The 72089-nt window shown below is 40.3% G+C and overlaps 1 protein-coding gene across 1 annotated transcript; it reads right to left on the bottom strand.

Moving 5' to 3' along the window:
- Positions 1–18882: 18882 nt before the first annotated feature.
- On the bottom strand, positions 18883–68895 carry LOC134532032 (uncharacterized). Its single transcript, XM_063368162.1, has 11 exons — positions 68805–68895; positions 48384–48442; positions 46191–46288; positions 41624–41809; positions 38971–39094; positions 35399–35456; positions 32199–32337; positions 29793–29928; positions 25147–25284; positions 23200–23357; positions 18883–21481 (listed from the first exon to the last, which is right to left on the bottom strand). Exons 1-11 carry the CDS (start codon positions 68893–68895, stop codon positions 21223–21225), a joined length of 1446 nt encoding a protein of 481 aa, XP_063224232.1. The 3' UTR covers positions 18883–21222.
- Positions 68896–72089: the final 3194 nt, after the last annotated feature.

The raw sequence follows: 72089 nt of genomic DNA, 5'->3' as shown, positions 1-72089 counted from the left end.
AACTTAGAAACACGCAACGCAGTAGGCCTACCACACAACTTAGAACTATCATAACTTAGGAACACACAACTTAGAACAGGCATAACTTAGAAGATTATATGTCTTGTGTTTCTCTAAGCTATGTGTTTCTAAGTTGTGTGTTTCTAAGTTGTGATGTCACCCCATCGTACTCGACGTCCTCCAAGCTGACCAGTCAGCGCGTGTGCTTGGAGTTAGGAAGGATGAGTGTTGAAATTAACTGGGTTAATTTAATTAAGTTAGATAATCGCGAGCTGACGCACCGAATCTCACTCCAGAAGCAGTATCGCTCTCAAGTAATACAATTTGGTAGAGCACCTTTCCATTATATATATATATATATCCGTGAGGCAATTACAATTAAGTATCTGACACTTATGAATGCATTTCGCAAAAACGACCTACCTGAGATTTCTGAGCACTATGTACCTACTTGTTAATATTATTCCACTAAAAATCAGTTACCTCAGTGTTACAAAATTACATTCGGAAAGGTTGTAGTCAAACCATTTTCTTTTCTGATGGCAAATTTCTGATTATTGCCAAATCATTATTTAAAAAATGTACAATCTCAGTTATAAGAAACACAAAATACAATTTTTTTCTTGATGGCAAGTATTTTTTTGATATCCTTAAAAAATATGTTTTAAAAATTGGGTTTGATAGCATGTTATATATTTTTTAAATTTTTTTTTCTCGCAATGAATCACCTGTCGGCTGTTGTCAATGATTTTGGAGACATTCTGTATTCAAATGCTTGCCCTCTAATGGTATTCAATTTAATACAATTTCTTGGCTATACGCCATTGCAGTATCACCCACAATGTTTGTCATGGTAAAAATTCATAAATGCAAAAAAAAAAAGAAAAAACAGAAATGAAAATGAAAACGTAAACTCCCATTAAACAAGCCTAAATCTGCTGATATCAAACAAAAATGAATCAAAACAGCCGTTATGGACAACACAACTACGACAGCACAGACGAACACATTCAAAATAAAATGTCAGACAGCACAAACAATTCCGTGGAAGGAATTTAGTCATGAAAACAAAATTATAACAGCGCAGACAAATACAGTGAGCTAACAACGACGAGACAGTAAATGCAGAAGGACAACAAAACCTCGACCACGCAGCAAACACAACGACGAACACAATAGGTTTCCTAAGAAAAAAAAATTGTTAGTCTGTAAAGTCGGTTTACGGACGATAGTTTAACGTGACGTCATATCTCAACATTGATGAAATGATTGCATACTTTTATGAATAAAATTTAATCATTTTTATTGAATTATCACTATGTTTTATGTATACAAAGAAGGAGTGAAATTAAATCTACAATTAAATTGATAAATTTACTTTTATTTGGACTCATTAATTCAAATATGTTTATTACTTTAACGAAGAGATTATTTTAACTATAACTTTTATACATGTTAGCTATTTAACTTCTTCCAATCTGTGTTATTCTGTCAAGGATAGGACGATGATAGGAAAAGTAGGAAATGAATGGGAGTGTTTCAAGTTTAATTTGCCTCAAAAAAGTCAAATCGATGGTTGTTCCAATCGAGTGGAAGAGAGATAGATGCGGCGCAAGCGTACGATGAGCGTAACGGGACAATGAGCGTAACGGGACAATGAGCGTAACGAGACGATGAGCGTAACGGGACAATTAGCGTAACGGGACAATGAGCGTAACGGGACAATGAGTCATCCTTTTTCGTGCGTGCAGCCGGCGTTCATCGATTTATTAGACGTCACGTCAAAAAGGTTGCGACGTGTGCGAATGTGTTCACGTGTGATGTCGTTGTGTTGTTCATAATACCTGTTTTATGTCCTTCGTTGTGTTTATCTGTTTGACATCAGCTGATTTAGGCTTGTTTTCTGTGGGTTTGTGTTTTCATTTTTTTTTCTAATTTTGCACAAATGAATATTTCCCATGACAAACAGTGAAAAACTTCAATGGTGTCATTTAAAGAACGTATGATATCTCATGTGTTGCTATTGTCCTGATCACGCATTCTACTAACTTAAGATATTAAATGCAACACAGTTTATTAATTAACATGTCACCACTGAATTAAAACTTTGAAGAAAGGGAGTTAGATTTTTCCCTCCCTCTAACTTTTCACGTGGCGCCGTGCATTTGTCTGGAGAGAATGTTTGGAACCAAGGGACATAAATCAAAATGTCTGGATTGGGATTTCAAGCCTGTGTCTTACGGAGTAAGAGCCCAGTGGCTTACCACTGCAACCTTTAGTTCAGAGCTGTTAGTTTAGGTAGTTTTTGTCACGAAAAAGATTTCGACTCCACTAATTAAAAATTTTGCAGTATTGCCGTGATAACGGGTATCAGTGAAGCTGATAGCAGCGCTCTTGAAGGGTAGTCATTCTTCGTGCTAACGGATGCTGAATCACCGTTCCAGAGAATAACATTTATCGCTTGCTAAGTGCCACACACGTCAGAGTCCATCTTGACGTGAATCATAGATCAACAAAGGAGTTCCCGTGAAGGTAGGCCTACAGTCTAAAATTCAGTAGATATATTGGACAGACGTCCACCAATGGATTCAGAAGTGGCTGTCTTGACTTTTTATGGGTTGAAGTTGCTAAATGTTATGAAGTTCAACAACGTTTTTACACGCTTTATATTAGCTTCACCTGTATGTTTGTTTGTATGTTTGTAACCGACTCCTTTGGGTGCGATTTTGACCCACTTTAAACGGCCAGATTTCATTCAAACTATGTAGATGTATCGAGGATTGATGACAATACACTAATTCGATAAGATTATTCCTTTAATCAATTTGCAAAATAAGATTTTTGTCAATTTATATAATAGGTAAAATGAAGCAAAGACGTATTTGTAAAGAAAACAATTTAACTCATGTGCGAACTCTTTTCTTTCAGTTTGTCTTTGGTGCGATATGAACAAAGCCTGCTAAATATTGTGACATTTAATTAAATGAAAAGTGAGAGTGGGTTATGATTATTGTGAACAATATACTTTCTTGAAGAGAATATTATCTATATTTGTAAAAATGTGAAGAAAAAAACCTGAAATAAGGGCTTTAAATGTTGTTTCTTTCGTTTAATAGAGAAACACAATGACGTCTTTGTTTCATTTTACCAATTAACCAAGAGTGAAACATTATTATAAAACAACATTTTATGCAAATATTTGACGAAACATGGAAAAATTGAAGTTTGATTTTGCTGTGAAACCAACAGCAGATGGGAAACCAAACACCATATGCATAACCTCAATAGCTACACTTGATGGGCAGATTTTTTAATTCCACTCGAACACCAACCTGCAAATCTACACCAAGCAGTTACAAATACTCCAAACTATGCCAAGGTCAGTAACTCATTAAATAAAAGACATCAAACACGGAAAATATGGATAAGTTTGACAGATGATAGGGGCCTATATCAAAACCATATTTGGATAGAGAGCAAAACTTACAGTTTAAGGATTTTTACCTGGAAGAAATTGAGGAAATAATTTTTAAAATAAGCTTAAAACAATAATGAATGAAAAATACTAGTATTATTGTGAAAAAAGCGTGGGGCGCTTTGTATCATATTTATCGTACATCGAGCGCCCGATGGTAGAGCAGCCGACATGTCATCGGAAGGCTCTGGGTTCGAATCCCAGTCCCGGCTATCCGAGTTTTTCTCACATTTGTATACACTCTCATTGAGCAGGTCCTTTCCTCATCCTTTCTCAATCCTTATCCTTCCCAAAATTCCTGTTAACTAAATGTGGAACGCTTCACGTAATAATTAATCCGTAACTACCATCCTTTCCTGCTTCACAGCATTAATTTCGTACAGTATGTAAGACTGGTCGATATCACTTGTTCGTCAATAACCTTATACCATTAAGTCTCACTGTATATATTGATAACGTTAAAATTTTTGAATGGCTTCTAAAATCGAGATTTGACTATCAATACAGCTGTACACAATAATTTGTAAAGTAATTACAGTTACTTATAGTTATTACGGAATTAATAGTAGATTAGAACAAATAACAGTTTAAAAAAATTAAAAAACACGCTTTTATAAATAAACAAAACTAAAAAGTAAAAAATAAATAAGAGTTTAAAAAAACTAAAAAACACGCTTTTATAGAAAATCCAACTAAAAAATAGAAAATAAATTTTAATAAATTTAATTAAAAAATAGTGTAAAATAAAAAAATGTATTTTATTTAAAAAAAAAGCGTGGGGTGCATTTTAAGATATTATCAAAATGATAATTCTTCTACTCATATCTGCCAGTAAAATAATTATAACTATTGACAACATGCACCCCACGTTTTTTTAAATAAAATACATTTTTTACACTATTTTTAAATTAAATTTATTAAAATTTATTTTCTATTTTTTAGTTGGATTTTCTATAAAAGCGTGTTTTTCAGTTTTTTTAAACTTTTATTTATTTCTGCACTGAAGTTACAGTAAAATCGGTAACACAAAGGCGAAAGTTCAGCACTGTAAATTCCAAATAGATTTTTAAAAAAAACTTGTGATAAAATATAAGTCCACTTCTTAAACGACCACTTTGATTTTAAAATCAGATCAACCTTTACCCCCTGGCACCACTGTATGAGTCTCCACTGTATAAGGAGAATATGTAAGTTTTTCTCAATTTTTCGGAAACGGAAGCTCGTACGACAAAACATAAGTTATTCAAATGTTAACTAGATAATTTAATTTCCTGCGAAATTTGATTCATTATCATTATGATAATCAGTGTTAGAACATTTTGTACGCTTAGGGTTATATGGTTTCAAGTGCGTTTGTTTTAGCGATATAGCAGTACAAAATAATCACTTACTGTTCAAAAAATTGAGCAGACTATTGAATAGGAGGGAGGATTGGTGACATTAAGAAGACTGTTCATGTAAACCCCTAAAACCTTCTTTCTCTTTTTTAAAGTTTTAAGTAAATAAGCATGTCATAATAGTGTTTTTTCACATGATCTATATTAAAATTATGAGTTTATGCCATCGTTTACTTCTACTTGTTTATTATCGTTAAAGCTATGCTTAGAAAAATTAAAATAATTTTCCCTTATTACAAATACATTCATTATTTTATATTTGATACAGTCACCTCTTTATTTTCAATCAAGAGTACAGATAACATTTATATCTAACGTAATAGTTAATTTTTAACTATGCTCAGAATTACTTAAAAAAAATTTACCAAATTTTTAACTACACTGTTCTTTTCCCACAGGGATGCACATGTAAACATTCCTAAGGATGGTAAATATCCATTAACCAAATAAAACCAAACTCATCCAGTTTTTTTACAGCAGATTTAAAATCAAAATAATTATAATGAATTGACAATTATAGTGAATTTAAATTTATCTTGCCAATACTGATGCAATAACATTTTTTTGTTTAAATAAAATTGATTCTTGTTTAAACTTATGAGGTGATATTTCGGAGAACGTTTAATAAGAGAAGGTAGCTTAAGGGGATTGGTGCAGGACAAAAAACAGTCATTCGTCAGAATTTGTTGGAAATGAGCTTAAGTGTTTCATAAATGCTTGTTTATTACTACTGTATGGCCAGCCAGCACGTATATAAGCTAGCGGGTGAGATTTGGCAAGTTAGTGGCGAGAGAGCTTCTGTGAAGGGAGGTTGTCGAATGTTGCAGCTCTGAGGCCTGCCATCTAGCGGGAATCTTTCGAAGGTCTTCCACAATATCGCCTTTCTCTCTTTCTCTCTCTCTCTCTCTCTCTCTCTCTCCAACACGGACACCCAACCAGCTCTTATCTTCGCTTCCCATCTCGCCCTATCCTTCATTCTCGGATCAGGTAGCCGCCCTTCCCCGCGTAGACTTTCATGTTACTCCAGGAAACCAAGACAACCTGTGAAAAATTTGTCCAAAGCTGAATTTTTGTACTGTGGTAGAGTTGACTATGCTTAATAACATACCGAAAGTTTACCGCTGTAGACCTTGTGCGTTATCACCGAAAATTTGCATTTAAGTCCTAGGTGACAGCAACTTGCATCAGTCCATTAAAATGCTACCCATTTATACAGTTTTTAATTTAGACTGTCCATAAACTTACCGAAATAATCTAGAAACTTTAATACACCCATTAATGTTAGAAAAAATTTAAATTTTTAATATATATGATATAAAGCGATTAATTCACGACATATTTTTTTTTTTATCTTTGCCACCCAGATAAAAATACGATTTACACCGATTTGAAGAGCCCAATGCGAAAAAATGTCTAAATAAATGTTTTTAATTATACTTTTAGCTTTAAGATAGTATATTTATAAAGAGTCTAGCATAATTAGTTGCCTCATTAAAGCTGCCCGAGCGTTGCAGTGTACTGCGGCCGTACTGATCTTTCACGGCCGGCGTGCTTTGAAACACGCTGCGTACTGCGACACTCAATAAACTTGGTCTTATTTATGGATTACTTAAAATATATTTAATGCATATGATAGGGTGTATTCATGTTACATCTATTGAGATATACATATTATTTTTTTATATATGAATGATTTTTGATACAATAAAATTAACAATAAACAATTTCTGCTTGGAACTTGTAAATCAAAATTCTAGAGGACCTCTGGTTTTATATATATGTGTGTTCGTATTTTGTTACAAAAATTTTATTATTAAAAATTATTTTAATACCAAAAAATATAATTATTTTTTATTTCTAATTCATTATATTATTTTAGATCAGAACTGTGCAAAATTTTAATGTAGCCTATATTATAAAATATATATATATATTTAATTGTATGAAATTATTTTACTATATAACAATTGAAGAAAACGATACACCGTTAATGTGCTTATTGAGTTTTGTCACTTTTATAACATAATTCGGATGATAATATTATTTTTTTTCCAGAAAATAAATAATACATAAGTTGTGTTGTAAAATGTATTGATAGAATTACATATTTAGTAATTTTTTTTCTAAGTTAATTCATTGGAGTGCTGCGCCTAGCTTACTTCGTTGAGTTGCTAGTGGCAAAGAGCGGTGGTGGATGTTTTTGCAAGAGTTTGACCTATTTTATGACCCCAGCTGTGAGAGGGTGTTCGTCCCAGAAATTCTAACGGTCAAGGAAAATAGCCTTTCTCTGTAGTCACGTACGGGTCTGCTACTCGCGCAATATCGTCAATTTATCACAACTTTCCGGGAAGTTCTATTGTTGTTATTTATTTATAATTTAGAAATTAAAGAGTCGATCATACTAACATTTTTACCTAAGCAAATTGCATCCTGGAAGATTTTTATCTACGTTTGCAGCAAAAATCACTTGCAGTTAGGAAACTTTTATTCTTTCAGAGTAAAATTCAGTCTGGAATTACCATACATTAAAAACCTTAGTTTTCTGGAGCAAAAAACGTCCCAGCACGAGCGACTTTAACACTGCTGCACACACACTACGCAGCTTGAAATACATCAGTGGTCAGACTATTGTACCAGACACTCAAAATATACACATTTAAACCTTAAAAAAAAAAAAAACACAGACAATATTTATGAAGTGATTTTGACGTTACGCTCAACATATTTATGTAACATGTAATCAAATTTCTATAAAAAAAATATATTTTTTTTCTTACCTTTTATGATTAAAATTACCAATTTAATAATAGGACGTTTTAACTTTGAGGTGTTTATCACAGTTACCATGTAGGACATTATTTTATATTACTTTGGTGCCATAATGATAACCGACTTAAAAAAGTATTAAAGTTATTAAATTTACGAAACATTTTTGTGGATCATTGTAGAAATTATCATTAAGGACTCAACTGCTCATTTATTGGTGTGATCACAAGGTTTCATCGGTAAACTTTTGACGTGTTACTAAGAAATGTTCATTCTACTACTGTACAAAATTTTTCCTTTGGGATAATTTTCCATGTATTAAAAATTTTTGTTTCTTAACAGCGAAATTCGTCTCGACCCGAACCTACTTCGACAACCTCGCAGTAGTATACACTACGCGGCTCGGATCGCTTTAGTGGTCAGACTAATTGTATGAGACACTTAAAAAATATACCAATTTAAAGATGAATAAATATGCAACAACGATTACTTTAAGCGATTTCCACGTTGGGCTCTTTAAGTTTATGTAAGATGTATTTATATTTCCTTAAAATTGAATGAAAGTGAATTCGTTAACTTTAATGATTTAAAAGGTCTATTTTATAGAAACATGTTAAACTTTGTGCTTTTTATCACTATCCTCAGATAGGGCAATGTTTCTAGATTATTTTGGGTTCCATACTGAGGTCTACTCCATAAACTGCATTTGCAATATCCATTATTGTGGATCGTTGCAAAAAAATTTAATTTTGGACTTAACTACTTGTTTTCGGTGTGACACACAAGGTTTGCGGCAGTACTTACACTTTTGACGTGTTACTAAGAAATGTTCATTCTACTACTGTACAAATTTCGGCTTTGGGATAATTTTCTATGTATTAAAAACCTTTGTTTCTTCACAGCGAAATTCGTCCCGACCCGAGCCTACTTCTGCAACCTCGCAGTAGTATACACTACGCGGCTCGGATCGCTTTAGTGGTCAGATACATTGTACCAGGCTCTCAACAAATAAACTAATTTAAAATTTAAGAACTAAATCGTGATCGTAAATTGGCCGCCATGGTGATTTGCGAATTTATGGAGAAATAAAAGCAGTTAAAATCTTATGTAGTTTCCAAGAGACATTATTACATCACCAATCATCTTAAGTAACAGGTTTACAAAATTTCAACATATTCATTAACTAGTCAGTTTTTTTTCAAATGTGTTAGTATTAACAATCTGGACCATATCTAGTCGGTGAGGTCTGTATTGTTACAGACTATCTGTATTCCGGTATTTGGATTTTGAAGCTACTTAATGATTCGCTTTCAATGTCTATTAAAATATACCTAATGCTAATTGCAGGAATATTTCTACTCGATTTCAAAATTATAATTCCTGAAAATTTGTAGCGGACACATTTCAATGTAACACTCACTGATTTTCGAGTTGTGTTGAGGTTTCGCATGCCACTTCGTGTACACGAGATGGCCCCTGCTCTGGTAACAATGAGTAGGGACACCTGTATTACGCGAATACATTTCGTGTCAAGGTATTTCACAAAATACTGTAGCTTTTTATAAGAGGAAAGGCAAATTGTGAGGGTACAGCAGTACAGTGACCACATTCTCATTGGCCCCGTCAAGAGCGGGACGACACCTCTCACCGACCTCAGACAATAACCACAGCAGAAAAGCTACAGTATTTTGTGAAATACCTTGACACGAAATGTATTCTCGAAATACAGGTGTCCCTAACAATGAGTCATCACAACCGGTGCCGTCTGTACGAGCGTCTTCACAAGTTATCCTGAAATATGTTCTTAAATATTAATTCAAGTGAATTCTTAAAATCCTACACACCTTATCTTAAGTGTCGTAAATGAATCGTTATATTTTGTAAATCCATATAATATAGGAGCCACCATGGCGCGAAGCGATGGACGCGATACGAATAATATTTTTTTTTACCAACCACTACATCAGTAAATATTTGTGGTTTCCATTCGCTATGAATTCAAGCATGTAACATTTGTACTGCTTCTTCAATTCGGCCACAGTTAAATGGGAGGCTCTGAATCCCTGAAAACTCCTCAACAAAATCAACGATGAATCACAGGCATTATAACAAACAGTTGTCATAAGTCAAGTAGCCAATGAGCAGGTGACATTTTTCGAGTCCGTAGAGGATTGACTATCGTACAGGTCATTGGCAACACGCCCTTACGCGCATGGTTAATACCCGCATGAGTAGAGCAGAGGTGCCCACCTCCCCCCCTAAACACTATGACTCACCCCCCCCCTAAACTAATTATGCCCCCCCCCCGAATTTTTTTATGTAATTTTCTAAATGATTTACTCAATTATTTTATAATATTATACTTTTTAGTATTATATTTTATCACATTTTGCATTAATTAAAACTGATTTTCTAATAATAATTTTGGTAATATCAGGTAATATTTCCATCCTGAACCGACAGATGCCAAACTGCTTTTGTTGAGGAAAGTGCGGGGTTGCCAATTTGATTTACAAGATCCCTTTCATTTATCAAAGCACCAGAATCGTATTTTCACATTAGAAGCTATAATTATGTAAATAATATATACATTATTCTCGTCTTTTAACCCCCCCCCCCCCCCTGAAATTTTAATGACGCAGTCTGCGTCGTTATCCCCCCTTGTGGGCACCCCTGAGTAGAGTGTAAAGGCGTAAGCATGATACACATCTGGTCCTCATCTAACCGCGCACACTTAGATTTAACTCAGGATAGGGTGAAAAATGTTTACTAATTTTGCAGTCCTAACAGTCACCAACGAAACGCCAGCAAAATAAATAAATAAGGCCACGAATATTGTTCGTGAATGAAGGCGAAGCTGATACTTTGGAAACGTTACCAGCATATATTAAATAATGTTTAACTATTATTTACGTAGCTTACTTCTTAAAACTGCATTCATGTAAACTGATTTTGTGTGAGACTATGTTGAGTGTTTTCTGCTACACTTATTTTTCTGAAAAAAAGTATATTGTGGCTTAATAAACTTGTTAACATTGATGCCTGTCATAAAAAAAATTCAAACGTAATCATACTGATACATGTTGAGTATAGTTTATGAATGGTTCACGCATTGCTGGAAAAAAAAAGCATGTTTACAATTTTACACATCTTTATGTTGTCGCATCGCGTCCATCGCGTTGTACATACGCAACTCTGAAAAATAAATGTATGGTAAAAAAGCTATAATAAAATAATCTCTTATCTTTCTTTATTCTTTTTTCTAAGCGCTCTAATGGCTTTCGATAGTTTTGTTCTTTTGTGTACTATGCTTGGTGGAGGTTTCTTCGGCATTTTATTCCTGAATAAATCTCACGCTTACAACAAAAAACATCTAGCTAAATCACTGTGTTAAATAATAACAGAGAATAACCATTCAATTATACGCCGAGCTAGACCAAACACGTTCTCTTATCTACTGAAAATGAGTACGTTGACCTTCATATCAGTTTCGCGCGAAATCCCGTCTCCCCTTCGTAAACAGCAGACAGCTGAGGCAGGGTGGGAACGAGAGAAAACACTGGCTGCAAACAGTTCGGGAAACTGTCGCAAGGTGTCACTACTGTCCAGCGCGCTCCATAATTTCTCGTATCCGAGCTTGCACGCTGCTCAAACTTCTACAGCTACGTTTTTACTTTAGGTCCGACTGCAATAAGCTTAAGACTAAAATAAAGTCAATCATTCAGCCGACAGATATATTGGCGTTTGAATTACAAATGAAAACGCGAATGTTATTAAATTCGCAAATGAATATCACGCAATTTCGTAGCAGCTCATTTATTAAAATTCAAATTGTAAATACGTTAAATTAATAATGATTACAGATAAAATAATGGCCACAGTCATATCTCCCGTGTCTGAAAATTTATCTGCGAAAGTTTTACCACTGAATTCTTTATAGTTTATTAATAAAGCTTGAATTTAAAAAATTCCCGAAAATCAGCAATAACTTAATTAAAATAAAAAAATTAAAAAAATAATTTTACACCAGAATGGTTCAAATCTTCTCTAGTAGCTGAATCATTAACAAATATATTGTTTTTTTTAATACGATGCTGGTGCACCAATCCCCTTAAGACACTACTGTAGACGGCTTCTAATGTAATGTATACCCATGTGTCATTACTCATTAGTGTCAATAGTAATGTAAGTTTTTGAAGTGAAATTTATTTGCTGAGGGGGCTTCAGTTTTCGAGCGTTACGACGTACCTGAGCATGCAATATGCTGGTTTTAACGGCCGGAAGAGGAGACGGCAGGGGAGAAATAGAAATGACGTAGCAGTGATGTTACGGAATTCTGGTTACGCTACTCTATTTTCGTAACGGCTGACGATTGACGCTACCATATTTCTTTTATTTTAGTTAAAGTATCTAAAATTTATTCATGTGGAAAAGAGTTATTGATGTGTGGAATTAAATTTATGAGAATTATTTATTTTATGAGAATAGTGAGATTGAAAATGTAAACAATTTATCTCTATCTCTATGTTTAACTTCTGTAGCACGTGGACTCCTAGCAATACCTTTTTTTGAATACGCATGTTTAATTTTTTTTCAAAAGCATTATTTTTAAAGAATTTGCAAAGAAAATTTTTTATTTACATTATTTCATACTTATTTTCTATACTCGTGAAAATTAAGTAGTTGATAATATTTTTATTTTTACTCAATTTAAACGATATACATTACTTCACTGCGACATCTAGCCATTGAAAAGAAACAAAGTTGCAGTAGTTTTAAGCTTTCACGATAGATAGTGCAGTATGCAGACTGAAAACCAATAATCTCAAGCGCAAAAGAGAGAGGAATAGAAACCCAGCGACACCATCTTGGTTTCAACAATTTTTAAGCCACAACAATTTTCAATCTATTAATTCCGGGGCATTTGGATTGGGCATTGTGTTGCAATGTCGGTGGAGGCCAAAATTGTAGACGTGACAAATAATATCGTCAAATAATATCAATTTTGATTTAAGATATTGGCAATGATTAATAAACATACCTTAAGCTACCTTCTAATATTTAAATTCTACAAAATACCACCAATTAAAACAAGATGTTATGGAATTCATTAAATATTTATTTGCAAAATAAATTTTAATGCAATATAAATAAAAAATATATAATTATTTTGGAGTTCACATCTGGGGTAAAAAAAACTTGATTTTTATTTCATTTGGCCAACGGATATTTAAATATTTACTTAGTTATGCTTTTTTACATAGACATCTCTTTGGGAAAAAAGGAGAATAATGTGAACAATGCTTATGTATATTGTATGTATATTTGTGAAAATATGTTTAAGTAATACTAAGATACCTACCTAAGAATCATCTAAAAGGTTAGATAAGAAATTTAATATCTGTATTCTACATTTCAAATAAATTTACATTTGTAGCAAATATTTTAAAATAATGTAACAAGTTAAAATTATTGAATAGTTTTAAGCACAGCTTTAACCACAATAAATGAAAGTGTACGTGTAAACGATGACATAAACTTAATTAAAATTAAATTGGCGCGTGTTTAACAATTTTAAATGAAAAATGTGACTTTATAAAGGTAAAAATAATCTATTAAAACACTAAAACAGTAGTTATACTGACATCGTCCCGACCATGGCCTCTAAGCCCGTGCTCCGCACCTCTAGTACCAGATCCCGTTTTCGGAGCGCACCCCTAGCCCAGCGGGAATGAGTCAGGCGAGCGCCTCGAGCGTGACCCCACTAGGCGCAAATAAACTTCAGGGCACGAAACCCCGGGGGCTCGACCCTGCCGTCGTCCCAGTAACGGAGGCTGCGTTAGCGGGTGAGCCTAGTAGGGAAGTCGGCTGGTAAACTGTTCGGTCCGGATGGGCGCCAGGCTAGCTTGCAGCTAGGCCACGGTGGGTGTGGGTCGTCAGCTCCTGTGCAGCTCACTAGGCTCGCCGGCGGTGCGGAGTTCGCGTCCGGAAAACACTCACATATCTCACTACTCGCGTCTCACGTCTCGCGGTCTCACGTCTCTTGGAGTCTCACAGAGTTACACTTCCGTCCTTGGTCGCGCGTGGGCGAAGACTGACTAGTGATGGTGACTGCGTGGAGGAGAGGTGTGAGGGTGCGTTCTGCCAGCGGGGGCTGGTGCTGGCGGGGTGGGGACTGGGCTTTACTGCCCACGGAGGTACGATGTCAACCCCATAAAACAATTAAGGGACAATACACTAGGACACAATTATTAATTCGCAGGCATTAAACAAGTGCGCCGTAGCTACTCCGTGCGAGCACTGCACGCATGGAGTAGACAACGAACCTCTTTACCAGTCACCGTGGCCACTGGCCTTAATTAAAGTGCCCGTGACAATGATCGAGTCAGATTAGGAGAAATCCAACTAAAACAGTTCACAGTGAGACAAAATGTTAATAAATTTACAATCGCCAACTTGATGCCACAAATAAAATTATTAAATACTATAAAACAGTTGTTAAGCCTTCAGCACCCAATTATCAGGTGCTACCTTTTAATTGAGCACTTGGAATGTGTTTTTAGCTTATAATAGAGAAATTTAAGTTGATAGGGTATAAGTTTTTGGCGCCGACTCACAAAGGAGGTGAAAGTTTACCTCCCTTGCGAGGCGGCCATGTTCGGCAGTCTCCAACCACTCCGCGCTGGGTCAAGACGTATGTCCGTGAGCAGCCTTCAATTTTGTTCCACCGATCGTTCACTCTGTACTTGATTTAATAACTAAACCTTTTTAATTCATTGCTGCTCACGTAGACTCGGCATGTATTTCGTGTACCCGGGCTTATCTCGACCATTTCCTTGGTGATTCCGTACCGCGTCGCGGACCACGCAATTTACGGTACTGGCCGACTCCAGCCAACTCGTTTCCGTTAACATCGCCGTGCATACGCCTGCCGGCTACAACCTCACGTAAGTGTAGAATCGCATTTAGAACCACGCTCATTGAGCCCTCCTAAGACAATTAACTTTCGGCACTGGCCGTCTCCAGCGCACTAGTATTCACGTCCCCGCGAGACTGCCGCGGCAAATTCACAGTGTTATGTTAGTATCGTGTTTTGTTTTGTAATCAGTGTGTTAGTGTAATAGTACAATGGCTCAGACGCCGCAGAGCACATTATCCTAGATTTGTAGTGGTTCTGCCACCGCGTAGTGTATGTGTAGGGAGTACAACGTACCCATGAGTACCACTGGAGAAGTCCGTGGATTAAAAGCCAATTTAATATAAACTGTGTCGTCTACGATTATTCCGCACAATTCCGTCCTCCACACGGCCGACTGGCCTTACAGCCACGTAGGGAGTTTCAGGATAGATTCCCAGCCGCGTACCTGGCGCGGCACGCGGGGGCGGAGTACCCACAACCTATCACCAATGGCCTAGTGTCCCACTAGCCTGGTGCCCCCCCCCCCCCCCCCCCCTGGACAACAGCAGCACCGCGACTATACATACAGACTATACATATAAACATCATAAATGATTATGTCTTTAAGAAAAAATGGTGGTCTTAAACAAAAAGGACTGTGGATTTTGCAGATTTTTGGTTCTATAAAGCTCATAGAATAAATGTTGGTCACAACAACAAATGACTGTGGTTTTTGTGATTTTAACAAAATTTGTGAATTTTTTTGGTCTATTAGGGGCATAACAACACTGGTAGGAAATATAAACTCGACCTTACATACACTAACATACTTTATAAACCTACACCCGATGACAACATCCATCAGATGAAATCAAGATGGCGGTCTCCACTAAACAAGATGGCTGCCTCCAACAGACTATAATGCATGGGTAGGAGTGGGAAACTCGATGATGTCATCGAAACAAAAAGTGCAACGCACAAGAGTGAGGAGCTCGATGACGAAGTCATCAAGTTTTTAAATTAAAATTTTATTAATATTTTTTATAATTTTTTAAAAAAAAAATTCCCCCGATTTTCTAAGTTAATATTTGAGGTTTTTCAAGATGGTGGATGTGACATCATAATTCGGTTAAATGTTCTAGAAAACAATATGGCGGAATTTTCTAGAAAACAAAATGGCAGTATCTAAGATGGCCGCCGGAAATGATGTAATATAAGATGGCCACCTCGAATCCCTGACTCCCGACCCAGGACCCGGTGTCCCCATATGAACTAAATACACCTACTAGTGTTCTTATGAAGTTTTAGAAAGGTTCGTTAACATACCGAGAATATTCTTTTGGATTCGTGTTCAAAGAAATTTAACTCATTGTCCGAAGATCCCTTGAGAACCAGCGTTCTCCGTAAATTGAAGGCGAAAATTTTTGACGGTGCATGCAGAGCAACTGGGTATGTAAACTCTATCCAAGATGACAGCAGGTGAACTGCACGTATATCTCACGTTTCCTCTGGGCCTTGGTGATCGACGTAGCTCGGGTGATTGGAGCAGTACGTCAGGCTGCCTCGCAGAGATCCGTACCATCTGCCGCGGGAGTGAGACCCGGGGAAACTCGAGAATTCGTTTGGTGCCAGGCCAAAAAATTCATAACTTTCATCTTGCCCTCTTCCAACGTTTTGCTTTTGCATCGGCTGATTTTTTAGCTAGATCATTTTTATCTTTTATTTTTGTTGATCGGCACTAGGTACCTGATTCGGCGACTTATCTTCCTGGCTGGGGAATAATCGTTGGCCCACGGTCGCAGAGGGGCGTGTCCGAAATAATCGCGGTCCAATCATGGACACTGTGCGATGGCACGCAGGTTTTGCATTATAGCTTGCGGCCGAATGAATCCACGACATTTCCTCACCACTGACGACACTTTTGCCCGGGTTCAGCTGCTGTATGCAGGGGTGCAACAAAACGGGGAGGGGGGCAAGGGTATTTTGCCCCCCTCTGAAACCTTGAAGTGGGGGCAAACGGGGGCAACGAAAGTGCTGTGTAATCAATTTTTAGATAGTAAAACTGCTTAAATAGCACCATTTTCCACCTTGAAATACAAATTTTCACGGGGGAGGACCCCCGGACCCCCCGCTTCAATAGGGAGGAGCGATGATTCTTTATAAAAAGGTATATTGCCCCCTCCTTTGGAAATTTAGTTGTTGCGCCCCTGGCTGTGTACACAACAGTTCTATGTGCAACGATTCACTGTAAGTGTGTGATCTCTAGCTCTTCAGCTCGTGAACTGGCAATGGTATTCATACTTCTAAAAAAAAGGGGAGGGGGAGACTCGGGAATTAAAAAATATATCTCCTCACTGGGTGGAGTGTTATCATTTGGTTGTATATTTTAATACATGTTTCCTTAAGGTAAAAATCTGTATTAATGTTAGCAAACAGTTCAAATTAAATTCACAGGAATAAATTAAGCGTGGTTTTATGCTCTACTCCTCACGACGCTGATTAATTATTGCGAAAACATGAGCTGTTACGCTCTCTTCAACCAGTAAACATAACGTTGGTTATTTCTTCCCTTCAAATTAATAAAGTATACAGCATACACACACCATATTCAGGAATTATTTGTATGATTTAATCCCCAAAAGTTTTACTTAGAATGTAGTTTCTTGTTTAACTTAGGTAACAGGTGGTTTATTGGTTTCTTTTGGAATTTAGTGAAAAAATAACTTCAATTTTTTTCAGATATATTTTATTAAAAAATTCTGTACAGTATAAATAATGTTTACATATAGTTTTGTGTAGTATCTAACTAAAATAGTGAAAAAAAAAATCAAATAACTTAACATTTATAACACTGATAGCTAATTACAAAATTATTTTCAGTCGTGATTATTTTCAAAACATTTTCCGTATTTTATTTTTAAAAAAAATGTCCAGCATACCTACCAATAAAAATCTCTCAGGGGTGAATGTTCCCGTTAGATGAATATGATAAACAAAGATGATAATGAATACCAACTTAATTTATTTTGCAGGAAAAATGGTCTTAAATTGTAGCACATAAATTATATATTATATTATATATATTATTAAGTCCAAACGTTGAAAGTGTCTCCAAATGGAGAAATTTAATGGGAATCCATTAAAACATATTGAGTAATAGTGACAATGAAAACAGACTTAATTTTCCAGCAAATGATATAAACTGATTTTCTAAATAAAAAAACATGGTACATATTTGCAGCCGACCCTAGTACCCCGTGCATTGTTGTATACTTAGAGCAATCTCATATCTTAACAGTCAACTCAACATCGTATTAAACAAATCGGCATCTAACCGCAATTATCGATTGAGCTCTCAAAGGAGTATACTGGAATACGGGATGCAATTAAACACTAAGGCTAGTCCACAGTAATAATGGTCCGGTCCTTAAAATATGTTTATATGTATACGAGTGTCATGGCTTAAGATTCACAATCGTAAAACATTTCACTCGTATCCATGAAGTCATATTTTAAGAACAAGATAAAGTATTACCGTTATTATTAAGTACTCAACCGTAAACTAACCTTTAAGCGAACAAAAATTACTACCAAGGTTAACAAAACACAAGTAACTACCGTAATAGTTGTCAATGGTGTATTCATGGGCACGATTAAAATTGGCAGTCTAGACGTATGAATTATGATATTTAGGCAAGACAAACAAATATATCCAGACTCCATTTTTTTTAAATTTAAAAGTTTTGCCTCAAAAACATTATTTAATCCACAAATGTAGGTAAACAACTTGTACTAGAGTTTATGGCTATGTTACACGTCTGTGCTCAGATGCAAATAGGCTTAAGGCGACGGTGAAATAGAAATATAGTGGATTCCGAACAATTTTGCAGACTGTAGAATAATACTTTGCAGTAGCGAATAACATATATCTGTAAAACGCAGCATCTATTGTAGAAATCATAAAAAGGAAAATATTTAAAAGTTTTAATCCACGAAGTGCAAAGGAAAGTCCAAGGATAATTTTCAACAAAATGCAAATAATTACTTAAATGAAATGCTTCTGATTCAACGAATAGAAAGAAACAAGGACACCATTTCTTACACATGCAAATGTTTGACAATTATAAGATCTGAATCAATCAATGTATTGTATGAATTTCTCTGTTAAGAATATGTACCATTATTTGAAACCTTTAGGGAAAATTTTGAAGAATATAAGACAAATACGTATTAAAATTTCCTGTTAGCTAAAATAATTTTAATTACTACGGCATATGATTTTATATTTAACACCGTGGTTATTTTATTTTAATTGTACCTCATGTAAATTTATCTAATTAAATTAATTTTTATCATAGGATAAATTGTTGAAATCATTGATCCCGGGAAAAGATAATAACTATAACCCGTGAAATAATACTCCCTAATATGATATTTGATAAGTTTAAACGAAAAAAACGATTGAATGCAATTGAAGCTATACTGAGGACATGGTAATGAACTGTAAGTTTTTATTTATTGGTAATCATTATTAAATGAATACAAATCACTACTATTCGGAAAGAAAAATACCGTCAAATCAAAAGTAAGGAAGTTAAAAAATAATTTCTCTATAATGTGGGCGAATATCATAGATTTGAATAAATCTTCAATTCAAAAAATTTAGATCATAAAAGATAAATAGTTTACCGTACACAGTGAGAATAGGTACCTTCTACATTAAAAAGAAACATACTAACATTTATGAAACTGATTTTCTAAGTCCATTTTGGTTTTATCGGGCTTGCAACATTATCTGTCAATTTGTGAGTTTCGTCCCTAAAATCTTGCTTACATCATTCCATTTGTGGAATAAACAGGAAACAATTTCTGCAAAGCCGAGTGAGTAAACTGTGGTCTGACTTAGTCTGATGTCTTCTTCGATTGTTTCACAGAAGGCAAACTAACATCTCTTCCCTTCCAAAACCCAAAATTACCCAAAATTTTAAACTTTTAAAAATTTTCTACACATACCAGAACGAAAATTCCGGAATGAAACTCCGAGGTGATGAACTTGCTCGTGATAATTGGTAAACAACTGGAAACAATCTGAGATCATTTCGGCCAATGGCAGCCCTCGACACAGGAGTCGTAAGTTCCCTACGACAACATTACTATCTTACCTATTGTCTTTTTTTAACAGTTATCTGCCTTCGAATTGTTAAGACACAAATGTAATGATGAACTGAAAGACGAGGGAGACCTTCTTTTCATCTGAATCCTGTTGGTAAATTTTCCCTCAAACAGTACAAAATACGCACTAACGGAATGAAGGGTATGTAAGGCACCGATTATGTTTAAGGAGTTCTCAAAAACCTGCATGCTGTTTTACGACGCGAACACGAGGAAATAATGTATTTGACTTGTCAACATCAGATATACCCAGGTTGGCTCTGTGTATTACAATGTAGGAGAAGATACACATCAATATAGTATACTTTTCGGTGGAAAGCAAAAATTGAATTCCTTAGAATTTTCATGGTTGAAAACCTAAGATTCTTAGCCAAAGACGGGTTACTTTCACACAAAAGCTGGAAGACATTCGTGAATGGTACATCACACTAGTAGGCCTTCGCGGACATATAGTCTTAAAATGGGTGGCTTTTGGATTTTGGCTGAGACAACTACACTGGCACGAAATTTAGCGGCTGAAATAAAAGGCCAAGCACGGAGCGTCTAATGAACAAGGAGAACTGAATTCATTCGCAGACATCGGCAGTTCCTTCTGAGTCCACTGCGGTGTGTTGGTAGGACCACAGGGTTTGCGGTGTACCCGTGCTAGGGGTCATCGAGTGTGAGTATCCTCAATGAGGGTAAGGCTCATCCGTCGTCAATGGCTACCCCCCGGCACCGGCGAGGTAAAACGATGTCATCAGGGTGTCGTCCACGTGCTAGCATTCGTCGACCTTGAAGAGGCGAGGCCTAGCCTCGACGGAGAAGAACCAAGGTTGTCGACGGCTACCCCCGGCAGCCACGAGGTAAAACGACGTCGTCCAGGGTGTCGTCCACATGCTAGGGTTCGTCGACCTGGAGGAGGCGGGGCCTAGCCTCGACAGAGAAGAACCAAGGTCGTCGACGGCTACCCCCTGGCACCGGCGAGGTAAAAAGACGTCGTCCAGGGTGTCGTCCACGTGCTAGGGTTCGTCGACCTGGAAGAGACGAGGTCTAGTCTCGACAGAGAAGAACCAAGGTTGTCGATGGCTACCCACGGCACCGGCGAGGTAAAACGACGTCATAAGGGAATCGTCCACGTGCTAGGGTTCGTCGACCTGGAAGAGGCGAGGCCTAGCCTCGACGGAGAAGAACCAAAGTCGTCGATGGCTAACCACGGCACCGGCGAGGTAAAACGACGTCATAAGGGAATCGTCCATGTGCTAGGGTTCGTCGACCTGGAAGAGGCGAGGCCTAGCCTCGACGGAGAAGAACCAAGGTCGTCGACGGCTACCCCCCGGCACCGGCGAGGTAAAACAATGTCATCAGGGTGTCGTCCACTTGCCAGGGTTCGTCGACCTGGAGGAGGCGGGGCCTAGCCTCGACGGAGAAGAACCAAGGTGTTCGACGGCTACCCCCGGCATCGACGAGGTAAAACGATGTCATCCAAGGTGTCGTCCACGTGCCAGGGTTCGTCGACCTGGAGGAGGCGGGGCCTAGCCCCGGGACCTGCTCAGCCGCGCCGACGAGGCCCCCCGGTCGTCGCCGGTGACCCCACTGCCCGTGAGGTTGAAGGCGCGGCCGTTGGCGATGTCGTCCAGCGTGTACTTGTCGAAGAGGCCGGCCACGTAGTCGCGCACCAGCTTCTCCACGCGCACGGCGATGGTCTCGTGGTACAGGCCGCCGATCCACGTGGCCACGCGCGACAGGATGGGGTTGAACGGGCCCAGCCCCGTCATCTTCAGGTCCAGCGGCCTGGCGACACAGCAAGCCGACAGCGTGACGCGCGACCGAGGACACGTAATAGTTATGCACTTCTTTTACAAAAGATTCATTTAGGAACCAGCTGCCAAGAAACATTTTGTGATATTACAAGAAAGATATTGTAACTTTCTGCAACACATGGTTTATGAATATCGTTTTTCGAGATAATACTGAGTATTTGCTACGAAAATTGACGCATATTTTAACTGACGTTTAATAAACCATTGAAAAGGTAATCGAAAATTCAATAACTGGACTTAAAATTTGTGAATACTGCCCGGGTAACAAGTCGAGCCCAGTATTACTGTGAACAATATTTTTTTTAGTGATGCAGTTGTTTTCATGTGACTGTAAAAAATTTACAAATATATGTAATTTTCCATTTACAAAAAAAAAATTGCATTGTGATATTTCCTGATAATTTTCTATATTTTTTTTTTTTGTTTTGATGATTTTTGTTTTGGTTGGTGTTGATTTTTTTCTTACTTCATTTGAGAGTGGGATCTTAGGTTATATTAAATTCGTTAAGGTCCTAATAGGGTTAGCACCCTGGAGGTGATCGAGCCCGCGAATATCCCCAGGTGAAGGCGTGGCCACAACGGGCAGGCAAGAATAATAGATCATACTAAATACAGAAGCTAAGTTTCACAGCCGAGTACATACCAGAACGCGACGCCACGCCCAGAGTGACAGCCTTCGAGTCAGACTACCGAGAGACTGCGACGAATAAGTTAGGAGCTGGGTATATATAGGCCCGGTACAACACTCGTCAGAGCGTGCAGGTAAGCCGGCGGGGAAGGGAGATGAAGAGGGGGGTAGGAAGGGGAGGTTGGAGAGGAAGGGGAAAGGAGGAAAGGGTAGGGGAAAGGAGGGGAAGGAATGCTGTGCAGTGCCCACACTTTCAATGACAGAAGGTGGCAATTTCTCTAACTGACCGACTGCCTTTTGCTGGCAACAGGTCGACCTGAAGCTATGTCACCATTCTGGAGTCTGGCTCGATGCCCTGCTCGTGACCGCAGCTCACACAGCGTAGTACTGCAGCTAGGACTTTTCAATGACAGATGGTGGCAATTTCTCTAACTGACCGACAGCCTTTTACTGGCGACAGGTCGACCTGAAGCTATGTCACCACTCTGGAGTCTAGTCCGACGCCACAGTTCGCGACCGCCCCACTTACACGATCATATTACACAGCCACAATGAGTGCTAACTGGCAGCACGACGGGAAACGGCATAAGCCGCCCCCAAAAAGACCAGACCTGACCAAACCAATGCGGACTAAAAGTCCAAGTGCCCCACCCCTTGCATAGTAGAACTTCTACCACGCCCCACTCTTCTTCCAGGACCATCCTTCTATTCCTGTAATCCACCTGCTTGTAATAATGCATGACCTTTGCATCCCGCATGTATGTGCCCAGGGTTTTCCCTCTGTCTATGGAGGTTTTACCTGGGCCCAACTTATCTAGTTTTAGTCTAGAATTAAGAGTGAGGGGAGTTAGTCATGGCGAAAACGTCTGCCATGGCTGGCCAATACCCTCCTAGCACATGATGCACGTGACCTTCTCTGCATGGTTAAAAACCCGCATGATTAGAGTGTATAGGGCTTGCCCTGAGACGCACTTAGAGTCTTCCCTACCTAGACCCCTCCCTTACACACATAGTTTTAACTTAGGTTAGGAAAAAAAAAATCACTGTGTCGCAGCGCCTACCCCAGCTCGCGGATCCGGAACTCGTCGAGCGACAGCTTGCTGAGGCCCTCGTTGTCCGTGTGCAGGTGCAGGTAGACGGTGACGGGCGACACGCTGGCCTCCAAGCTGCCCGACGGACCCAGCCCCAGCACGCTCACGTCGTAGTACTTGTAGAACACCTGCGGGCAGCCGCGTCGAACACCCTCAGCGCTCGCTGCTCCGTCCGAGCGGCTTTCGTTCATCTACAGCACTGCAGTTGGTAGGTTTGGCGAACTATTATAAGTAGAGACCGGAAAAATTCTCGAATTCATTTCGCGATAGGCTAAAATACAAATAGTTATACCTCAGTTATTGCCTCTGCTATTGGCTCACAACTCACCTGGATGACGCTAGGCCAATGAGAAACACCCGACCAAAGCTTTATCGAATCACAGGCTGCTACGCTGGGACGTCTCACAAGACGGCAGCCAATGAGTGGGTGACATTTGACCGAGTGTACGCAGAACTATGGAGTTCATCCTGGAGGTCATTAAACCAGCGAATTTTTCCAGTCCCTAATTATAAGGAATTAGGGAAAAAATCTGGATATTTGTTTCAAGTTTAAGGGGGGATACCACCCTGCTACCCCCCTTTCTGGAGCCTCCACTGTCACACTTAAATAAAATCTCAGAAAATACCAATCTTTTAGAACTCCAACCTTTACAAGTACACATTTAAGTAACGATTTTGCTTGAAGAAACTGAACATTTTTATAGTTTTTTTTTTGTTTCTAATATTTTCTTCTTGAATAAATTATCTGATTATTTTTTTAACAAGTCATAAATACTCATATATTTATGTTATTAAACATGTGGAACACGCATGTCAAGTTTGTTTGAAAGACACGCTGGCAGTAACACTTGTGCAAACCGATGTTAAATACAGACTAATTGAAAAAAAAAAAAAAACAATTTCTGCCGCGTCTGTGTTTGAGGCATGTCGGGTTGTAATGGGGACAAAATACACCTTTGCAGCACACCAAGTAATACAATAGCTGAGTTTCTGATTTTCTTTATCTGTCTTCGCTTGTTTATTTTTATTTTTAATCCTGGGAAGGGTCGGGGTAGTAATACAATAGCTAAGTTGCTATGATTATCTTTATCTGCCTTCGCTTGTTTATTATTATTTTTAATCCTGGGAAGGGTCGGGGTAGTAATACAATAGCTAAGTTGCTATGATTATCTTTATCTGTCTTCGCTTGTTTATTATTATTATTAATCCTGGGAAGGGTCGGGGTAGTAATACAATAGCTAAGTTGCTATGATTATCTTTATCTGTCTTCGCTTGTTTATTATTATTTTTAATCCTGGGAGGGGTCGGGTAGTAATACAATAGCTAAGTTGCTATGATTGTCTTTATCTGTCTTCGCTTGTTTATTATCTTTTTAATCTTGGGAAGGGTCGGGTAGTAATGCAATAGCTAAGTTGCTATGATTGTCTTTATCTGTCTTCGCTTGTTTATTATCTTTTTAATCTTGGGAAGGGTCGGGTAGTAATGCAATAGCTATGTTGCTATTATTGTCTTTATCTGTCTTCGCTTGTTTATTATTATTTTTAATCCTGGGAGGGGTCGGGTAGTAATACAATAGCTAAGTTGCTATGATTGTCTTTATGTGTCTTCGCTTGTTTATTATCTTTTTAATCTTGGGAAGGGTCGGGTAGTAATGCAATAGCTAAGTTGCTATGATTGTCTTTATCTGTCTTCGCTTGTTTATTATCTTTTTAATCTTGGGAAGGGTCGGGTAGTAATGCAATAGCTAAGTTGCTATGATTGTCTTTATCTGTCTTCGCTTGTTTATTATCTTTTTAATCTTGGGAAGGGTCGGGTAGTAATGCAATAGCTATGTTGCTATTATTGTCTTTATCTGTCTTCGCTTGTTTATTATTATTTTTTAATCCCCGGCTTAAAGCCTGCAGTTCGGCCGCCCACCTGCAGGTTCTGGAAGCCCAGGTTGCCGTAGAGGTGCAGCAACTTGTCGTCGGACGTGAGCGACGTCTCGCCGGAGCGGTACAGCGTTGCCAGATTGCTGGCGTGGCCGTCCTTCGCCTTGAAGGTCCCGCGGAACAGCTGCAACCAGAGCGACGAGTTCACCAGTTCTTGTTCCACGACGGGGGAGGTAAGGGTTGATGGGTGTGATCTCCCCTACCCTACATTAATCTCCTCCCCCCTCCCAGATCCACCAAGAACTACATAATAAATAGAGACCCGAAAAATCCGCGGGTTCATTTCGTGTTATGCTAAAATTCAAATTATTATACCTTAGTGCTGCGTCTATCATTGGTTCACTGTTAATCTGGAGGACTGAGGGCCAATTAGAGACCCTCACTCATGGAAGTGTCGAATCACAGGCCACCCAGTCGAGACGACTCACATGTCAGAAGTCAATGAACAGTTGGCATTTGCCCGAGTGTGTAGAGGATATTGGAGTCTATCCTGGAGGTCTTTGAACCCGCGAAATTTTCGGGTCTCTAATAATAAAAAACCTGTAGAGAAACCGAAAAATAATTTACCCCAGTAGGCCTACAAACCGGATCTATGCCACGAGTACAATTTGTTTTGTTGAATAGTATTAATTTACATTATTCAGTGTTACGGTACCGTTTTAATTTAATACTATTTCTTGGACATAAGCCATTGTATCTTTACACTGATTACCACGTGGAAATTTTTTAAAAGAAAATAAGATATAAAAAATGAAAACATAAACCCACACAAAAAAAATCCTAAATCAGCTGATGTCCATCAGTTAAACCCAGCGATGCATTTTGGTTTGACATCACATTTTTTAGGCTTGTTGTCTGTGGGTTTATGTTCTCATTTTGATTTCTTATTTTCTTTTTGAATTTTTTCCATTACAAACAGTGCAAAACTGAAATAGCGTATGCACAAGATATTATATATTAAATAAAAATTCACCATTGCAAGAATTATTTAAAGAACGTATACTGTACTGTGTTTAAATTTTTTCAAAATTCCTTTATATAGTGTTCAAAATAGTATAAAATTATAATTTTGATAGTTACTTTTCGAGACGTTAAAAATTCATTTAACAAGCTAATATTTTTTAAAAATTATCGGACTCACCATTTAACTACCGAAAACCCTCTATAGTCATATGCCCTCACATGCCAGTGAGCGAATTGCGGCAAATCAGGATCAATTTGACCCGGTCTGAGGGGGACTCCATCGCAGCCAGCTTGCAGCAAAGATTTGTTATTCCAGTTTACGGCTTTGTAAACCACGTAACTTAAGAGGTGGTAAGTACAGATTTACGAAACACGCGTTGTTTAAAAAACCTAGTATAGAATACGTAAACTGGTAAAAATGCGGTCATTTGCTGATTGTCTGCTGCTAAATACCACCCTTGATCGAGATTGGTAAACGCATTTTTTTTTTGCCAGTTTAAGGCCAGAGACCAAGAAACTTCGCGGATTCATGTGGCCTCAGGGTAGAATTGAAAGTCACAGGTGTGCTCAACCCATGGTCGTTTTCCCATTGGTTGATTTCTTAGCCTGGGTACCTGATTCGCTTACTTCTCTTCTAGCTGGCCATCCTTGGCTCACGGTCGAAGAGGGGCGTGTCCGAATAACTGCGGTCCAATCATGAACACAGTGTGAAGGTTTCCGTTCTAGCTTGCACGAAATTTCCGTACCTCTATTAATGACTTATTGTTAGGGGCAGGTATTTTTCGCTAAAAAAAAAAAAACCTGAGCGCCCATTAGACTGCAATATGGTACGCCCACGCCAGCGGTTTCTTCCTTGTGATCGGCGGCCGTCTGCGAGATAAGCCATTGCCTTATTTTACCGAGCCACTCAGGACACGTTTGCTTCCGAACTGCTTTACAGTTACCTGAAATAAGCTCGACCAATCACGAAACACAGACGAAGCTAGTGTTTTGACTCTCAACTACACTGTAAATTTTTTTCGCGAACAAAACATTCCCCTACTTATTGTTCTTCAGGGTGTGCCAAATAACTCACGAAGGTCGTTAATTGTATAGCTGTTTGCAGTCTAGTCTGGTGCCAAACAATAACGTGAATTTTTTACATGATCGGCAATTTTTGAAACTTTTGTCCTCCCTTTTCTTGTTGTCTCTGATCAGTAAAAAAAGCTAGTTCCGCACTTAACTCAGCCAATGAGGAAACACGAAGTGCTATACAGACATTACGTGATTCGCTTAAAAAAATATATATACATATACAGCTTGAAAAAAATATTTCTCCCAACCGCAAATAGGGATTATCCTGGTGCAAAATATTTTCGCGATAAATCTTCATCTATACATATAACCCAATTTGGAGAGTTATTGCAGTGAATATTTGTGGCTTAGTGTAACTGTTAAGTCATACCTACGTCAAGTAAGTATGTAAATAAAACTATACCTTCAAAATTCTCAGTATTTTAGTTTGCCAGACTAGGTTACACAAAAGTATGAATAGTCACATCAAAGTTATGTATTCATTAGCCCGTACCAGGTTTAAATGTCTCTCTGTGGGTCACGCGATACGATCAGATGTGTCTCTGGTTCTTAGTCTTTCAGAGCGTGTCAAACAACACTGAACACGACGACAAGCATAATTCAAGAGTACGAAAATTTGAACACTAGACTATCACCAAATATTACGAAAATATTGTAAGTCACCAATAATCTTTAATTTATTTTCAATTTATTTATGGTTAAGAACCTGCTAATTAATACCAGACTATAAGAACGCAAAAAAAAGTCTTAAAAAATTTTTCCAGTAATAGTTTTTTTGAAAAAATCTTTATTGATAACTCCCTAACAAACATAAAAAAATCAATAGTGTCAAGTTGGTAATTAGTAGGGACCGTAAAAATTCATGGATTTATTTCGCAATATGATAAAATTAAACTATTTATACCATTGAACTGCTTCCGCTATTGGTACATAGTTTGTAGGGAATACTCCTGGCCAATGAGAAACCCTTAATTAAAAAAAAAACATATAACAGGCTACTAAGTTGAGACTTCTCACCAGTTGGCAGCAAATCAACGATGACATTTGTACAAGTATACATGGGAAAATGGAAAATTTTCTGGTGCCTAGGAAGCATATAGGAAGAAGCAGTTCTAGAATAATATTACTCTATGTGTAAGGACATTTATTTTTTGCGGAAAAATTTGATTGCCCATTAGACTGCAACTAATTATATGCACACCAGCGGTTTCTTCCTTGTGATTGGCGGCCGCCAGCAAACGAAGCCGTTAAGTCATTCAGGATACGTTTGCTCCCGCGGTGAATTACTGTGATTGGTTTGATCTGATGGTAGACATGTACATGAAAGAAACCCTGCCGATCCCGAAACGCAGACGATGCTACAGTGCTTTTAACTCCCGGCTATTCACGAAATATTTTCGCGATAAATGCATGCCCCTATCTATGTGGCTATGTGCACGGGAACATTTGGCTACTAAAACGCAAGCCAAACACTTCAACGGCGAGTACAACAGCTTTAATTGGCCTGTTTAAACTAATAGTTTTTGGAAGAATTTGTATGATATATTAATAAGACATTGAGTGGAGGGACTGCTTTCTGCTCTACTTTTATAAAGAATATTCAACTTTGTATTTTAGGTCTAGTCGCTAGCTCGGACCTCAGAGACAGCGGTACAGAACACAAGTCAAGGATATTTGGAAACGACTCGGCCGTGGCATACTTCGTACGCCTGGAGTGACTGTGACCAATAGTCGAAGCAGCACGACGACGACCTATGTCCTTGAACTCTAGCCTTTCGTGAAATGAATACCTACACTTACCCCCCCCCCCCCCCCCCGTGACTACATGGACACAGCCAAAGGTATTGTAAGAATACGGTTGGAACAGGTAACAGAGAATTTAAAGCCAATCAACTCAGGACGTTTACAGGCAACAACTGGATATTATATCTTCTCAATATGGCGGCCATAGTATACACCTAGTGATCTATTGTGGTTGGAACATACAAAATAACGATGATTTGGCGTCACATAATTGAAAACTGTCATTGTACCACGGATTATTTTGCACGTCCTGAAATTCCAGAAGCCGAATGACAAACTTCTTAAAAAAAATACCGAATCATGAGCGAGCAATAGAAGTGTAATGTGGCAGCATCTACTGAACACTCGACATTGACTTGATAATGCACTAGTCCGAAGAGTATAACCTGGCGCTAGAAAATAAGGCGAATTTCGCAGTCCCCATTTAGAGTCAAAAACCAGAAAACTTGTGTTTTAAGTACTATGCGGTCGCCTTCTCAGATTCATCCCTCACTTTTCCTTAATCAGACTTTATGATTAGAGCCACGATTATTTCGATGATTTAATTCGCTCCACGCTAGAATCATATTGCCAAAATACAATTATTATATCTTTTTTTTTTATATGTTCATTGGTCACCAAAGGTCACACATTCATTGGAGAGTTACGCCTGAATGGATAACAACCTCTCGTTGTTCATAACTGGCTCAGTGTCTCCAAGGGCGTGTCACGAGCCCTGGAAGTCCAATCATCAAGGTTCGGGCTTCACGTCTACCCATCGTGGATCTACTCGCGCTCATCTAAGTGACGTACCAGGGCGCTGAAGGTCTCCAAGATGTCGGGCAGGCGGATCTTGTTGTCAAGCCGCTGCACTATGACGGACCTCGCCGACGAGATGATGCTGTCCACGATGCCGTCCACGTTCCGTGCGCTGGCGGCCGCGCGGTCCCTGCAACCCGCCACGGCAGACCGCAACCGCGGTCACGGCCGGTCAAAACCTGTTTCGACCTGTCACGACCTGTCTCAACCTGTCCCATACCTGTCTCAACCGGTAACAGCCGGTCACAACTGGTTGCAACAGGTCACTGCTGGTTACAGTCCGCCACAACTAGTTAAACCCAGTATCAACTGGTTACAACCAGCCACAACTAGTTAAAATCAGTAACTACTGGTTACAAACAGCCACAACTAGTTAATATCAGTAACAACTAGTCACAACCAGTTACAACAGCCAGTAGAAACTGAACTGTTCAACAATTTTCAACTTAAATTTACCTAGGAAACTGGTTGCAAGTATCCAAATGTCTTCGTAAAATTATGGTTATCATCGTAAATTTATAGAGACTGAGTTAGCTTCAATTGAACATGAACTCACACGAATCATACTTGAGTGTTAATCAATCTTCAGAAATTTGTTAAGTTAGTCTTCAGAAGAAAAAAAAAGTTTCTGCCTTCACGTGCATTTTTTTAAACCTGCATGTCGGAAAAAGAACTATATAATTGTGATGCAGCGTTGTTTCTATTGGTAACTACAAAGAAAACCTTTGTTTATTTAATGAGCATTCTTCGTAGAGAAGTCTGTAAATTCACTGTAAATGTTAAGTGTGCGGGCGCCTTTCGGAAACATATGTGCCGAGAAGAGAGTGCGGTTGCATCAAGCACTAAGCAACCAAGATGCACGAGTACTTGACTGGTTACATCACCTCAAGACGCACCTGGCGCGACCTCCCATTAGAGGCTTGTGAGAATACTTGACATTTCAGGTATCATAATGAATTATTTAATATTCATAATGGATTAGATTTAAAATACTAACATTCCAAAATAATGGTTAAGATGAAGATGTCGCATATCACTTCTTATAAGTATTGGAATTGAAGTTAGGAGCCATTATAGTAAAATATAAATGTGTGCATCTTAGAAAAAATAATAAATTAACGGGGCCGATACAACCACATCATTTATTCCAAAAAGTGTACAGCGAACAGCAAGACTACTAGAGTTCAGACTGGGGGACAATTTATATTACGTAATTTTTTTTCTCTTCATAATTTGAAAATAAGGCAAGAAAACAATAATAAGTTTTAAATAACTGAAAGAAATTAGAAAACATTATTCTTTTATTAATGAGTATATGTCTAAAACATTGAGTCTTTGATACCATTAACATGGAATAATAATATATACAAGAATTTCTAAGCAAAAGATTTTTAATCATTTTTGGAAGCAAAAAGACTCCACTCTTCATGGTTAATTCAGTTCAAGGCATTAAACGAATTTCTATCATTATTATTTATAATGATAGAGCATTCTTTAATAGCAAATAGCGCTCCAAAAATTTTTAACTTTACATCAAACACCCCTTCCATAATTTTTTCATGGATTCATTTCTCTCCAAACTGGAATCAAATTGCCCATTGGTATATTACTGTAATATATATATATATATATATATATATATATATATATATATATAAATAATATGTTGGTATAACTTCGATAAACTCCAACACCGTTTGACCGATCACCATGAAAGTTGGCACATAGAAGTGTTTTTTTCACGGAGAAGGTTTTCATGCTATCCATTTTTTTTTGTTAATTCGCCGCTAGATGGCGCTGCAGCGCATCAAATTCTATACAGTTAACCGGTTCACCTGTGATTAGATACTTCTTTGGTTGAGGGTATCCCATGTGCTAAGAGTCATGCAGATGAACAGTGAGCCAATAGGAAAAAGGGGGGTTGTCTGTAAAGTCGGTTTACGGAAGATAATTTTACGTGATAACGTCATAAGAAAACATTGATGAAAAATTGCATACTTTTTAATTTTAAAATATTATTGACACTTTTTGCCAATATTATTTAAATAATTTGTTTAAATATAATCACGAACAATTAGGTACTTAAAAAGCCCGCCTTTAACCTGTTTGATATTATAGAAGATTTTCTCGCACGGTGGTTTGGCCGGTTCTTGCACGCTCGGCTCAGGCGGAACGTGATAATTTTTCGTGCGTGCAGTCGGCTATCATCGATTTATAAGACGTTATCACGTCGAAAACCAAAAACTCAAAGGTTTGTGTATTTGAATTTTTTTGACTATCGCGAAATGAATCCGCTAATTTTTCCGGTCTCTAACGACAAGCGAGAAGTTTCACTTGAGCCGCGCGCATCCTCCGGCAGCGTGTGTGTGTGTGTTGCGGGGAGGGAACCCCGGCACTCACTCTATCCTCTGCACCGTGCGGCCGTCGCGCACCAGCTGCTGCAGGGGTCGCCGGCCCAGCAGGTGGTTGGCCTCCCTCGCCAGGCCGTCGCTCAGGTGCCTCGTCAGCTCGGGCCACAGCTTCCTCCTCACGGCGTCGCCTGCGCCAGCAACCACACACCTCGCAGCTGACAGCCACCTCGCTGCTACAGCCACCTCGCATCTGACAGCCACCTCGCTGCTACAGCCACCTCGCAGCTGACAGACACCTCGCAGCTGGCAGCAACCACACAGTTGACAGCCACTTCGCAGCTGGCAGCAACCACACAGTTGACAGCCACCTCGCAGCTGACAGCCACCTAGCTGCTACAGCCACCTCGCAGCTACAGCCACCTAGCTGCTGACAGCCACCTCGCAGCTACAGCCACCTAGCTGCTGACAGCCACCTAGCTGCTACAGCCACCTCGCAGCTGACAGCCACCTAGCTGCTGACAGCCACCTCGCAGCTGACAGCCACCTCGCTGCTACAGCCACCTCGCTGCTGACAGCCACCTCGCTGCTACAGCCACCTCGCAGCTGACAGCCACCTCGCTGCTAAGCCACCTAGCTGCTGACAGCCACCTCGCTGCTACAGCCACCTCGCAGCTGACAGCCACCTCGCAGCTGACAGCCACCTCGCAGCTGACAGCAACCTCGCAGCTGACAGCAACCTCGCAGCTGACAGCAACCTCGCAGCTGACAGCCACCTCGCAGCTGACAGCCACCTCGCTGCTACAGCCACCTCGCAGCTGACAGCAACCACACAGTTGACAGCCACCTCGCTGCTGACAGCCACCTCGCTGCTACAGCCACCTCGCAGCTGACAGCCACCTCGCAGCTGACAGCCACCTCGCTGCTACAGCCACCTCGCTGCTGACAGCCACCTCGCTGCTACAGCCACCTCGCATCTGACAGCCACCTCGCTGCTACAGCCACCTCGCTGCTGACAGCCACCTCGCTGCTACAGCCACCTCGCAGCTGACAGCCACCTCGCTGCTACAGCCACCTCGCAGCTGACAGCAACCTCGCAGCTGACAGCAACCTCGCAGCTGACAGCAACCTCGCAGTTGACAGCCACCTCGCAGCTGACAGCAACCTCGCAGCTGACAGCCACCTCGCAGCTGACAGCAACCACACAGTTGACAGCCACCTCGCAGCTGGCAGCAACCACATAGTTGACAGCCACCTCGCAGCTGGCAGCAACCACACAGTTGACAGCCACCTCGCAGCTGGCAGCAACCACACAGTTGACAGCCACCTCGCAGCTGGCAGCAACCACACAGTTGACAGCCACCTCGCAGCTGGCAGCAACCACACAGTTGACAGCCACCTCGCAGCTGGCAGCAACCACACAGTTGACAGCAACCTCACAGCTGACAGCAACCACACAGTTGACAGCCACCTCGCAGCTCCAGCCCTTCTGCGCCAGCTCGCCATTAATTGACGCAATAAAAAATGTATAATTTCGTTCGTTAAAAATTTTAAATTTCTAAACGTTCTCCACAGGTTGCTTTGAAAATTTGACACAACGTTGCATTGAACATGCCAGTGTTTTTATATACCTATGTCACGCCTGCTACAGGTAAAACGATTTATAGAAATATAAAACAGACAAAAATATGTATAAAATGAATGTTTGTGTGTTCGTATAGTGTTTTGTAAAGATAAAGATATAGATAGAATGATATAGAGATAGAGCGGAGGATATATATATATAGTTATATATATAGACAGATATAGAAATAGAATGATATGGAGATATATGAATGTATACATAGAGAAATATAAAGAGAGATAGAGATGTATAGAGAGATTTATGTATAGAGAGAAATATAGTGAGATTTATAGTGTGACATATATAGAGAGGCAGAGAGAGATAGAATTAGATGCTGTGTACGTGTGTACCTACTTCAAACAAATTATATAAAATAAAAAAAAATATTGATAGATGTATAGCAACGCATGCCAGCCATCAGCTAGAATGAACTCGACCGGAATGAACTGTAAAGTATTTTGTTTGGTAAGTTTACGAAAATATCTAAATTCAGGTTGTAATGTATTTTTTTTAGCTAGAAATTACCAAACTAATCGAAGCTATATGTGTTGAAGCTAGGATATAATATTCAAACATAAACTGTGTTAAATTATATATGTGCATATATGTATATGTATATATATAGTAAAAAAAAATTCTGATTAAAGTTTGGGTGCCGCGAATAAGATTGCTTTAATAACAAAAGCTGGTGTGAAAACATGAATCTCTATTCTGGAGGTGATTGAAAACATTCTTTTTTTCCTGTCCGTATTAGTATGAGTTAGAATTTCTGTTATGAAACAAAATCACTTCCACAAGAAAAGGCGTTTCTTGAAACTGTTGCCACACTACACTTCAGCCAATGTTTTGGGTGTCTCACAAATGGTCATGACGACAGCTGGAATCTGTGTTTCTAATTAAACATGAATTGGCACTTCGATGTGAAAATTCCTAAAGAGAATGACATTATTTCAGATTCAGTAAGTGCCCCCAAATATGCATCGAATTTTTTTATTATTTCAGAAAGGCTGTACAGGTAGAACACATGCACTAATATCACTAATATCATCCCTGCCCTAGCAATGAATGACAGATGTTATTTATAAGAAAAAATGTCTTGCGTCGTGGCATGTTGAAGTTCGTGTAGGATTGACACAGGATTTAATTTAAGCGTTGGCTTCACACATCACGCTAATTCCAAATATTTTTGAAAAATATTTTGAAAATGGGGCTACCAATGTAAAGATTTACGCTTTGCCGGGCTTCTGAAAGAGAAACTTGACCATAGGAAAAAAATATAATTTTGAATATTGGCCATACATTTTACAAATAGCAGACAACACGTAGAACGTAGCTGGATCAAAGATTTAAAAAAAAGGACTCACATTGCTCATTTAACGGAACATTCGTAGGAATTGCACTAAAACAAAATACTGACGCTAAAATCATGGAACTGTAATGATTCATCATTCTTTTGCCTCTCATGTCCTTGGTTAGATGGATGAATTCCCATGAGCGAGGCGGAAGTATTCTACGTTTGGTTCTCAAGTCATTCTATTCAGTGTGGAGGCATTACATGCTATAACGAATTGGTTATTCACCGTAAACGCGCAGCACCACCTAACAATTTGAAACTTCATTCTACTCACCGAATTCTTCATTGTGGATGAAGTCTGATATGTCCCTGTTCACTCCGTGCTCGGTCACCTGAAACAAGAGCGACTTAAGCCACACTCATACAAAAATTATTATTTGTGTGGATTTGTTGATTTATATGGCAGGAATGGCCAATTGAGATCTGATACATAGTTTCAACAAAAAACGTAGTGAATCAGTATAAGTAGCTATTTTTTCAGGATATTTTAATAAAATACTCATGCAACATTTTTACACCACAGGGTGATTTTTCATGACGTAAAATGAGCAAAATTAAACTTGAACACATTAAAAAAAAATAGATGTATAGGTACTATTCACAGAAATGTACTGGGTTTTAGGTTAGAAAGCTAAATCAGTTTTAAAGATATTTTCCACATGATTTAAGTGAATCGTTTCCAAATATATTTATATTTGATGTTGTATTATTATAAACTAAAGCAAGGCGTTAAAAAAAATTAAAAGTTGTAAAAAAGGTTGCTGAAATTCATAGTTTCATGACTTCCAGATTTATTTCTGTATATTTCCGGATATTTTTGTTTTTTCCGTGATCAACGTGACCAGTCCTCTAACTTCCTTGCTTTTTTGAGACTTCCGTAATTTTTCATGGCCTGCAGACACCCAGTAATTCGGTTCTGCAGTCCGTATCTTGCGGTGCGTCCTTTTGGAGGTTCTACACGTCACGCCTGCGACGGTGAGATGGCAGTGGAGCAATGACAGAACATACGTACGTCACGTTTCCCACCCGCGAGAGGTCAGCTTGTGACCTCGAACCTCAAAACCTCCGCGACGGGAGGCGAGCCACCCGACCTCTCAGCCACAGCGAGTAGTTTGAGTCGAGTGAAAACACCGTGGAAAAAGGTTCACGTTGTGGTTTATTGCTATAGGTAGGGACCTGGATCATTCACAGATTCATCTCGCGATGGGATAACATTCAAATACACGTACCTTTGTACTGCTTTCGCTATTGGCTCACTATTTATCTGGAGAGATTTAGGCCAATTCGAAACCCTCAACCAAAGAAAAATTGGTTGTCTGTAAAGTCGGTTTACGGACGATAGTTTAACGTGACAACGTCATAACAAAACATTGATGAAATTATTGCATACTTTTATGAATAAATTTGAATCATTTTTATTGAATTATCACTATTTTGTATGGATACAAAGAAGGAGTGAAATGAAATCTACAATTAAATTGATAAATTTACTTTTATTTGCACTCATTAATTCAAATATGTTTATTACTTTAACGAATAGATTATTTTAACTATAACTTTTATACATGTTTGCTATTTAACTTTCTTCCCATCTGTGTTATTCTGTTAAGGATAGGACGATGATAGGAAAAGCAGGAAACTAATGGGAGTGTTTCAAATTTAATGTGCCTCGAAAAAGTCAAATCGATGGTTGTTCCAATCGAATGGAAGAGAGATAGATGCGGCGCAAGCGTACAATGAGCGTAACGGGACACAACGTAACGGGTCTATGTGCATAACGGGACACTTTTTCGTGCGTGCAGCCGGCGTTCATCGATTTATTAGACGTTGTCACTTCAAAAATCCAATCACAGACAACCCAGTTGAGACTGCTCATAAGTAGAGACCCGGAAAATTCGCGGGTTCATTTCGTGTTATGCTAAAATTCAAATAATTATACCTTAGTGCTACTTCTGTCATTGGTTCTCTGTTAATCTGGAGGACTGAGGGCCAATTAGAGACCCTCACTCATAGAAATGTCGAATCACAGGCCACCCAGTCGAGACGACTCACAAGTCAGCAGCCAATGAACAGTTGGCATTTGCCCGAGTATGTAGAGGATATTGGAGTCTATCCTGGAGGTCATTGAACCCGCGAATTTTCCGGAGTCTCTACTCATAAGTCAGCAACCAACGAACTGGCGTTGTTTTGTCCGAGTGTACAGAGGACTGTGTAGTCTACCCGCGAAATTTTCCCAGTAACTAATCGTTGGTCAAAAGATTTCCTATGAACTGTCGCTAGAGAAGCTTAGAGGTATACACATCTATTTGGATTGTACCCTATTTTGAAATGAATCCGCGAAATATTCCGGCTCCTAGTAATTATATAGTTTCAAGAACTCTTGAGCGGTTTGTAAATGGAGTGTAGACACTAGAGCTATGCATGCCGACATAGGCACAAGGCCACCTCGAGATAAAGACAGAGGAAAGTGGTGCTTAGAGAAACGGAAATTTACCAGATTATTTTGGCCACGAGGTGGCCTGCAAACATGTATACCTCTGTATTATTTTGATGATTGGATCACAGTTCCCTCTACGACTATGGACCAGTCAACCACCAGACAGGAATGGAGCTGCCGAATCACACCGAACCACTCTTGCATCACGAAATAAGTCAACAGGAAATCACTCGTGAGTGGATTACACATAAAACTGTGAATTTTAACCTGAAACCAAATTATCCGCGGGGATTTCCGGGTGTCTTCTGGAACGTTGTGAAGACAAGCGGCGTTGGTTGATCGAATGAGCTGATACAGTGGCACGACGCTCGTAGTACCTCATACAGATTAGATAGTGTAGGTCTGAAGTTAAAGAAGTGTATTACATTGATGAGTTGTTGGTGGATACAAATCTCACATTTAAGAAATGCTGATAACGCAAAAATGATGTAAGGGTAATAACTAAAGAAAATGCAACCAAGAGGCTAATACTGGTTACTTATTGGTCCAAGATGTGGATTTCTCCCAGGGGGATTATTGATGTATAAGTCAGGTACGCAGTCAGAGATTATCACGGGGAAATGAATTTTTTCACGTGATAACGTCTTATAAATCCATGAACGCCGGCTGCACGTAAGAAAAAGCATGACTCATTGTCACGTTCCGCCTGAGCCGAGCGTGCAAGAACCGGCCAACCGCCGTGCGAGAAAATCTTCTATAATATCAAACAGGTTAAGGCGGGCTTTTAAAAATCAGTAATTTAAAAAAAAAATGATTTATTTGTCCAATTTCGTCATTTCAAATTACCAATTTATCGACATTGATTTGATTTCAGTTTATTTCTATAACTAATTGTTCGTGATTAAATTTAAACAAATTGTTTAAATTTAAATTTGCAAAAAACTGTAAATAATATTTTAAAATTAAAAAGTATGCAATTTTTCATCAATGTTTTCTTATGACGTTATCACTAGAGACCCGGAAAATTCGCGAGTTCATTTCGTGTTATGCTACAATTCAAATAATTATACCTTAGTGCTCCTTCTGTCATTGGTTCACTGTTAATCTGGAGGACTGAGGGCCAATTAGAGACCCTCACTCATAGAAGTGTCGAATCACAGGCCACCCAGTCGAGACGACTCACAAGTCAATGAACAGTTGGCATTTGCCCGAGTGTGTAGAGGATAGTGGAGTCTATCCTGGAGGTCATTGAACCCGCGAATTTTCCGGGTCTCTAGCTATCGCGTAAAATTATCGTCCGTAAACCGACTTTTACAGACAAGCCCCCGTTTTTTTATCTTTAAGTTTCAAATTAGAATGAACATATAAAAACAAGAACAAACATGTTGATTTGAGCGTCGCCGACTCACCCTCATGAACCACGCCTTCGTGTCGAACTGCATCTCCACCGTGGCCAGGTGCATGGTCCTGTTCTCTGCGGGGCGGGCACTCAGCACGACCACGCCCTCCCCGCTCACGTTGTACATCAGCAACCTGCGAGGGGCGGGGTCAGTCAGTGTCTGCAGGTGCGCAGGGCCTGCGCGTCCGTACAGGCGAACCAGGCAACCGCCCAGGGCGCCAAGTAGCTGGGGGCGGCGCAGCACGACACACAACAAACAGCTGATACAGTATGTTTAACGATTATCGAAACTAGATGAAAATTGATTTTTGTAACCTTTTGGAATGTTTATATTGATGTAAGTAATTAATTAAAGTCCACGGTGACCTGTTTATGATTTGTAATAAGTAAAAAAGTAAAAAAAAAAACACAAGCCTGCTTACATTTGATTGGTGACAAAATCTTAGGCTTACGTGATGTATTTTGAGGCAAGGAAAATTTTTTTTGGGGTTTCCGGCATAGGGGGGGGGGGGGGCGGGATTAAGGTTTTTCGCCTAGGGCGCCAATTTACCTTGCACCGGCCCTGCAGGTGGTCTGGGGGTTTACGGCGGAGCTGGGGGCGGGTCGGTGGGGCCTAAGTTGGGATGTGTCTCCTCAACCTCTCGACCTAGCCGTGCGCTCGCTAGTAACATGCCGCGATTGGAAATGGCGAATCTATTTCCCGGTTCTCAGAACCCATGTTGGGCACTGGTAACAGTGTCTGGCATGTAAAAGACCCATCTTTACTTCTAACTAGGACCACACCCTAACGGGATCATATACCTGGAGGAGTGTTGGTGAATTTTATGAGGTGTGAACCTAAATTACATGTTCATGTAGACGAGACTTTATTATACAGGTCATTTTTTGTTCTCAGGGTCGTTCGCTGCGAAATACCACCGCTTCAGAAAACCCCAGGCATTGTTAATATGTCAGTCCGTGGTCATCTACTATTGTGTCATAAATTCATTGAAAAGACCCACTGTTCTGCTGACTTCCAGCTCCAGAGTTCCCTAATGAGTAAAACGTCTGAGCTCTAAATGTCTACTATTCCCTGAGATTAAAATATGACGTTCAAATTTTTTTAAAATTTAAATATGAAAAAAATTATACTCATGAAAAATTATATACCTAGTGGTCAAAATGGAAAATCTTCGAAAATTCCTGGCTACGGCCTTGTTGATAGTTTTAAACTTTTTGTGGGACCCTGTACGAGGCGTAATAAAAAAAAACACGGTGAATAATTTTATTATGAACAAAGAAAATGTTTAAATCAATTTTAAAATACTTTTCAAAATACTCTCCTCGGCTAGCGATGCGCACTTATCCAATTTCATGCGCAATTTCATTTCATACGCTTCCATGATTGGAAGCATTTCTGGGCATTTCTGGATGTGGATTTTATCGTCCGAAATCTCGCGGATCATAAGCGAGGTGACATTAAGGAGGAAAAAAGTTACATATTTTTCTGGTCTCCGTTTAGCAAAAAAAACTTACTTTTAACTTGTTTTTAGAAATCCATTATTAGATATACGGAAATTTCACGTATTGCAAACTTTAACACTCATGTGCTGTGTTTTTGATTGGATGGCAGTTATTATTTTGACATACTCCTCTACGGCCGTGAGCCAACGATGCCCAGCTAGAAAAGAAGCAAGTGAATCAGGTAGTGCCAATTAACAAGGATAGAAATTTTCTCACTAAGAAATCAACCAATGGGAAAGCTAAGCACACTTATGAATTTGAATTATATCCTGGGGCCAGACGAATCGATGAATCGGCGAAATCTCCGAGTCTCTATCCACGATGAGCGACAGACACGGGAAACACGACCTCACTTTTCTTGTTCTGGAAGCCGACTGAAAAGTCACAACTTGTTGAAATTGACTCAACGGATCAGGCTATCGGACGTATTACTTCGAATAGATGTAGTGCTTGCAGTTTCTCCTATACCGCTTTTCAACCTTAGATTTATTGCATTTAAATGGGCATTATTTATGTGCTCTCTCTTTCTAAGAAACAATATCTGCTATTAGCACTGTCCTAATTCGGTGTACTCTGTTACCATATATACGCCACAGGGAGAAAACTTTTCATACACCACACTGTAATGTAATGAAACATTTTAAAAATGTATCTGAAAAATTGTATTTTGTAAAATAAAAATTTAAAATGAGGATAGTGAAAATTAATTTTTCTGTTATATTTAATCCAAAGCTTCAGCTGATAATATTACCTGTATCCGAATACTTATGTGTGTGTTCATAGCAAACACATCCATACATTCCTTACCAAGTGTCATAAATTAAAGAACCTATTTCTAATGAGTGGATAGTATCCGAACCACACGAAACACACAATACAAACTTGTAGAAAGCTCATAATAATAATAATAATAATAATCACATTCACTTCAGATTCCAATTTTGCAGCATTTTGTTGTTTTTTGAGATATTTTATAACAGACTCCTGAAAGATGAACGTGAACATCGACATGTACCTGAGAGAAACTCACCCCATCACGAGACACAGACAATGCAACAGCAAAGGAAACATTTCGCGACTGTGACTATGCATGAATTCGTTGAGATTATAAATATTTTTGACCATACCTCAGGTGTTCCGCCGATGGGAACGACACCCACCTGTATCGGCCGGTGGTGGGCAGCACGGGGCCCGCAGTTGCCGCCATGTCCTGCACGCTGTAGAGCCCCGTCGCCTCCAGGCGCGGCACGGTGGTCTGCAGGTCCACCCGGCCCTCGGCGAGGTGGGACCTGGCGCGAGACACCTCCATCGGCGCGGAGGGGCGCACCAGGGACTCCCGCAGCCACCTGCGCTCCCTCGCACACGTCAGCCACCTCTCTAGATCCCGCGCTCCCTCGCACACGTCAGCCACCTCTCTAGATCCCGCGCTCCCTCGCACACATCAGCCACCTCTCTAGATCCCGCGCTCCCTCGCACACGTCAGCCACCTCTCTAGATCCCGCGCTCCCTCGCACACGTCAGCCACCTCTCTAGATCCTGCGCTCCCTCCTCCACGTCAACCACCTCTCTAGATCCTGCGCTCCCTCGCACACGTCAGCCACCTCTCTAGATCCTGCGCTACCTCGCACACGTCAGCCACCTCTCTAGATCCCGCGCTCCCTCGCACACATCAGCCACCTCTCTAGATCCCGCGCTACCTCGCACACGTCAGCCACCTCTCTAGATCCTGCGCTCCCTCGCACACGTCAGCCACCTCTCTAGATCCCGCGCTCCCTCGCACACGTCAGCCACCTCTCTAGATCCCGCGCTCCCTCGCACACATCAGCCACCTCTCTAGATCCCGCGCTCCCTCGCACACGTCAGCCACCTCTCTAGATCCCGCGCTCCCTCGCACACATCAGCCACCTCTCTAGATCCCGCGCTCCCTCGCACACGTCAGCCACCTCTCTAGATCCCGCGCTCCCTCGCACACGTCAGCCACCTCTCTAGATCCTGCGCTCCCTCCTCCACGTCAACCACCTCTCTAGATCCTGCGCTCCCTCGCACACGTCAGCCACCTCTCTAGATCCTGCGCTACCTCGCACACGTCAGCCACCTCTCTAGATCCTGCGCTCCCTCGCACACGTCAGCCACCTCTCTAGATCCTGCGCTCCCTCGCACACGTCAGCCACCTCTCTAGATCCTGCGCTCACTCGCACACGTCAGCCACCTCTCTAGATCCTGCGCTACCTCGCACACGTCAGCCACCTCTCTAGATCCTGCGCTCCCTCGCACACGTCAGCCACCTCTCTAGATCCTGCGCTCCCTCCTCCACGTCAGCCACCTCTCTAGATCCCGCGCTCCCTCGCACACGTCAGCCACCTCTCTAGATCCTGCGCTCCCTCGCACACGTCAGACACCTCTCTAGATCCTGCGCTCCCTCGCACACGTCAGCCACCTCTCTAGATCCTGCGCTCCCTCCTCCACGTCAGCCACCTCTCTAGATCCTGCGCTCCCTCCTCCACGTCAGCCACCTCTCTAGATCCTGCGCTCCCTCGCACACGTCAGCCACCTCTCTAGATCCTGCGCTCCCTCCTCCACGTCAGCCACCTCTCTAGATCCCGCGCTCCCTCGCACACGTCAGCCACCTCTCTAGATCCTGCGCTACCTCGCACACGTCAGCCACCTCTCTAGATCCTGCGCTCCCTCGCACACGTCAGCCACCTCTCTAGATCCTGCGCTCCCTCCTCCACGTCAGCCACCTCTCTAGATCCCGCGCTCCCTCGCACACGTCAGCCACCTCTCTAGATCCTGCGCTCCCTCGCACACGTCAGCCACCTCTCTAGATCCTGCGCTCCCTCGCACACGTCAGCCACCTCTCTAGATCCTGCGCTACCTCGCACACGTCAGCCACCTCTCTAGATCCTGCACTTCCTTTGCACACGTCAGTCATCTCTCTAGATCCTGCGCTCCCTCGCACACGTCAGCCACCTCTCTAGATCCTGCACTACCTTTGCACACGTCAGTCATCTCTCTAGATCCTGCGCTCCCTCGCACACGTCAGCCACCTCTCTAGATCCTGCACTACCTTTGCACACGTCAGTCATCTCTCTAGATCCTGCGCTCCCTCGCACACGTCAGCCACCTCTCTAGATCCTGCACTACCTTTGCACACGTCAGTCATCTCTCTAGATCCTGCGCTCCCTCGCACACGTCAGCCACCTCTCTAGATCCTGCACTACCTTTGCACACGTCAGTCATCTCTCTAGATCCTGCGCTCCCTCGCACACGTCAGCCACCTCTCTAGATCCTGCACTACCTTTGCACACGTCAGTCATCTCTCTAGATCCTGCGCTCCCTCGCACACGTCAGCCACCTCTCTAGATCCTGCACTACCTTTGCACACGTCAGTCATCTCTCTAGATCCTGCGCTCCCTCGCACACGTCAGTCATGTCTCTAGATCCTGCACTTCCTTTGCACACGTCAGTCATCTCTCTAGATCCTGCGCTCCCTCGCACACGTCAGCCACCTCTCTAGATCCTGCACTACCTTTGCACACGTCAGTCATCTCTCTAGATCCTGCGCTCCCTCGCACACGTCAGCCACCTCTCTAGATCCTGCACTACCTTTGCACACGTCAGTCATCTCTCTAGATCCTGCGCTCCCTCGCACACGTCAGCCACCTCTCTAGATCCTGCACTTCCTTTGCACACGTCAGTCATCTCTCTAGATCCTGCGCTCCCTCGCACACGTCAACCACCTCTCTAGATCCTGCATTTCCTTTGCACACATCAGTCATCTCTCTAGATCCTGCGCTCCCTCGCACACGTCAACCACCTCTCTAGATCCTGCACTTCCTTTGCACACATCAGTCATCTCTCTAGATCCTGCGCTCCCTTGCACACGTCAGCGACCTCTCTAGATCCTGCACTTCCTTTGCACACGTCAGTCATGTCTCTAGATCCTGCGCTCCCTCGCACACGTCAACCACCTCTCTAGATCCTGCGCTCCCTCGCACACGTCAGTCACCTCTCTAGATCCCGCACATCCTCTGGGGAAGTACTACCTGTTCAAGGGCGGTATTCCAAGACCTTCGTGTAAGGTAGCGAATAACGGGGGGCAGGCATTTATCGCGAAAAAAAAAAACTGAATGCCTAATAGACTGCAGAAAAGGTGTTTCCGCAACAGTGGTTTGTTCCTTGTGATTGGCTGCCATATGTGAGTCGTTGCCATTATTTTTCCGAGTCACTCAGAACAGGTTATGAAACGATCGACATAAATCGGAAAGAAACTCACCCAATCACGAAACACCGACGAAGCTACACTGTTTTAACTTTCAACTAGTCTCGCAATATTTTCACAAAATATGCATTCCCCCTACGGATAAGCACTATCGTGTTGGGATACGACTGTAACCTAACTCACAGATCATGTTCCGGAATGGATATAATCGGCAAACCGTTTAAATGAATAGTGCCCTGAGCGAGGTTAGAAACTGGTTCAAACGCATTCTAGCGTACGTTTGGCAAACCATCGATACATTCGTTACAGCGAATACCCTAGAGATAGCAGCAGTGCCGCACTAATTGAATGGTGTTATTATAATTTTCTATAGTACTATTTTATATGAATTTGTGATCATCTCTTGTTATGACCATTAAAATGTACAAAATATATTCCAGGATAGTTTCTCTTTGTTTTAATGTTTTCCATTTAGCACACGTATACGTTTGGTTCGTCTCCCGATATTCAGGACATTGAATATATACGAGTTAATGGCACCAGAAGCGGTTCCATCATCTAAACGAAATCAACAAATAAAGTAAGCTTTGCGCATGCGCAGAATTTGGACAACATATAGATCATGGATATGATACCAAAATCCGTTCCCTAAAAGTAAGGTACTGGCCGTGTCCTAACGTGAACAAGGAATACGATTAGGGTACAGGTATAGCATATTCAACAACTAAACCATTATTTTTGTTTATTGGAATACCTGCCTTAGGGACTCGAAAATTTGCGTTTTCATAGACCTCTAGTATAGACTATCCCTTACACAATGGCCACCTGTTCATTGGCTACTGAGACATGTCAATTGGGATGCTTTAGATGAAACTTCTTTGGTTGAAGGTTTTTTTTATTGGCCCAGAGCCCTACAGATAAACTGTGAGCCAATCAACAGAAGCAATATGAAGGTACATGCTTTGGATTCTTGCGTAACGCGAAATAAATCCGTGACTTTTACTGGTCTCAACCAATTGTATAACTATTTATTCGAGACTTCTTTATCTGATCATTTCTTATCGCCCCTAGAGTCATCCACATAAACTGTGAGACAATAGTAGAAGAAGCAACAAACAACGCGAATTTATCAATCTGTAGAGACCTGCAAAATTCGCGGATTCATTCCGTGATAGGCTAGAATTCAAACACATATTCCTCTTAGGTAATTTTGCTATTGGCTTACTGTTCATCTAGGCGAATCTCAACCAATTATAAACCCTCAAGCAAAGAAGGATCGAATCACAGACAAACCAGCTGAGACGACTTACAAGTCGGCAGCCAATGAACTTGCGCTATTAGCCCGAGTGTACAGGGGTATGTGCAGTTTATCCTGAAGGCCATCAAAAACCGCGAATTTTGCAGGTCTCTACTTATGAAAAACATCTTCGAGACCCAAATCAAAATTAAATTTCCTGAAGTAAGCAGGTTGGATCACGTGTGTCTGTGTTTTGAGCCGCTCTTACACGGAGTAGTTGTGGTCGAGGTCGTGGAAGTACACGTCCTCCAGGTGTATGGGCTCCGTGATGACTTCCAGTCTGGTCGTGCCGTTCCTGGAGAACACCTGGAACAAGGCAGTGGCTCTGGAAATACACGTGTGCATCCTCAAGTGAAACGCACGAAACTATTGTCCCCAAGATCAGGGGCGCAACAACAGGGGAGGGGGGGCAAGGGTATTTTGCCCCCCCTCTGAAACCTTGAAGTGGGGGCAAACAGGGGCAAATAAAGTGCTGTGTAATCAATTTTTAGATAATAAAACTGCTTAAATAGCATCATTTTCCACCTTGAAATACAAATTTTCCCGGGGGAGGACCCCCGGGCCCCCCGCTTCAATAGGGGGGATCGATGATTCTTTATAAAAAGGTATATTGCCCCCCCTTTGGAAATTTAGTTGTTGCGCCCCTGCCCAAGATAGTATTTTCGTTTGAAAAATGTATCTATGAATAATCTGATAAAACTTCATGGAATAATTTATATTTATATCGAAGAAAACAAAAAAATCGAATAGATAAAAATTTACTCTTCAAGAATATTACAATTTTGTTATATGGGGTTTATTTATACATACAATCACAGTAATACATAACACACATTACGCTTGCACTAATATGTAAACTTTTGCAATTATAACCCCTCCTCAAAGTAACTACGACATTTTAACTTATTAAGTGCATTAATTCATTACTTAAGCTGCCGATGGATTATAATTACCATAACTTAAGATTTTTTTTATAAAAGTGCTAAACGTGTCACTGATAAATTTCGAAGCCATTAAATTGCTTTATAGTTCGATAATGTATGCAGTTACGTACATCAAGGATGAACCAAATTATATAAGCAATTTTTATTAGTGAATGTTCCATACTTATGGGGTTGGATGCATCAGTTCTCATTTTTTCGTCCGGCTGAAGATTTAGAATAAGCCGGAAATAAGAAACTAACGGCAACTTCAAAAATGTCACATTGAGTTGAAGACTAGGTAGTTGTTAGGTGCTCTGTTGGGAGTCTTAAAAAAATATTTTAGATCGCTGAGTAAGATCTATTCACATCATTATTTTTTAGCTGCATGTCAAAATTAGACTTGACAGTCACACTAAAATTTCATAAATCTATGCATCAATACCACGAATCTATTTCAAATATCTTTTTAACGTCCCATTAACAAAGATAATATTAGTGGCTTAAATGCACAACGACACGTCAGGTATATTGGGAAAGGTATAGCCCACGGCACACAGCTAGAGGCCGGAAAAATTTGTGGATTTATATTGCTATAGGCTAAAATTTAACCACTTGAAGTTTTTTTTTTCTGCTCATGTTATTGGCTCACTGATTATCTTGAGGTCTCTGGTTAATGAGAGATTCTGAACCAAATAATTGCCCAATCACAGGTCAGCAAGTCGGCAGCAAATGAACAGATGACATTTGCCCAAGTACACAGAGGCTGTATGCTGTAGGTTATTCATAAAGTTAATTTTTCTTGTACCCACACATAGCAAATAACCTCGTTTTATTTAACTCGAATATTAATTTTAGAAACAATATAAAACCAACAACTCTATGGCTATCAATAGAGACCTGAAAAATTCGCGCATTCATTTCACGATAGGCTAGAATACAAAAAGTTTGCATTTTTGCTGCTTCGGTGATTGGGCCGCAGTATATCTGAAAGACTCTGGGCCAATGAAAAATGTAAACAAAAGAAGTAGCGAATCACGGGCATCCCAGTTAACAGGTGCTGCGAGTCGGTAACCAATGAGCAGATGCAATTCGCCCGAGTGCATAGAGGATCATGGAGTCCATCCTATATAGGTCATTGAAATCGCGAATTTTCCCGGTCCCTAGCTATCAAGTATTAAAATATAAAATTTTATATAATATATATTAATATTGTTACTGTTACATTGCAAAACGCAATAAACCTCATTTTATAAAATGATGTTACTGTTAAATGGAAACAGTTACAGAGTATAAATGCACTCATGTTTCATGATAAAATGAAAGTGATACGTCACTGTCACATGAAAATGCATGAAAACACAGATGACGAACTCATCGTAATTTATGAAAACGACTGAGTACATGATAACTTGTAACAACATATATCCACTTAACAAAAAAAAATTAGAGAGAAATATTGCAGTCACGTGTTGATTTACCTGCGAGATGGTTTTCTCCACGGCTGCTCCTGCGTCTTCGAGCTGTTCCCATTGGTCAACTGGAACACACCACAGGCATACGTTATTCCTCACCGCAAGGGTCTAGTGTATGGTCATGTATTTTTCGCCGAAAAAAAAATGGCCCAATAAAGAGAATAGTTACTAGTAGAGACCGGAAAAATTCGCGGATTCATTTCGTGATTTGCTAACATTAAAATAATTGTACCTTTGTGCTGCCTCTGCCATTGGTTCACATTTGGTCTGGAGGACTGTGGGCCAATTATTAGAGACCCTCACTCATAGAAGTACCGAATCACAGGCCACCCAGTCGAGACGACTCACAAGTCAGCAACAAATGAACAGATGGCATTTGCCATAGTAAGCACAGGACTGTGGAGGTCTTTAGATATTAGACACGAAGTTTAAGTAGATGGGTAGGTATTCCTTGTAGCACCATTATTTAGCGTTTGCATGGTACTTCATTCACTGTCTGATTGCTGTTGGTATCAGGGCCGGCTACAGCAAGACAACGAGCATACAGTTGTAGAAACTGACATTAAGGATCACTAGAGGCATGCGTTTTTCGCGAAATAATCCGCTCGCTCGTTAGACTGCAACAAGGTATGGCATTGTTCCCTTGTGATTGGTAGCCGTCTGCGAGAGAAACCATCGCCCTGTCTGGCCGGGCCATTCAGGACGAGTTTGCTTCCGCACTGGATGGCTGTGATTGGTGCGCCGACAGTAGACATGCATGCGCCTGTAATAAACCCAGCCATCCACGAGACACAGAAAATGCTAAAGAGTTTTAGCACACAGCTGGTCGGAAAATCTTTTCGCGAAAATCACATGGCCCTAAGGATCACTTCACACTGGGTCACACAGTTGTGGCCACACACTCTGCGGGCTCCGAGCTATTTCCTTATATGAACGCCCTCTCTCGGAAAAATTAAAAAAAACATTACTGTTTCAAACAACATCTTTAACCCCAAATCTGGAACCTAAACACCGACGATGGTTTTTCTAATTTAACTTAGCATATTTTGGTAATTTTTTTCCTGATGAACTATCCTCTTGTTAGTTTTATAAATGCTTACGATCAAATTTCCGGTAGAATCGCGCCATTATAGGTAGTAATAAACCATATTAAAGTTTTTACTAACACACAATCATGAATTGAAATAGGTATTGATCAGCACGATAAGTTACAAAATAATAATTAAATTATTTTTCTCCCATTAGTGTCGATATTATTAACAGAACATTGTACTAGGAGAACTAAATAAAGATGCAAATAATTAATATAAATAAAATAACAATAGGATTAGAGTGATATTATAAATACGGTTGGTAAAGTATAAATTAAATCAAATCAAACTAAAAATTAAATAAATACTTAATATTCAATATTAATGTAAACACATGTACATATATAATTAATTATTTAATTTAGTAAAATAATCTAAATACTTTTTAATTAATAATGAAAACAATAAATATGCTAAACGTTTGAACTAATTTATTTATTTTGATTATTTATTAAATAGTAATGAAATCATTTATAATGCAAATAAATTATGCATACGAGAACATAACCTCACTTAGCTATATAAATACACTTGAAAAAATTTATAAACACAATTTATGTCACTAGTATTTACAACAAAAGTTTTTTATTTTATTGAACAGTATTCAATATCAGCCACTTAAGTATAGGAATTAAAAATAAATAGATAATTTTTATTCGTAGGCCCTATGTAGAATTTTTTTTATCCTGTAAAATTTTCGTTAAATGGTGTGTGCGCATCGTAAAAATTCATTCTAATAATTTTTTTTTATAACGCGCCCAAAGAAGTATAACTTCAAAAATAAAAATCGGGCTCGGGAGGTGCTATCGCCCCCTGCCCCCCTTCTTTTCCTTGAACAACTCTTGGTTGACATAAGTCTTTCAAGGCGTGTTAAATACACCGGAGCCTCTTGCAGAAGGTATAGTACAACCGAATTCTAACAGCGGCACCAAACATACAAATAAACACGGATCTAGGAAGTGGTTATAATAATGCACATTTTGGACTACTAACAAATTAATTCGAGGGATGAGATGCATAGCTAGGAGAGAAGGAAGCGAATCAGCTGGTGCCAACTTACACGAACAAAGAGGTCTGCGCTAAGGAATCACCCAATGTACCAATTGTTGGTGGAGCCAACACAAGGCTTTGAATTTTTTCCCGAGGCCAAAAGAATTTGCGAAATGTCCGGGTCTTTAGTGGGGTGCATCTAGGAATGAAGAGCACCGAGTTACTGGACTCACGCCACACCGAATGCCCCTGTTGGCAGAATGACCCCCCAGTACCCCCAGTAGGAGACCGTTACCCTGAAGACGGCGACCGACAAGTGAACTCTTCATTTTGGACTGCAAGCCAAGGAACTCCCACTCAGCAATGCTCGAAGACAGGAAGTGTCATCGCACACGGCAGGCAACAATGCTCATGCACGCCTCGCTGGAGGCAAATTAGCCGGCGTTCCCGCGGGAGGCAACACTCTCCGAGGCAAACTGCTCCCCTGTCCCCTAACGGCAGGGTAGCACGGTCTGTGACTAATGCGCAGGCAGACTAACGGAAGAATATTCCCTGACGCCGATCATTAGCTGCACGCTCCGGACGACGTTTCCAAGAAACTTCTGGACTGTTTCATTTCATTCGCCCGGTTGTTCACGAACACAGCATAGTCAGGTCGTTAGCCCAAAAAATAGGTGCACCCTTGCATAAATTCCCAAGAAGCTGAAAATTTACATGAACGCTAGGGATACCATTATAATTAAATTGTGAAAAGTCCCCATCGATCCCGTGTGTGCAAAAAAATTAATGCAAGGTCAAAGTTCGCAAAAATGGGTTTTTTGGATTTTTTTTTTTTTTTAGCGAAAGGTTAGTTTTATGATAAAAATAGCCCAGACAAAACTGTAGATTATCCTTCCCTACAAAAAATGGTCCTGACACTTTTCTTTCCTAACATTCACCATTTCTGAGAAAAAATCGATTCTAAAGTTATATTAGGGAAATAATGCCAGATAATTAGTTGATGACATGTTAGTCGTCTTATCTGGTTAGCCTGTGATTCGATACTTCTTTGGTTGAGAGTTCCTCATTGGCCCAGAGTCGTTCAGATGATCTGTGAGCCAACAGCGAAAGAAGCTTATAGGTACGTATATTTGAATTTTAGCCTATCGCGAAATGAATTCGCGATTTTTTCCAGTCTCTAGCTATAAGCGAAAGGGCTCACCTCTCTCTCCCTCTTAGCCAACATCGAATTCGAGAAGAAAGTAATAAAAACCAGCCAGTCAAAACCAAAGTAATGATATATTTATCTGATAAGGGAAGGATATCACATCTGTGACATGGAGAAATGGCAAAGATAAGCTGCAAGACTTTCTGAAACACCTGAACAGTTCCCATCCTAACATACAATTCACCATGGAAGTGGAAGATATGTAATTGTGCCTTTTCTGGACGTCTTAGTCACAAGATGAGAGGAGAACTACATCGGCCACAGTAATTATAGGAAGCCAACCCACACATACAGGTATTTAGAGGCAAGTTCACGCTAACCACCGTTTAAGAAGAGAACAGTTATTTTCACTTTGATCAACAGAGCTAGAGCTATTTGTGAAGATGACAAACTTGGGGAAGAGATAAAGCACCTAACAACTGCTCTTCAAGCAAATGTTTACCAAAATAAGAAAAGCCACGGACAAAAGAACAAAGAGTGCCTACCTAAGAAAGCCTTGATTCCTTACATTATAGGAATTTCAGACCATAATTCTCAGAAAGAACGAAAGATTTGTACAATTCTCAAACCTATAAACATGTTTGAGCGGTCCCTGACATGAGTACCTAAAGGACATAACTCCAGCTGAAAATCTAGCAGGTGTGTACACGATTCCATGTTGACGTGTAAAGTATAGCCAGAACAAACTGGCAAGCGAATCATCACTAGGGTTAAACAACATATCAACGACTATAAACATGAAAACCTTTGATCAGCAATAACAGAGAACTTTATAGAAACCAGATACATTATTAAATTCTACCAATTTAACAACATAGCCAACATCCTCCAATACAAGAAACGATACATTCAGGAAGCTGTAGGAATATCAAAACACCCTTTAAACATAAACAGGGAAATTGATACAAATTAAGCAGAATATGGGAACCACTCTTCAGAAAGACTCAAAACCTAGCTCGGCGTCTAAAAAAATACAGATCACCTCTGATTGTCCAGAACACCCATCCAACCAGCAGAGAAGAGGTCAATGACTGACCAGCAGCCCCAACCATTCAGATTGACCCAACTCCAGCTGGCCAAACCAACCAGCCAACCAGAAGAACGGAAGGCTCCGGTTGGCCCACAGCTGCAGCCAACCAGAAGACGCTCTTCTCTGAGGCGAGAATATTTAAAGGCAGGAGAATTCCCAAGAACCTAAGTTGGTAACTGCTACCCTGTTGATGGCGACTGCAAGGTCGACCAAAACACCGGTGAAATATTCGCCTTCAACGCGGCTTTAACTTATTGTTTACTAGTTTGTTAATGGGTAGGGACAGAACAAAATCACGATATATTTCGTGTTAGGATAAAATTCAAATATATGTATAATACATCTAAGCTGCTTCCACTATTTTCACACAATTTACAAGGAATACACTTGGCCAATGAGAAACTCTCATCTAAAAATATCAACGAATGACAGGAATATACAGTTGAGAAGTCTCACCAAACAGCAGCCAATTAACAGGTGGAATTAGCCCGAGTGTACAGAGGAATGTGGAATCTATTCTGGAGGTCATTATTTTACCTGTCCCTATCTGAGCTACCATAGAGCTCTGGTTTCTAACCTGGACAGCAAGTTGAGGTTGGATGGACCTACACGGACCACGGTTCCATTGGTGACTGAGGAGTCCCAGAATGAGTTAATGGATCGGTGTAAGCTCCAGCAGCACTGGTCATGTCTTGGGGCTTAAGGCTCCAGTAAACTGTCTGGTCGCTGAGTGAGCTAGAGGGATGAGTAAGCTTAGCCTCTCGTCATAACCGAGGCTATAACGGCTTTACCGACTGCGTAAACGGCGTATCCGTTTCCTAACCCATTGGGGCTCCAAAGGGTGGGAGGGGGGAATTCTTCTGGGGGAAATCCCTGGACTGGCCTAAATATCCCTATAAAAGGATTTTTTTCAGGTAGTGGCAAGTAACCCATCAACCATTTGCAGCAGTCACTAAATGTACAAATGGAGACCCAAAATTTCGTGGAATCGTTCGGCTTCTTCAAATTCATGGGTGTGCTCAACCCATGTTTGATTTCCCAACGGTACGGTTTCTTAAGGAGAACAATTCTATCCTTGTTCATTGGCTCTACCTGATTCGCTTACTTCTCTCCTAGCTGGACATCCTTGGCTCACGGTCGTAGAGGGGCGTGTCCAAATTACTGCGGTCCTATCATGAAGACAGTGTGAAGGTTTGCGTATGAGTAGAGACCTGTAAAATTCGTGATTTTAAATCCCCAAAGGATAGACTCCATGATCCTCTATGCACTTGTGCAAATTACATCTGCTGATTGGTTACCGACTCGTAACACCTGTTGACTGGAATGATCGTGATTGGCTAATTCTTCTGTTAAAGATTTTTCATTGGCCCAGAGTCCTTCAGATAAACTGTGGCCCAAACACTGAAGCAAAATAATGTCAAAAGTATTTGGACTCTATCCTATCGCGAAATGAATCCGCGAATTTTACAGGTCTCTACGTATGAGCTTCAAGTCTACTTGGCTACGCAATGTATCGCCGAGATAACCGTGAGTGCACCGCTAGGAATGGAATCCGCGTGATCCCCCCCCCCCTTGCCAGCCGGAGAGGCACGCCGCGGAACACGTGAGCGAGAGAGAGAGCGTGCTTGCACGGGGCTGGACCACGCGACCCGAAGGCCATCGGGATGCCGGGCGCTGGTGCACCAAGGCCCCTGGTGTCTCGTCGGCCACGTGACCCCTGGCCGCGGCAGTCGGCGCACGTGAGCCGCGCACCACACGTGCGACAGTCCGTCGTGTTGTACAACGCCCGGCGCGGCTGGTTTTATACGGAGTGCCATGCTTGGAGACACGTATAGCTAGAGACCGGAAAAGTTCGTGAATTCATTTCGCGATAGGCTAAAATACAAATTGTTATACCTCAGTGCTGCCTCTGCTATTGGCTCACAACTCACCTGGATGACTCTGGGCCAATGAGAAACACCCGACCAAAGCTTTATCGAATCACAGGCTGCTACGTTGGGACATCTCACAAGACAGCAGCTAATGAATGGGTGATATTTAACCGAGTGTACGTAGAACTATGGAGTTCATCCTGGAGGTCTTTGAACCCGCGAATTTTTCCGGTCCTTACGTATAGTTCCAAGTCATTATTAGCGGCAAACAATTTTTTGCGAAAAAAATCTGAACGCTTAATAGACTGCACCAGCGGTTTCTTACTTGTGATTGGCGGACCGTCTGCGAGAGAAGTCATCGCCATGTTTGACCAAACCATTCAGGACGAGTTCGCTTCCGCAATGAGTTACTGCGATTGGTTAGGAATCGATCGACATAAATCATTAAAAAAAACACACCCAATCACGAAACACAGATGGCGCTACAGTTTTTTTTTAACTTTCAACTGGTATCGGAATCTTTTTCGCGAAATTTGCATGCCCCTAGTCATGATGCAAACCTTCACATTGCTTCACTGTGTCCGTGATACGACCGTGAGCCAACGATGTCCAGCTAGGAGAGAAGTAAGCGAATCAGGTAGTGCCAATCAACAAGGATGATAATTGTCCTCGATAAGAAATCAACCAATGGGAAAGCAAACATGGGTTGAGCACACCTATGACTTTGAATTCTACCCTGAGACCAGACATATCCGCAAAATTTCCTTGTCTCTAACTATGATATTGCTGATCATAGTTTTTGTTGTTTTATAGTCGCTGATATTTAGAGACTGGAAAAATTCGCTTTAACCTTTAGGATGGACTACACAGTCCTCTGTACACTGGGGCAAATGTCATCTGTTCACTGGCCGCTGACTTGTGAGACGCCTCAACTGATAGGTCCGTGATTCGATACTTCTTTGGTTGAGGGTTTCTCAATGGCCCAGAGTCGTCCAAATGAACAGCGAGCCAATAGGAAAAGCAACTTAAAGGTATATGCATTTGAATCTTAGCTTATCGCGAAATCAATCAGCGAATTTTTTCCTGTCTCTACTGATGTGTTCTTTAGCCAAAGCGATGATGGAATCTTGTACTCACTAGCTATATCTTCGGCTGGATATCTGAGTGCGAGATGAAGAATTTAATGGCTAAGGAAATAATCTCAAAATTTGCATCTCGGAAGAGGCGAAATTCCCTTTTAACCACAAACTTGACCACCGTTTGACGTTCTTTATATTGGCATACAGCAAACACTAAAATATACGATATGTCAAAAAATTAACATATTTTGGGTAGAAATAGTTGAGTAAATAAGTGAGGCTTGAATTAAATTCTTTCAACTGTTCTCATGAAAAATTATGTTTTTTTTTTGTATAATGTCCCATTCCCCCGAGGTACAGAAATATATATTTACAACGTGTTCCGGAATAGTAAGGCTGCGTCTATCAACAGTTGTATAGAGCTACGATTATTTCGCGTAATAACTGGGTGACAAAGTAGACTGGACTACCGCGCTCTTGTCACGCCTTATACGACTCTGAGCCAGTGATGTACTTGTTATCAAAAAATTAGCATTCTAAAAAGGCTTACTTATTTGCAGAATATTTGCAAATTTAGGTCCATAAATACAATGGGCGGCAGGGTATGCCAACACAAGCCGTTGACATCAAATTTGCACGCTATTGGTCGCGCCTGCAATCTTACAGGGTTCCGTTTCCGTACCTGCACATTTACAAAAAAACTGCTTGTTTTGGTATTCCCTTCTACCCATACCCATTGAATCCATGCCCTGCAATTTTTGAAGTACACTCTGTACGAAATGATTTTAAGTCTAGCCTGGAGTGAAATAAAATCGCGAAATAATCGTGGCTCTATTCGTTAGCCTTGAACAAGACATCTTATTAATTAATTTTAGTCATTGAAGTGCCTGACATACAAACTAAAATTCCGAAACAGGCGGGCACTTTGCATAAAAAAGAAAAGGCAAAGAGACCACAGCAAATACAAACAACAAAATAAAACAAAGGACCAACAACAAAATTCATAAACACTTTAAAAACATATCTTTCTGGTAACCAAAACACGAAGAAGAAAAAACTATTTACAATTTTTTTTAAACGATTCGTTGAGACCATAATTCTTCGTTTTGAAAGGATCAAATTTCGGCGTTGTCACCGTAGCAGCTAATTTATTTTCCCGGTTTTTTTTTTAAGATGTTGCATATCTTCGATGAATAATCGGACAGTCAAACTTGATCATCAAGTTAAATTACACCAGGTTATTATTATCCTTATTCTGAATAACTAGAGACCGGAATAATTCGCGGGTTCAATGAACTTCAGGATGGACTCCAATATCCTCTACACACTCGGGCAAATGCCAACTGTTCATTGGCTGCTGACTTGTGAGTCGTCTCGACTGGGTGGCCTGTGATTCGACACTTCTATGAGTGAGGGTCTCTAATTGGCCCTCAGTCCTCCAGATTAACAGTGAACCAATGACAGAAGCAGCACTAAGGTATAATTATTTCAATTTTAGCATAACACGAAATGAACCCGCGAATTTTTCAGGTCTCTATGAATACTTCGCCCTGCTCTCGAGCACCAGTTTATGAACTGTAAACGCCGGCCCGTTGGGCGAATGGCGAGCGAATGGAAGGCGCGCGCGCAGAGGACTCCGGGTCTGTCTGCCTGATCGCCGGTGCATGGTCGCGCCGCGCAGTTTAACCTCTGGTGAAGTGAAGATGGTGGGGGGGGGGGGGGGGGGGGGGGCAACAGCTGGCCTCGACCGGGGCTCGACCGCCGCGCCGGTTGGACGCACCCACGTGACATAAAGGCCTTCCGGCCGGGCCTTCATTCAGCCGGTGGGAAGCGGACTCTCTCTCTCTCTCTCTCTCTCTCTCTCTGTCTGTCACGGCCAGGGTTTGACGAGCCACAGCAGCCAGCCGCGCCTTTTATTGTTTCCCCCGGAAGATTCCTTTGGAAAACCAGTTGCCGAGAAATAGTGTGCAATATGCTACAAGAAAGATATCTCAGCTTTGTACAACACATGGCTAGGGACCTGAAAAATTCGCGGATTCATTTCGTGTTATGCTAAAATTCAAATAATTATACCTTAGTGCTGCTTCTGTCATTGGTTCACTGTTAATCTGGAGGACTGAGGGCCAATTAGAGACCCTCACTCATAGAAGTGTCGAATCACAGACCACCCAGTCGAGACGACTCACAAGTCAGCAGCCAGTGAACAGTTGGCATTTGCCCGAGTGTGTAGAGGATCGCGGAGTCTATCCTGGAGGTCATTGAACCCGCGAATTTTTCCGGTCTCTACACATGGCTATGGTTTAGAGACCCGGATATACTTCTCGGATTCGTCTGGCCTCAGGGTAGAATTCAAAGCCATAGGTGTGCTCAACCGATGTTTGCCATCCTCATCGGTTGATTTCTTTAGCGAGAACATTTTTTTTATCCTTGTTGATTTGGAACTACCTGATTCGCTAGCTTCTCATTGTTGGCTCACGGTCGTTAGAAAGGCGTGTCCGAATAACTGCGGTCCAATCATGAACACTGCGCGAGAGTGTGAAGGTTCGCATTCCAACTTGCGGCTAATTTAATCCGCGAAATTTCCGTATATCTAGCTATGGTTATTTTTGCATTTATGTAATACGTTCTTACGAAAATTTGGCACATAATTTTACATTTTAACTAACGTTTTATTGAAGCATTTTTTTTTAAACCATGGAAAATATAACTGAATATTCAATAATTATCTATATTTTTTATTATTCATATTATGTGTGCAGCTAATACTGGAAAGCTATTCAGGAAACGGTTTACAAACAACTTTAACTGTTGGAGGTACTGGGACAACACGAAGTATAAACGCCCGGGTAATAATCCGAACCCAGTAGTATCTACTGCGAACACTATTTTGTAGTGATACAGTTGTTTTCATGAAAACGTTCAAATTTACAAATATCTGTAACTTTACATGATTAACACATATAAACCAGAATAAATAGTATTCATGTGACACCAATCCAATACACGGCTAAAAATTAAAAATAAAAATAAATTAAAAAAAATAACATTTATTTGCAGGACAAACGCAGAGCACGAAAATCTCTCGCGCGAAAAAAAAAAAAAAACCCTCACAAGTGCAATGAACCAACGAAATTCACAAATTGTCATACTTAACCACATTTCAGAAGATAACAAGCATTTGTTCATAAACGTAACTTCGAGGTGTTAAAAAATAGGAAGGGGAAATTTTTAAGAGACTGTTTATAACATTTGTATCTTTCGAATGCTTAATATGATTGTAAAGTTACAAAGTTTTAATACAAATAAATATAATACAATTTATGTTTAACACTTTGGAAATGCAGGAAAATTTTTACTTAAAATAAATATTTTATATTTGAAATTTTTTTATAACTAAAAGTGTTTTTTTAATTTAATTTTTCTCAATCATTTATATCTGCATTGGCAAAGAAAATTGTGTGTGTGTGTGTGTGTGTATATATATATATACACACGTACACACACATACACACACACATATATATAAAATTAGTGCAGTTTGTGTGATACCTCAACGCTAAATTGAACTTCGGAAAAATAAATAAAAGTTTTCCAGCTATTGCAATTAACTTATATTTAATACATTAATAATTTTTCTTTTTAGTTTCAATCTTATTTTAACCCTCATATTGTTATTACCTTTAAATATGAGAAACAGAATTTGTTTAAGTTTGATCACAAGTTGAAACTCGGCAAAGCGAAGAAAACAATACAACATGGCGTGATGAAAGTAACTGGCGGGCTGGCTGCCGGAATACCCATTCAGCGATAAGAATTGTTGTGAAATATGCATAAATTTGACATGTACTGTGTGTGTTATGCTGCAAGGACAGAAGACTAAACAACATTGATATGATTTTCTTCAATCTACCTTCCTTATATCAGCTAAATAAAATGTTCAAAAGCCCTAGAAAAAAATTCCTAGTTTTTTCTAACGGGAAAAAAATTCCTAGTTTCCTCTTACAGATTTTATACCCATTTTGACCATCTGTTGTATAATTTTATAGAAGAATAGCATTTAACCACTTATTTTATGATCAAAACATATCATTTATATACTTATTAACCTATTTTTAAAATTAAGAGAGTGACAAAACATTAATTTTGTTTGTCACGTTTGCGATCTTGTAGCACAATTATTAAAGCAAAAAAAAGTGGAAATTCGATAACATTGAGTAACCACTGTGTATAGTGCTTTATTTAGTCTAGTCGTGAACTGCAGTCTCTGATCTTGTGTTGCACTAGGGTAGCGCACGATACCGGAAAGTAAGAAATTTTTCGCTAAAACATTTCGAGACTTGCCGTGCGTCAAGACAATGTAACACGTCTTTATTAATTTTTTTTCGAGGTTGTCGACTTACTCTCAGGCGCATATCTACTTTTGGCACACGACTCACATTAACCCCGCCAAATTTAACAGTCCCATAGTGAAAATAGTAAGAAGAATCTTGAGAATTTTTGAGAACTAATCAAGTAAAACTCTTTTCACGAAACGCAGGTGTTTCTCATGAAACTTGTCTCAAATATTACAGGTCTACGCATCCTCTGCCAATGATGTTCTGACTTGATGTAAGTTTTTGGACATACGCCATTGCTAAGCACTTTTTCTGTAGAAGAAAACTAAAAACTAAAAAAATAAATTCTTTTTTTATTTTTTTTATTTTTTAGTTTTCTTCTACATAAAAAGTGCTTAGCAATAGCGTATGTCCAAAAACTTACATCAAGTCATGCACTCCCATTGCACAAATCTTTCAAGGATAATATCAATGATGTTCTGTCAAACAATTATTGTGGTTGTCAGTATTCATAAACCATTATCATGTGGCGATTTACACGGGATTAAACGGGCATAACTTGTACTACTGTTGATAACTGTCGAATTTGAGCCACTTTACGTGACACAGAATGTACTGGAATGAGTGAATGGACCATGATGATTCTCCAACGATTTTGCGGTAGACAGCAAACTGATATTATTTATTTTTTTCAGTGATAACTGCTATAAGAATTTTAATCAGCTATAAAAAAAACCTTCAAAGTTGTTTTTTATCACAGCAATATACTATTTTAAAAAAAAAGTTTTCTTTCTTTAAATACCTATGTATGCTGGTAATCAGCACGCCAAAAATAAGAAGACTACATTTTACTATTAATGGTTGTAGTTCGAAAAACATTTGGCATGGCAATTTTATATCATTAAATAATTTTAACAAATTAATGATTGTATATTGTATGAATAAAATAAAATAATTAATGCACCCGACTCGACATGCCATTTGCAAGAAGGAACCGGAAAGTTTACAGAGTTAATTTACCGCAGGCTACACTACAGACACTTGATATTTATTTTCATTGTTGCTAAACCACAGTTTACGTAGGGGCCGGAAAAATTCGCATATTCCGGTATCTTCATGATAGACTCCACAGACCTCTGTTTACTCGGGAAAAATGGCGCCTGTTCATTGGCTACCGACTGGTGAGGCGTCTCAACTGGGTAGCCTGTAATTCGTCACTTTTTTTAGCTGATGGTTCTCATTGGCCAAGAGTATTCCCCATAAACTATGTCTCAATAAGGACGCAACTTACAGTTATACATATATGAATTATATCCTATCGCGAAACGAATTCACAAATTTTCCTGTCCCTATGCGCAAGAATAGACTATGCCAATAATCATAATGAACTGAAAAAGTTCGTTGGTCCAATGATTTCTAGGCTGTATTCGACAGTAACTCTGCAAAAAGAGCAGATTTAATTTATTCATTGGCCGATTACATTGTGGGAGTCTTGGGGGTTTTACGTGAGTCTGTCTCATTTCCATTCCTAAAGTATGTACAGGAATATGGAATCTAGCCTGATGGTAAAATATACCACTCAATAGAGACCCGCATATCTATCTAAGTTATTTAAAGACAAGTTAAACATCGAATTGATGTACGATTTAAAGACCTCTTCAATTGCGTCACAGATGTGACACACCACGAGGTAGTCTCCACCAATGATAAACCAGCAGCAACTAAACGGACCAATCAAGTCATTCAATACGAGAATCTCCTTTCAAAGTCAAAGACAAATCATAAAAAGACTTCGGCTCACGAAAAACACAGCATCATCGAAACTACCGTGTAGGTCAACGAATCCACGAAAAATCCGCGTCTCTACAAATCAGTGTGTCTAGTCGTACAGAAAAATTCCGTAGATGCGCATCGCATGACGAAACGACTACTGGCCAGTTGAGAGATTTGGGTTTAGGGGCGATGAGGCCCTTGGTACGCGTGCCGGATTAGCCCTTATCGTTCTCACGCTCCTGAACACTAATATGTAGGGGCAGGTATTTTTCGCTCCAGGATGAACTCCATAGTTCTGCGTGCACTCGGTCAAATGTAACCCACTCATTGGCTGCTGTCTTGTGAGAAGTCCCAAAGTAGCAGCCTGTGATTCGATAAAGCTTTGGTTGGTTGTTTCTCATTGGCCCAGAGTCATCCAGGTGAATTGTGAGCCAATAGCAGAGGCAACACTGAGGTATAACTATTTGTATTTTAGCCTATCACGAAATGAATTCGCGAATTTTTCCGGTCTCTACTAATATGCCAGCATGCAAAATTTCCAACTGTGCTGAAGAGCTCCTCTTATCCCGACATGCGTGTCCGCCTCAGTTACGTAACAGATAAACGCCCCTACACGCCGACTCCACTATCCTCCTCTGACGTCACTGCTGTCTCCCGGTGAAGCAACTGCGGCGGTGGCTTCATGTTGGTCTCGGGTCACTGCTTCGAGGACAGACCCCACCGCGCGAGCTCTGCGGATACACGCAAGACGATGTAGTCAGGGACGGGACGATAGAATTGCATCCCCTCGGAAAGGGCACCTTTCATGCTTTTGGTGGCGGTGGTGTAGCTGGGTAGTGACTGGAAAGATACCCTTTCCGATTTCTAAAAATGTTTCGGTTTTAATGCAAACATGGAAATGCACTGGAAAGGTATCACATTATTTAATAGTATTTTTTCATGTAGCTGTACTAACCTAACCAACCGTTCACAATATTTTAAAGTATTTTTTTTTAAATATTGCTTATGATCTTAACCTATGAATAGAGACCTGTAAAATTCTCGGATTCATTTCGCGATAGGATAGAGTCCAAATACTTTTGATATTATTTTCCTTCAGTGATTGGGCCACAGTTTATATGAAGGACTCTGGGCCAACGACAAATCTTTAACAGAAGAATTAGCGAATCACGATCATTCCAGTCAACAGGTGTTACGAGTCGGTAACCAATCAGCAGATGTAATTTGCACTAGTGCATAGAGGATCATGGAGTCTATCCTTTAGGGATTTGAAATCGCGAATTTTACAGGTCTCTAACAATAAGTCTATAAAAACTGGCAGTCAGTTTGTGGTCCAATCACTATAGAGGGTACAATGTGACAAAAAGCTATTAACAAATGAAACCATCTGCCTTTTGTAAAAGAATATCAATTCTATTCTGCACACAATTTTTTTGTAAATGGAACATAAATATTCATGTATAGGACCCTAATTACAGAAATGTGTAAATTTGAACATTTACATGAACACAACTGTATCACTACAAAATAGTGTTTGGAGTAACACCGGGATCGTAATTTTTTTCCGGGCTTTATGTTGTCACAGTACCTCTAATGTTAAAGTCACTTATTTGTAAACCATTCCCCAAATAGGTTTCACGTATTAACTAAACACATTAATAAACACAATAAAACAAGATTAAGTCCAATTTTTTAAATATCTGAGTATTTTTTCCATGGTTTAAAACAAAATATGTTTTAATAATTCATCAATTAAAATGTAATATTATGCGCCAATTTTCGTAAGAAATACCCAGTATTATCTCGAAACACGTATTTAATACATACAAAAATTGTTGTATTTCTTGTAGTATTTCAAACTATTTCTTGACAACTGGTGTAAAGGTACAGAATTTTTTTTTTCTGTACGAAATCAAAAGACCTTGATTCGAGAGAAAAGTGTTTCCTGGTTCGCTGCCGATTCTGTTTAATTGTCGCTCTGAATCACACGCAGTTACGCGCGGCGAGTTGTTGTTCGAGAAAGGTCGACCTCAGGAGGGCCCAGTCGACCGCGACGAGAAGTCGAAGCGAGTGAGTGAGTGCTTGTCTCGTGCCGCTCTGCTGGCCGCCGGGTTGCCTCAGGCGACGGGGGTCTCGGTAATTGATTGCGGTAGGCCCGAGTCCATCAGGTCCCGACATGGCGCTCGGGAGATACAAGTCGTGAAGGAGGTTGGTCGTATACCATCAGCCATCACGGGTCTATAACTTACACAAGGGTTGAGGAGACAAGGGAGGGAGGTGCCCCCCTCTTTAAAATAAAACAAAGAGCAAGAAGCTGTGGTCAGAGCAAAATTTTTAACTACACTGTTAGGAATTACTAGAGACCTGCAAAATTCGCGGTTTCCATGGCCTTCAGGATAGACTGCACATACCCCTGTACACTCGGGTAAATGACGCAAGTTCATTGGCTGCCGACTTGTAAGTCGTCTCAGCTGGTTTTTCTGTGATTCTATCCTTCTTTGGTTGAGGGTTTATAACTGGTTGAGATTCGTCCAGATGAACAGTAGAATAGAATAGAATAGAAAAATTATCTAAGAGGTATATGTGTTTGAATTCTAGCCTATCACCGAATGAATCCGCAAATTTTGCAGGTCTCTAGGAATTACAGTACGTTTTCGGACTTTTCAACGAAGAATTTAACTCAAATAAACGAAGAGTTCTTCATAATTTTAAATGACTGAATATTCGTAGAAATTACGCTGAATTCAACTTTCCCGTTGTACAAACACACGAGTGGACAGAATTAGAGTATTTTTACTGTAGAATAAATCCGAATAAGTGAACTCAGTATCCAAAAATTTACGAAGATCCCTGGATAATAAATATGTAGGGGAACATGTATTTCGCGAATACATTTCGTGTCAAGGTATTTCACAAAATACTGTAGCTTTTCTCCTGTGGTTATTGGCTGAGGTCGGTGAGAGGTGTCGGCCCGCTCTTGACGGGGCCAATGAGAATGTGGTCACCGTATTACTGCACCCTCACAATTTGCCATGACTCTTAGAAAAAGCTACAGTGTTTTGTGAAATACCTTGACATGAAATGAAATCGCGAAATACAGGTGTCCCTACTGATGAGACGTGATTGAGGGCGGTATTCCAAGACATCCGGGTAAGGTAGCGAATAAGCACTACCTTGTTGGAATACAACTGTAACTTAACTCGCAGACAGTATTTCAGAACATGTACAAGCACAATACCTGTTACCTGTTAGATAACGAAAAAGCGACCGTTTTAATAAACTGTGTCCTTCACGAAGTTATAAACTGATTTCAATGCATTCTGGCGGCCTTTTGGACACCATCGATACACTTGCTACGCCAAAAATCCTACAGATAGCAGCACTATCACGCGAATTAAATGGTGTAATTGTAATTTTCTCAAGTAGTTTGAGATTTGCGATTATTTGTTTTTATGAACATTCAAGAGTACAAAATGTATTCCAGGATAGTTTAGCTATCATAAAGTTTTGTTTTGGTACACCAACACGTTTGGTATGTCCCAAGATGATAAAAAAAATAACTATATTCGATTTAATGGTGCCAGATGCGGTTCAGCAATCTGGACGAAATCAACGGAAAAGTGAGCTCTGCGCATGCGCGGAATTTGGGCAACATATCGGCAACGGATAGAACATCATATCCGTTGCCTAAAAACAAGGAACTGGCCGTGTCCTATCGCGCACTAGGAATATGGTTAGGGTATAGGTGTAGTATATTCAACACCTATACTCTTATTTTGGTGTCTTGGCATACCGGCCTAAGTCATTTAAATTTCTTATTGGTTTGTTGTCATTTGAAGCGTGTCAAAACTACCAATGGTCTAATGAAAACGCAGTTCAAGCGTAAAAAGGAATGTATTTAATCCTCTTTCGGAAAGATAACCGCGAATTTGAGAGGTCTTAAATAATGTTTTTGTGGAAGAAAAACATGTATTGGTTTGAAATGTTGGTTTTAAAATTTTGATTAACATGGAACTACATGTAACAATTAATAAGTTTCACTGCTGTGTGTTAGATAATATACATACATTTTTTTAACTTGTACACACTGTCCTAAAAAATTATAGAAAATAGAGAGTTGGAAAAATTCGAGTGTTCAAGGATAGAATAGACTCCACTGTCCTCTGTACACTCGGGTAAATGTGACTTGTTCATTGGATGCTGACTGGTGAGATTTCTGAACTTGGTAGCCAGTGATGCGATATTTCTTTAGTTCAGGGTTTCTCATTGGTCAGGAGTACTACCTTTAAATTGTGCGCAAATAGCGGAAAAAGCTTAGCTGAGTACATATTTGAATTTTATCCTATAGCGAAATGAATACGCGAATTTTTCCTGTCCCTACTAATTAGAGATTATTATTTTTATTTATTTCCTGTCTTTCTTAACTTATTTACACAAAAACACGAAATTTTTCATGAAATAGAACATTCGCAAAAGCAAGGCTTGTACGCGAGTGTACAAGTCCATGCTACGTAAAGTGTAAAACAATGATTACAAATTACAAAAATGACCAAAAAGATTCTAAAACAAAAGAAAATAATTTAAATTTTCTATAATGCTAATTTATTTTTGAAAAAGCAATTTTTTTTTGCTTGTATCAATGATTCAAAAGTATATAATATTTAAAATCACGATTAAAAAAAACTTATTCTTAAGCTATCAGAGAAAAGAAATTCCTCTTTAAACATGAGAGAAATATCATCATCAGTTGAATTATTCAGCAAGGTTTGGTGTATTGTTTATTCAACATCCGACCACAGCTTGGCAGGGTCGTTGTGAGGGGTCCTGTGTAACCATAATATAATATTCCACACGAAAGTTATTTTAATAATTTAATTTTTAAAAGAAAAAATCATCACATTAAAATCTCATGTAATAGTGGACTGTTATTTACAACACCACCGTTTATAGAAATACATGTTATTTTTTGGCTTGAGAAAAGAAAAGGGATTTTTTTAAATTTTTATTTTTATTAGATTATTTTTAATTTTCTGTTCTTAAGAAAATTCTTCGACGATTCCGTTAAAACACCTCATAAATACACAATGAAATTCAATACACGCAAAACATACGAAAAAATATTGTATGCTTGCAAAAAAAAATAATTTTGCATGATTGCAAAAAAAACACGCCTGCAAACCGGCATTTGATCCAGACAACTTGGAAAAAAACAATTCCTGACGTTTATGTGTACGAGGCAATTCGGGCTATAATGGGGAGGAAATACGTTGTTGTAGCTCTCTGGGGATTGCAATTCTTGATCCTTTCAAAAGAATAACCTCTGTGACCTATGTAGTCTATCTAGGTAGTTTCTTGTTTGTCTTCGGTTGTTTGTTTTAAATGTTGAAAGGTTGAAGGCTACGTCCCTGGGCATGCCGGAGAGCATACTACAAACTAAAAAAAATTAACATATTTTTATCCAATGAAATTTTAGAATAAATTATACTCCTAAAGCTAATTTTATTTTTCTGTAACTATCTTCATTTTTATCTTAGTGTGTGAAATAAATATAAATACTCGCTGTGGTTATTTTTAAGTAAAATAATTTTATAAAAAAGCTTAGAGTGGACTTATAAAATAGTAACCATAAGAATACCCTCTATTTTCAGGTTAAATAATATTCTGAAAAGAGTGTAAGTAAGAAATAACTATGCAATTATTAACAAATTCAGTTCTAAAAATCACTTTGTTAAGAACTGCTTTGAAATAAGTTATTTTAACCATAATATATACATAGAGACCTGAAAAATTCGCGCATTCATTTCACGATAGACTAGAATCCAAAATGTTTGCATTTTTGCTGCTTCGGTGATTGGGCCGCAGTATATCTGAAGCCCTTGGGCCAATGGAAAAATGTAAACAAAAGAAGTAGCGAATCACGAGCATCCCAGTAAACAGGTGCCACGAGTCAGTAACCAATGAGCAGATATGCGATTCGCCCGAGTGCATAGAGGATCACGGAGTTCATCCTATAGGTCATGAAATCGCGAATTTTTCCGGTCTCTATATATACAATAACTAGGGGCATGCATATTTCGCGAAAAGATTCCGAGACCAGTTGAACGTTAAATCACTGTAGCATCATCTGTGTTTCGTGATTGAGTGAGTTTTTTCCCCCGATTTATGTCGATCGTTTTATAACCAATCACAGTAACTTAGTGCGGAAGCAAACGCGTCCTGAGTGGTTTGGTCAATATATGGAAATGACTTCTCTCGCAGACGGCCGCCAATCACAAGTAAGAACTCGTTGGTGCGGGTACACCTTTTTTTGCAGTCTATTAAGCGTTCAGTTTTTTTTTTTCGTGAAAATTTCCTGCCCCTAACAATAACATATAAATAGGGCCATGTATATTTCGCGAAAAGATTTTGAGACTCACTGAAAGTTAAAACACTGTATCATCATAGTCTGTGTTTCGTGATTGGGTGAGTTTCTTCCATCTAAATGTCGATTGTTACTACACCCATCACAGTAATTCAGTAGTGAAGAAAACGCGTCCTGAGTGGCTCGGTGAAATAATGCAGTAACTCTCTCGCAGACGGCCGCCAATCACAAGGAAGAAACCACTGGTGCGGGTACACCTTTTTTGCCGTCTACTAAGCGTTCATATTTTTTTCGCGAAAATTTCCTGCCCCTAACAATAAAATATAAAGCCGGACTGTAGCTCCGATCCTGGGTCCAGGGTTCGTAATCGATAGAGAACGGAAAAAATCGCGGGTTCAATTAACTTCATGATGGACTCCAATATCCTCTAAACACTCGGGCAAATGCCAACTGTTCATTGGCTGCTGACTTGTGAGTCGTCTCGACTGGGTGGCCTGTGATTCGACACTTCTATGAGTGAGGGTCTCTAATTGGCGCCTCAGTCCTCCAGATTGACAGTGAACCAATGACAGAAGCAGCACTAAGGTATAATTATTTGAATTTTAGCATAACACGAAATGAACCCGCGAATTTTGCAGGTCTGTAGCTGATGGGATGTGGAGGCCATGCTGGAGGGACGTGGAAGACTCACCTGTCCAGCGGTCCACGCTGTTGACGCGCCCCGCGCTGGCCTGAGGGACCGCAGCCGCGGCTAGGACCACGCACCAGCTCGCCGCCCACATGTCTGCGCGACTCCCCGCGCGCGAGGTACCGCCCTGTCCTCCAGCTAGCGAGAGGGGGGGGGGGGGGGGGCTCGGCCCGCCGTTTTACATAACCCTCCCCTCCCCGACCCCAGTCTCTCTCCCCCGCAGCGCCGCTCTTCTGGCGGCTGGGGCAAGGTCGCCTGTCCCCCTCTCCTCTGTCCCCCCCGCTCAACCCCTCTCCACCGGCCCTCTGGAAAGGTTGCCTCGCGATTGTCACGCCGGGTTTCCTTTGTTTGGTGGCATTTCAAACCTGAAAGGAGGAAAGGGGAAGAAAGAAAAAAAACTCCACCACGTGGTTAGGATTCCACGACGTCAGGTACGCGCGGACAGGTCCTTCGGCATGCAAACGACCCCCTGCGTCATCCACGCCGGCCGGGAATCCGGAAACGTTTCGCAGATTCGATTCCCGCGATCGGATTGATTTTCAAAAAAAATGTGTGTGCCTCTGACCTGTTTCCCCCGCTGTCTGGCTAGTGGACCAACGAGAAAACCATCAACTAAAGAATTATCAGTAGGGGCAGGCATTTTTCGCAAAAAGATCTGAACACTTACTAGACTGCAACAAGGTTTACCCGCACCTGTAAGTTTTCTTCCTTGTGATCGGCGGCCGTCTGCGAGAGAAGTCGTTGCCTTATTTGACCGGGGCCACTCAGGATGCGTTTACTTCCGCGATGAATCACTGTAATTGTTTTTTCTTACAATTGATACGGACCTGGGAGAAACTCGCCCAATCACGAAACGCAGACGATGCTACAGTGTTTTAACTTTCATCTAGTCTCAAAATCTTTTAGCGAAATCTGCATGCCCCTAATTATCAGTCACCAGCCAATGAACAGGTGATATTTGCTTGAGTATGCAGAGGCCTGTGGAGGGCTCGAGTTTACAACCTCCCTCTGACTTCTGGTCACCGGATACTTTCGGGAAGGAACTGCTAGAACAGAACAATTATTTATTTAACTTTTAAATTTTTCTTTTTTATCGGCATGAACATTTCGATGCCCGCCATTTTACTGTAACTTCCCCTTACAGACCCCACAGCCCTCTGCCAAAGTGGGGAGAGAGAAAAAAAACGGTTGTGAGTTGACGAGGTCGTAGAGATGTCATAGAGCCGGATTATATCCTGGAGTGTCTATCAGGTCCCTAATACTGGCCGACTGAGACGCTTGGATTTCCACAGGACAGTTGGCGCAATGGAGCCGAGCTCTGCAACGCACTTATAAGTAGGGACCGGAAAAATTCGCGGATTCAATGACCTCCAGGATAGACTCCAATATCCTCTACACACTCGGGCAAATGCCAACTGTTCATTGGCTGTTGACTTGTGAGTCGTCTCGACTGGGTGGCCTGTGATTCGACATTTCTATGAGTGAGGGTCTCTAATTGGCCCTCAGTCCTCCAGATTAACAGAGAACTAATGACAGAAGCAGCACTAAGGTATTATTGTTTGAATTTTAGCAAAACACGAAATGAATCCGCGAAATTTACGGGTCTCTAGTGATAAGTGGACTACAGTGGTTTTGACACGCCTTTGTAAAACAAGGGGAATAAGTAGTTTCCCAATCATGCGCAACCCGCCAAAATGGCGCGACTTATCATTAATGACCGGAAAAATTCGAGGGTTCAATGACCTGCAGGATGAACTCCATAGTTCTACGTACACTCGGTCAAATGCCACCCACTCATTGGCTGCTGTCTTGTGAGACGTCCCAACGTAGCAGCCTGTGATTCGATAAAGCTTTAGTCGGGTGTTTCTCATTGGCCCAGAGTCATCCAGGTGAGTTGTGAGACAATAGCAGAGGCAGCACTGATGTATAACTATTTATATTTTAGCCTATCGCGAAATGAATTCGCGAATTTTTTCTGTCTCTACTTATCATCAATAAACAAGCACACAAAATTATGCTTGATTGTATAAAGGCAAGTTGAGTCTAGAAAGGAGCAAAATAAACCCGGAAAATTATCATTGGATTGTGTGTTGTGTGTACATATGTATTCGTCTTAGTAAGTCACAACTCTGTCTCACAGTCAGTAAATCGTCAAATGAAAATAATACCCCAACCTTGTCCAATATAAGTCATTAAATGGATTGGGAAAAGGAAGGGGATCGTTTCCTTGTTTGTTCATGTAACATTATTAATAGAGACCTGCGAAATTCGCGGTTTCGATGGCCTTCAGGATAGACTGCACATTCTCCTGTACACTGGGCAAATAACGCAAGTTCATTGGTTGTTGACTTGTAATTCGTCTCAGCTGGTTTGTCTGTGATTCGATCCTTCTTTGCTTGAGGGTTTATAATTGGTTGAGATTCGCCAAGATGAACTGTAAGCCAATAGCAAAATTATCTATGAGGTATGTGTGTTTGAATTCTAGCCTATCACCGAATGAATCCGCGAATTTTGCAGGTCTCTACCTATCACGAAATGAATATGCGAAAATTTAGAGTCCCTAATGATATGGAATTTAGCGTGAAAAATTATGAAATATCATTAGACTGCAAAGAGATATTCCAGCGTGACTGTCAAGGAAAGTAATTTCTTAATTTGGTCGGGCCATACACGACGCGACTGCTTCCATACTGAGTTGCTGCGATTCGTGTACTAAAAGTGAACACGTGTCTGCAATCAACTCGACCAATCACGAAACACAGAGGATGCTACAGCGTTCTAACTCTCAGCTAGTCTCAAAATAATTTTGCGAAAAAATACATGCCAGTCAGTATAAGAAGGTAACTAAGAAAAGCAGTGACAAATGGTGTAATAACTGTCACAATGATATGTCTGCAACCATTCAAAACAAGGGAAAAGACTTATTAATCAGAATCTGGGGACGCCACCTTATAATTACTTAAACACGACCGTTCTCGTATTAAAATGGTACGGAAGTTGCTAGAGCGCAAGTTAATGTTAGTTAACTGGTCAGACAGGTACCTGTGGACATAGCTGCTTGCATAGGTAATGACTGACTCATTACACAAGACGATGCTCGAGGCAGATACAGAAGCGGCAGCTATTAACGCTAATTAAGCTGGAGCTTGAATTAGTCGCGTGTGATGAAAAACCTGGTTTGTCCCGTGAGTTATAATGGGTTCGATGTTTGTCAGAAGAAGACAAGATTTTAAAGTGTGAAGCAATATTTGGCCGATGGTAGGGTACAGTGTTGCAAGAAGAGGTTTT

This window comes from Bacillus rossius, chromosome 5 (genome assembly GCF_032445375.1).
Source record: "Bacillus rossius redtenbacheri isolate Brsri chromosome 5, Brsri_v3, whole genome shotgun sequence".
NCBI lineage: Eukaryota > Metazoa > Arthropoda > Insecta > Phasmatodea > Bacillidae > Bacillus > Bacillus rossius.
This window is presented reverse-complemented; position numbering and strand designations above follow the sequence as displayed.

Coding starts and splice junctions, on each gene's coding strand:
- LOC134532032 (XM_063368162.1), bottom strand. CDS start 68,895: ATGTGGGCGGCGAGCTGGTGCGTGGTCCTAGCCGCGGCTGCGGTCCCT. Junction 39,095..41,623: donor CCCACCACCGGCCGATACAG/GTGGGTGTCGTT, acceptor CGCCCCTCGCAG/GTTGCTGATGTACAACGTGA. Junction 32,338..35,398: donor CATCCACAATGAAGAATTCG/GTGAGTAGAATG, acceptor TTGCTGGCGCAG/GCGACGCCGTGAGGAGGAAG.